The sequence below is a fragment of the Vicugna pacos genome, unplaced genomic scaffold (assembly GCF_048564905.1).
Source record: "Vicugna pacos unplaced genomic scaffold, VicPac4 scaffold_106, whole genome shotgun sequence".
Classification (NCBI taxonomy): Eukaryota; Metazoa; Chordata; class Mammalia; order Artiodactyla; family Camelidae; genus Vicugna; species Vicugna pacos.
The window spans coordinates 476,184-548,272 of record NW_027328786.1 but is presented as its reverse complement, the minus strand read 5'-3'; the positions used below and the strand labels follow the sequence as shown (position 1 = coordinate 548,272).

The window sequence follows — 72,089 nt, the reverse complement described above, 5'->3', positions numbered from 1 at the left end:
ATTTTTATCTTGATATTTCTATGGTCTGTGTGGTCACAGGAAGTCAAAGTTATGGTGGTGGCTTAGAAGTTCTTTTCTCTCTGTCTGTAATTTACAGGACATTGCTACAGATGGGGCAGCAGAGATCTGCGGTAAGCTGTTCCATGGGGTGGGGGAGCAGTTAGAAATGATAAGGCCAGAGATCTAAAAGACTTTTAGACCCTAACTGGCAGACTTTTAAGTAAACTAGCACAGGTATGTAACTAAGACAGTGGATGAGAGGCAAGTTTGTAGTCCCTTCAGTGTTACTGCTCAGTCAAGGGATAGGGACCACTCTGGCCAGGAATGGCAAGACAGTGGATTGGGTGGATGGGTAGGAGGAGCTGACATTTGCTTCTGACCTGAGAGGCAGGGGTGTGTTGCAGAAAAACCGACAGTGCTGGAAAGAAGCCTCATGTCCACAGCCTAAAAGGAGCTGTCATATTCAGGGAGGTCACAGAGAAAGAACCAGAGTTAGTGATGCCACAGGGTCAGCAGCGTGGCAGCAGTGATATCAGTATATGTTTCCATAACCCACCTAACCCTACATGAACACATCTGCCTACAGGGGGCAGGTAAGTAGCAGAAATATGTGGAGTGGGTGCAGCCACTGGCAAATTGGCAAGTGGACATCTTAATGAAATGCACTGCTCACAGTCACCATATTGGAAAGAGGGCCCCACACTGTCAGATCCCTTTCTTATTCAAGAGAAACTAGAAATTAAGACTTCATTAGCAATCATCCCTCTTCAAACCCAGAAAAGATATCATTTATAATGACAACAAAGGCACAGACTATTCAGAAATAAATTAATGAAAAATGTTAAAATGATTCTGATAAATGACTTAAAAAGAGAAAAAAATGATAATTGAATGAACAGTAGAATGCACCATCCTCTTCAGTTGGCAGACTCAAATTTGGGGGACTTGAACATTTTTTCTCCAAAATAAATTTAGTATCTGAATGCAAATTTAGTTAATAATCCTGAATGGATTTAAGAAAAAATTCTGAAAGGTGATCCTAAATTTCTTCCAGAAATATACACAAATATACAAATAAAATAATGAGGAGGGATGTTTGAATTTGTAATATTAGGGACATTCTGGAAAAGGATAAAATAGGACCAACTGTAGGAGATATTAATCTATGGTCATGGAAACAGTATAGAAATAGTGCACTGAGAGAATGAATGAAATAGAACACATTTCAAGAATAGACGTGGATATTTAAGAGATTTTAGAAATATTATAAAACTGACACTTAAAATCAGTGGATTCAGGTACTGGTGTAATTAGCTAAATCATTAGAAGGCCTGGTACACTGTCCTCAATTTTGACATTAAAATAAATTCCAGAAAATTTTTAATTAAAAATAAAACACTAGAAATAACCCAACATGATTTAATCTGTTCAGATATTCAAGCGAGAAGAACTTTCTAAAAAGCTTTTGGAACAAAGACCAACAAGAGCAAAGGCCTAGCAACTCAGCAAGGCCAGAAACGCCCCCTGTAAAACAAAGCTGACCCTCTCCCAACCCTCTCTCACGGACCTGTATTGCTCTCTGATACTTTCTATACTTTCTTCTTCCCTTTAAAGTCCAGTTTCTTGGAGAAGTGCCTTCGCTGATGACTCCTCCAGGGCTCAGAGCCCTGCATCCCCCACAGCCCCACCACGGCACTGATACAGGAGTTGCACTGCCGGTGGCTGCGTGTTTCAAACCAGTGGGCATTCTCAGCTCCTGTTTATTTGATTACCAGGTAGCTTTTGCCGTGGACAAATATTTTCCTTTCAGTGGAACATTTTCCCCCCTTAATTTTTGTTTTACTTAAATAAATTTTAAAAGCCCAGGCAGAAAATTGTGTGTGCACATATGCACACACACAGATACACACAGATCTGTTTTTTAAAGGCTACATTAGTGTAGTCCAACTCCGCCTTTTCCTCAGTTTAGACAATTAAAGGTGGGCTTTAGCCCTTGCTTTTATGCCCCACACACCCCCCCTTTCTCACTTCGCTCCCTTTAGTCAGTGTTCAAATTCCTCTTAAGCCAGGTTACAGCCTTCTCTGTGTTGCCTCAAATCGTTTTCTCTCAACTGCACTGCTATTCTTCTTTCTCTTGGTGGACCTCTCTTCTCCCATTTGCCATGTACATGGCCCTTTTCCCCAGGGCCTCGTCTTCAGTCCTCCACCTGGCAGGACTGAATCGCCCCCACGGCCTCACCCACAGCTCCTCTGAGCTCCTGACTGGTGAATCCAGCTTAACAACGGACATCACTCCTTATATGTCCCATAGACACTTCACACTCAAAATGACACACACAGAACCATCTCCTCGAAACCAGCTCCTCTCCTTACACTCCCCTTGCAGATCTGCTCTCCGGATGGGTCACTGGAAAGTCACCTCAGCAGCTCTGCGGCCCGCCACCCCGGCCCTCCAATCCCCACTGCAGCAGTCACCACTTCTGCCGCCCATGTCTCTCTCTTTCTGCCCACGGCCTCTCAGCAGGCGTGTGCCATTTGTTGTCTGGGTTACCTGCGTTGGTCCCCGAAATATCCTTTCCCCCCAAAATATGGGCCTCTCCCCCTAAAATAGTATCTTCCATTCTGCTGCCAGAATAACCAGATATTCTGCAACATAAACATTATGCAATTCTCTTACTTACAAATAATCCAATATATCCCTGCTTCCTTAAGGATACATTGAAGTCTAAGCACACAAGGCCCATCGTGACAGAGGCCTTGTGCACCTGACATTCCCACCTATGGATCCTTTGTTCTAGCCCTACTTGTTGTTCTTCAGTCTGGCCAAGCCGCTTCATGCTGTGTACACATATATGTCTCCACCTCTCTGCATGAAGTGTCCACTCCCTCTACCACAAAATAGAGAGCTAACGTCCTTTCACCTTTCAAGATTCAGTTCAAATATTTCCAGCTCTAGGAAGTCCAATTTGTGTTCACCTGCTTAGCAATCCATCAACTACTCGCCATGCCTCGCCTAGCCTGGGGAATGCAGACACCAAGTCTTACCTGTTTTGGTCTCCCCAGCAGTTGATACAGTGTTTGGCATAGCAGTGCTCAATGCTTGTTGGTTGGATAAATGAATGAATCAGTAAAGAGATGAGAGGTCTACAATCCCCCCCAGTTACTCAGCTGCCATTTTGGGAAGTTCATTCTGCGGAGTTAAGGAAATGTGAGTGCAGGTGGTGGGCAGACAGAACAGTGGTGAGGGCGTGGGGGAGACAGGCCTGGTCCTGGAGAGCGCAGGATAGGCGTGGGTGGGAGAGCACTGGAGAGAGAGGGAATGGAGGGGGCGGGTGCAAGGAGATGTTGAAGAACAACTGATATTAAATGCAGTAAATTAAATGGAGAACATAATATATGAAGGGGAAATCAAGTTAACAAAGCAAGGGTGGAAAAGGCAGTACCAGAGATGAAGAGCTCTCACTTCATCCCTCACAGCATTTCACTTATGGCACCTGCCCTCTGTGAAGGCAGTGTCAAATTCTTGAGAGACTGGTGTTTGTGCTGTGGGTGCTCTAAGTACAAAACGGTATCTTATGGCTTCCAGATTTTAAGACTGATAGATAATTTCTCTTATGTCCCATGTCTGAGTTCTCAGGCAGCAGGATCATTCGCTGGTGGGGGGAGAGATATTGTGGTTAACAACTCAGGGTTACTCTAATAATCTCAAAGGACAGTGGGGAATTCATGAAAACAAATAAAAGAGAAATTTCACTCAGAAAAAACCATATGTCATATAGAACTTTGTGGGGGCATTGGGGGCAATGTTACCGCCACCTCATCTAACAGTTTTATTTGAGTGTGTTGAAACTCCAAGCTCAAGTCACTTAAACAAGTAGGAGAACCAGGGTCCAGGCTGTGGTGCTCCAGACATGGACGGGAAGATGAAAAGCCTGACTACTGCCTCCGACAGGATCAGTCCAGTCGGGGAGTACAATGGACATGGACACGATCACACACCATCAAGACAAGAATCAAGTGCAATTCATGCCTAGACAGGAGAGCAGATAATCTCTAAATAGTGGAGGGGTCCCTGCCAAGGCTTGGCAAGTGTCCTTCCAGGCAGAAAAGCAGAGAAATATAATTCAGGCGAAGGAGACTAAGGTTGGTGGCTGGGTGCAAGGCCTAACGAAGCACAGATGGAGGGCTCCAGGGTCATCTGTCAGTAGCTGTTCCCCTTCAGCAGCTAAGAGGCATAACTAAAAAGGCAGGTGGGGTGTCATTAATGATCATGGGGAAAACTGGGAGGAGGAAATTGAGGTCAGGAGATCACCACCAAAGGCAATTTATTTTAGAGGAACAAAAATAATTCAAAAAGCACTTGGAAATTCTATCTCCCATGAATGAAAAGAACACAAAATAAGTTTCACTCCAGCGTTGAATACAGAATAACAGACTGCCTACTCTCAGAAATGGATTGAATTTTCTAATTCATCAGGGATTATTTAGATAATAGGAAAACGAATAAATCTGAACAATCTCTCTAGAATAGCTGTTACTCCATCCTGTTATGTAGGGTAGAGTTAGGCTGAATTATTTAATTGATATTTTAATGAGACTATAAATTTCTAAAAGCCTTATCAATTTCTCCCAAAAGCGTACAACTTTTCCTTTCATGACATTTATTTGACTTAATTAGAATAACTTTTTTCCAAGGCTTTTTTTGTGTGTGTTAAAATACCTAATGATATGCTGCCCCCAGAATGTTGTTGTTATTATTAATACTGATAATAGCCCCAATAAGACATATTTACAATTATGACTCATTTTGGAATAACAGGTCATTGGTTTAAAGTCCTTTTGAAAATAAGAAGAATAAACGAACATAATTACTACACCAGGGACAGCAGCTGCACCCTTAATGGAACCTGGTCACTAAACACAACAAAAGCAAAGATGAAACTCAAATCAGACACCAGGCCACAAAGCATAGCTGACTGAAGATGCCACAAGATGACCTTTCATTCACTGAGGGAACCAGATGCATTTCTATGTATAATGTATATTGTTAAAAGCAATTATTTTATATATAGAATGTAATTTAGGAAAAAGAAAACTCCATCTGTAGACTTATAAACAGGAAGCACAAAGGGGTGCCTTTGCCAACAAGAACCTGCATGCATAAATGCAAAGCCTACTGACAAAAATCCTTTCCTGTCTCCTAAGCTTAAAAAAAACTACTTCAAGGCAGTGGTGAGCTGAAAGGGCTCAGATACAAAACGTGCACATCATCAGCCTTCTAGTAGATAAAAGTGCGCCATGCATAATAGAAAAGATAACGTTTCCTATGGAAATCTATTTTGAGATTCAACAATTTAAAGGCAACTGAGAGCTCAAAACCAAGTTCAACCAAAGAGGAACAGAGCCCAAGCAAATGTACAGAAATGGACAAAGTCATTGGAGAAGGAGGGGATCTGTGTTCTACCGATACTCCAGATCAGCAAATTCATCCTGAATTCAAGCCAGTGATGTGACATGATGTCACTCAAGGAATCAGGCAGAAACCATCAGCCAGAAGAAATAGGAACAATATCAAAGGCAGGTGTGAGATGTGGAAGGGGTGACCCTGTGAACCTTGCTGCAATGAGGCAGGATGTGCTTGCGGGCTTTCTGCACAGGCTGGCTGGCTCACATGACTCTATTTAGAAGGATATCAGCCAACAGCTGTGCCACACGGGCTACAGCCTGAGCTGAGTCACATCTAGTAACGGTTCTGAGTTCATCCTTAGACGACATGACCAGAAGGATCTGAGAATCAATGGAGGAGACGTATCTGAATGAGTATTCCATTTCATTCCTTGGCAGTAAATCTTCAGCTTTGTGCAACATAAATATTGACAAAGATACACACAGGCACCCTATTTGAAAGCCTGACTGCATAATTGCATCTAATCGAGAAAAGCGGGCTCCGTTTCAGTATGCTAGGACATTGTTTGGCTCGGTAACCAATGCTTCTGAGACCCAAAGCATACTCTAGTATAACCGACAGCACAGAAATCTCCACTGATGACTTACTCATTTCAGGGTATTCATAAAATAACCCCAGTTTGCCCATGGGATACAGATGGTTTTCCCGTTCCCATCATGGGTTGGTCTGTTCTGCTCCCAAAACTGTGGCATCATTAGATTCATGATCCAGCTGTCAAACAGATCAAATTATAAGGCAGGATATTATCAGACCAAGGTCATAAAGGTATTACTGATATCTCAAGCTGAACACATCATCTTCCCAAGAATTTAATTTCTTGTTTTCAGGATAAATTTCTTTTTATTGCTGCCTCCCTACCCTCAAATATTGTGAAAACTAGTCCTGACTACGTGCCTTGGGTTTACCAAAATTGTAACGACTACTACTACTTTATCTCCTACCTCCTTTTCAGGTGTTCATTTTAGCTTTTAGAAGATGCCTTCCCTCATTTGTCTTTTTTACCCCCACTTCTCTCCTATTATCCACCATGGCCTTTCCAGTCTGAAAGTCGTCAGAGAAAATAAGTAAAAGAAAGAAATACAGGTTCTGTGAGCTGGTGATAAGTGCTGTGGAGGAAAATAAAGGAGAGCGAAGAATGTGTGCTAGGGAGGAGTGGGGATGGGGCAGTGACCTTTGAATAAGGCAAAGACTGAAGCAAAGGGGTGGGCAGAGGAGGGGCAGAGGAAACAGTGATCACAGGCCTGGAGGTCCCTCACGCTGGACAGACAGCATGGAGACTGGTGTGGGCCACAGTGAATAGGAAATAAGTGGTGGTTTTGGGGGTGGAGCCTTAGAGGCTGCCGTGAGGATGTGGGCATTTTTCCCTTTGAAGGAATTGCGGAGCCATGGAGGGTCACCGAGCAAAAATGTGATACTCTAATGTTGGATAGAACAGGTCCAAGACCCTAATACAAGCTGAACAAATCAAGGGACAAAGAAGTGACATGCCACCTCAAATTCAGTGCAGAGCTTGAAAGAAACACAGCCTCGACTCCCAGCCCAATGCTCTGTCCCCTTCTGGATGCTGTCCCACAGAGCTGTCTCTAAAGTTATGTTTTTTCCTCACTCAGAGGCTTGTGGGCCAACTGAATGCTTCCCCCTTTTCAAATGGCAATTTATCCTGAAAGGAAATCAGAGTTGGCAGTGAAACAAGGCATGGACCTGTAGCCTACAGAGCTGTTGTCCCTGAAAGCAACAGCTGGCGCGTGGTTTACTCGTGGAGTTCAGCAGAAGAGACAGAGCAACAACAGACAACTTAGCATCTGGCTGAGTTTCGGCTGACTGCACTGCACGTTTGGATGTATTTCAAATTTGGACAGTGAGGCGGCTTCACACGAAAGGCAGGTGTATACATCATACATGCCCACACGTCTGTATGCATACACACGTAGACACACACAGAGCATATGATGTGACTTGTAAAGAGCTGCCTCTGCTTGGTTTCCCACGGCCTCTAATTTCAGCATTAACCTTTCACTGGCCATGCTCCCAGGTTTGCTACGAGATTTCTTTGCAATGGAACATGCCCTTCGCTTCACAAACGTTCCCCAATTCTTTCAATGACATTAGGGGAAGAGCAGGGAGCCCTGGGAAATGCTGGGGATATGGACTCGAGATACCCCTGAATCTGAATCCACACTTCATGGCTTATTTGTTATTTAACTTTATTTACATTCAAAATGCAATTGTTGCAGATCTCAGAAGATGATTTACACTCACTGCTATGGCAGAATGTTGCGGTTAGTAGACTCACCACAGGATCCTCTTATTCAACACGTTCTTCCAATATTTCAGATATTACTGTATCACAAATGCCCATTTCTATATTTTGATATCTGCTTTTCAGTATAATTATCTTTCTTCTTTATTCTCTATATATTATGATTTTAGAACATTTTTCTGAGAAGTGTTCCACAGGCACTTTACATATGATACTTGGATAAAGAGATCCTGGAGATCAAAACCACATTTAAATCCTTAGATAAACTCAGCTGTGTCATATACATGGCTAGGTTTAGTCTGCTTACTTTGTTACTTTGTATAGTAATTTTTGTTTCAAAGAACAAGATCCTTCTGTATAGCACAGGGAACTACACTCAATAACTTTTAATAGCCTTTAGTGGAAAAGTATATGACAAGGAATATATATATATATATGAGCCACTATGCTGTACACCAAGAATTAACACAATATTGTAAACCAACTATACTTTCAACAAAAAAAGTTGAAATAAAATTGAGAGATGAAACTTCCACTGCCCAGACTGCTGTCACGATGAAACGATTCAAAGCAGGCCAGGTATTAGCAACCCCCCTGACACAGCAAAACCCCATGTGGGATCTTCCTTTTGAGCAGCACTGGCTATCCGGCTGTGGCCACCTGTAAATAGGGTTGAAGTCACTTAGACCCTTGGCTTGGGATCACCGTGGCCACAGGGGTGGGGGTCACTGCAGCACCTACGAGAATGACGGGGCCAGCCTCCTGCTGAAGCCGCTCCCCAGGCCACAGCCCGGAGCGCTGCAGGCAGGTCTGAGGTCCGGCCGGGGGCACGCAGCTCCACAGCCACTCGGAGCCCTGCGGTGCGGGTGGCGCTGGGACTACGCTCGTCCATCACCCTCCCTGGCACCCAGACTCGGGATTCTCCTGGGGGAATTTTTCTCTGCCTCATACTTCCTGTCTCAGCATTTGTGGAATCCGGTCCATGCCACAGGGAAGCAGGGCTTTTACCCTCCGGGACCCAAATCCATCACTGTATGGATCCAGGGTGAAACTTCCATGTTAAATCACCTGGCGCTCCCTTCTTGTGCTGAAATGCCCTCCCCTGTCGATGGCATTAGGTCGTATTAGAAGTCCCGACTTGCTTGTCCTTAGCTAAGACTCTGAGCCTCTTGCTCAGTCTTCCTGAGTGGAACCACTCATCTGTGGCAGAAAAGCTTGGGCTGTCGTCCAACCATCATTGTCCTCGGTCTTTTGGGTTTTCTGTTGGGTTATGGTTCTCGTGCAGGGATATCAATTTGCACATGAGAAGCAACTGTAGACATTTTAGAAAATACAGACACTGGATCCTCCCCCCTCTTCAGCCAAGGCTGGAAGCTTTCTCCCTCTAGCAGGGGTTACACAATCATTTGCTTGGGAATTGACCACACATATTGGCATAATCATAGTAAATTGCCCTTTACTCTGTGCTTGCCACGTGGCATTTTCTACTTCATGTTGTCTTTGTACCTTCATTATCACATTTAATCCCTGCATTATTGATTATCACCATTTCTGTTGAGGACACTCCTACTTGCTAATCTTGAATACAAGTATCTTTGATTCTCTTAATCTATTTCATTCCTGAGTTTCCTGTTCCTGAATTTAAAGAGTGAATTATGGACACATGTAAATAAGATTCTCTTATTATATGTATCTGACTCATCCTCTAACCAAATCATATCTGGAGAAGAGAGATTTTCTCTTTTAAACATTTGTTTTTCTTATTATATAGTAGTGCATACACATAGTGGAAAATGTAGAAAACATATAAAGTAAGAAAATTACAGCCATACATTATCTAAACACCAAAGGACAATGCTATGTCATTTGGGGCATTTAACTATTTTTCTTAATATTTTATCATAAAATTTCCCTAGGAAAGTTGCTTAACCCTGGAATTGTACTAGCCTTTTGTCCAGTACAGAATAACATTCCCAGAAATGACCCCAACATCAAAATAGTATGTGAGGCTGGGAAGGCCACAGGGCACTCAGCTTATTCTCTGAGTCCTACAAAGAATGCTGTTAATTCACTGATTTTACACATTCGATGCCTGTGAGTCACTCACTCACTCAGCTGGCTCGGACTGAGACCTACTTTATACCAGTGCCAATCCAAGTGCTGGGGAGACCCCAGAGGGAGCCTGGATCACGGCATCACTTTCCTTCATTTGCTCCCAGAATCCTACTCAAGAACCCCACATGGGATTGGGAGGGTGGAGGCAGGTGAGATATGGTGAAATTCATTTCATTATGTTCCTTTAGACATATTCAAATAGCATGAAAATAGTAGCTAATTTTGATAAGTTTTCTTTTCCCTTCCTATGTATTTTTGAGAATGGGTATAGTTTTGGTGCAGCAAGAGTAATTGATAGATCTTTGGTATGGTAGGATTTTATATGAAAAATTAAGAAGGAAACTGCACTTATACAAAGAGAAGAGGCAGTGAGGAAAAAACAAGCCACCCTTGAACTTGGCTACAATTCAGAATTCCTGGTTTTCAAAAAAGGGAAACAAAATTCAAAATAAATTCCCTAAATATTTTAGCCCATAGTAGAAATACATGGAGGCAAAGTTCAGCTCACTGGAACCTAGAACAATGTGCTTATTTAAGCGAAGGTATAAACAGACCACAGATACTATAATGCATCCTTTACTTTAAACTAGTTCATGTGAGCAAGTTTCATTTCACATGAATTGCTCAGTACCAGTTTAGGAAATATATCCTCCTTGATTGGTAAAAATAGCTCACAGATAACCAGATTCAACAAAATTTATTGTTAAATAATTTACTTATTTCCTTCAGGAAATGCTTTTGAGTAATCTGAGTTAAGTATTTCCTCTATCTGCTGTATTTCTTTTCACAGAGAAAAGTAGTTTTATTTGCACATGACCTACTTTTACTTCTCTGGAAATATCTGACTGTGAGCTCAGGGTACGGATTGTCTACTGCACAGTAGGGAAAAAGAAGATTCATTTCACAGCGAAGATCAGAATCTTTTTTTGAGGGGCGTGGTGAGCTGGGGGACAAGGGAAATGCCTTTGTTTCGAGACAGACCCCAGTAATCCATACTGAAGCTGAAAGATGAAGCCATTATGAAGAAATGTGGAAGGACACACTGACACGCAAAGGTGTTCACTCTGCAAAAACAGAAAGAAAGAAAGAAAGAAAGAAAAAATAATTTAACTGCCCTATAAAGAGAATGGACAGAAACTTGGTAATAAGCTAGAGAGAAGGAAGGTTAGTGAAGGGAGGAGAAACAATGAAAGGGAACTTGGATGCGGTGGGCAGAAGAGCAGGTTTCTGGAGCCTACAATGAAGGATGATAAGAAAAAATAAAGTTTAAAAAAGTTACAAAGTTTAAAATAGTTTAAAAATTAAAAAGCAAAGTTAAAAAAATAAATATTTTTATAGTGGCATGGAAGATTTTAAAATGATGGAGGTTTTTTATTTCAAAATTCAAGTTGTTTGAATTTCTCCCCCATTCTCCAAACAACAGTAAGACCTGCTTGTGTAAGTGGTTTTGGGGGACACCACAGAGAGGGGCGAGCTCTGCAGTTAGGTTGGCCAGGAGCAGAATGCTGGTGTGGAAGGCAAGACAGAAGAGAGTTCAACAGTTTCATGAAAACAGAAACTCAAAGCCAGAAATTATCTTAAAATGGTTAGTGTGGTAGGCAGAAAAATGTTCCCCCCCAATATGTCTATGTCCTTATCCCCAGAACATAGGAAGAGGTCAGATTCCCTGGCAAAGGGGGCCTATGGTTGCAGATGTGGTTAAGGTTGCTAACCAGTCGACTCTAAGAGAGACCAGCTGGATTATAGATTTGGGCCCAGTGTAATCACCAGGGTCGTTAAAGGAGGAAGAAAGAGGCAGAAGAGGGGAGAGAGGAGAGGAGATCTGACCACAGGTTCAGAGTCAGAGGCACACAACCATGCTGACCTTGAGAATGAGAAAAGAGGTCACAGGCCAAGAGACGCAGGTGGTCTCTGGAATCCAGAAAAGTCAGATACAGGTTCCCCTGAGGCCTTCAGAAAGAGCCGTGCCAACACTTTGACTTCAGCAGGCTTCTGCATTCAAGAAAACTACAAGTTTAAATTTGCGTTGTTTAGTAGAGACTTTTTCTTTTCTCTTCCTACTACCATGACGTTTGGGGATACTTGTTACAACAGCAACAGAAAGTGAATAGAGTAAGCTCCTTGAAATGTTCAGAAATTGCAGATAACACTGGACTGTCCACTTTGATGTGGGATTGGGCTTATGTGAAAATCAAAAGGACAGTGTGACCTTTGCTAACCTCTGCTTTTCTCATTTTAGGAAGAGAACAGTAAGTCAAAACCTCTGTTGTTATTATTTTAGACAAGTGTCTCTTAAAACTTTATGTAACCCTGTGCCTTAGGACCCTAAGAGAGTCTCTTCTTAGAAGAACATGGATTCAGAGAGATAGTGTCTTACATCTGAGTCCCACAGTGGTCTCTTATTGGCAATGAGAGCTTGGGCATATCAGTTACCCTCTTTAAGCCACAGGATCTTCATTTGCAAAAGGAAGATAAGAATAAGGATTGTTTGGGTGATTAACTTGTACACACACACACACACACACACACACACACACACACACACATACATATATGTACAACATTTAATACAGTGACTAGCACATACTAGGCACTCAACAAATTCCTGTTATGGATTTTTAAATGCATATATAAAAGGAGGAGAAATTTGCAGGAAATTGTGGGAAAACTAAGTTCATGGCCCCAAAAAGGGCCATCTCTCAATGGGCTCTGATCAGTCAGTCCCCAGTGGTGGGCTAATAAGCAGAGACTATAGCACTTGGGGATTTATGTTAAACATAAAAAGGAAGGTATTTAAACATAATTATTAAACATCAGGTACGTTTATACTTTTGGCTGGATCATCTTATCTGGAGAGATTTAATAAGCAGAGAGTCTCCACTGTTCTAGAGATGGGCATGCAGGAAAATGATGTGGGTGGGTGGGCCATTCTCACCCACCCAAGATCACATGACTGAGTACTCACGGAATTAACACCTCTTGTATGTTATTACAGATGGGCTGTCCTCCCATGATTATTGTCAGCTGTGTCATCAGTTCAAGGAGACATCACATGGGTCACACTGGAATATTAGAAAGAAAATCTCATTTAAATTTTAGATAGCTCTAACATGAAATAAAGTCATTATTTTATGCCTAAAAAAATCTAAGGAGCAGAGAGTAAAGACACTCTTCATTGGGCAACTAAGAGAAAACCTGAAACAGGTTAGATTGTCAGAACACATAGCTGTATTCACACCTCTTCATTTCTGTATTTTTACAGCCAATACACCAGATCTCATGGATAAGTCACAAATCTGCCCTTAAAGAATGTGATGTAGAAACACGTGGAGTAGTAGTTGACAAAATGGAACAAGAACACCTTCATGGCTGGGTTGTTCTCATAGTCAGTCTGGTCCTTGGGAGCTCTGCAGCTAGAATAAAGAAAAGGTAAGTCTGTAAAACTGTGAACGGCTTTGAGACCCTAATCAAAGCCACGGACACATGAGTTAACACATTTAATATGTGTGTGTGTGTGTATATATATATATATACATATATACACACATACACACACACAATTCACACTGTTTTCATACCAGCTGTTTTGAATTTCTTAACATATCCACTATGTTAATTCCAACTGTACACACTGTTGTAAGAGTTTCTCCCACTAAGAAAGTGATATCCCACAAGGCAAAAAAAAAAAAAAAGTCACCTGTTCCTTAAAATTTATAAGCACAACAGTATCCAATGGGCAAGAACTGTCCTCTGTTAGGTGTAATTTGAAAGAAAGCTACTTCTAAACATCCTGCTAGATAATATTCTCTTGTCTCCCTGAAAGGCAGTAAGGTAGGACTATTGAAGAAGACAAACAAAACACGGGGCAACTTGCTAGAAGCATTTGGGGAACATAAAACGGGTCATCCTCCTAGTTCAGAATTTGAATTGGTCTTAGTATTTTCAGAAGATGACCACTGAGCAGACCACTGGGAGGACCACCCAGCCACATGCAATGTGTTGGAAGCACTTAACTTAGGCCGCTAAGCCGCTGGGTGGGATACAAGCCAGAGAGAAGAAACATTTATTATAGAAGCTGCAGCTGATGAGAATGGAGTTACACTAACAGGAACAGCATGGGGGGAAGACACATAACAGTGTGATTACTTGTCCTCTCCGTAACGCGCAAGCAAATCTGCCACTGGAACCACGACCCTCTTCCACTTATTTGCAATACAGAGACTATTTACTTTCAACAACAGGGTACATTATCTAATGTAATTGAAATTATTATTAAGCACTGACATATTTACACAGAGCTTGGACATTCTAAAGCTTCCTTTGTCCCTTTTACTAATGCAAAAATGGAGCTAATTCACTTCTCATATAGGCTAGAGAAAATAGGTTTGCAGTTGAAGTTAACTAAAGACTGTAATGTACTGCAATTGAAGTGCCTAAAAGATAGTCTCTGTTTTGACCTGGTTCTAAAACTGGTGTAGAAATTATCTCAGCTGCAGGAGGAGCTTACCAGAGTCAGTCATCATGATTGCCACTTTCTCATATATGGCGTTCAGGGTCACCATGATGATAAAACTGATATGGGAAGCAGTGATGGGCGTGGCCCACCTGCACAGTCAGGTACTTTTGGATTGGGTCTGTTCCATTCAGGTTCTTGGGAAGTTTTGCAGGAAATACAATGAACACTGAAAGTCCGTAGACAATGATCCCAATAACTGAAACAATGGTTAACAGGACCTGACAACCCAAGAACCCAGCAGCATGAGACTCACTAATGATCGTATTTTTACACAGAAAACTTGCCCCCAACCCAGCTTAAACAGAAAACATGCATGTGTTGTAAACTTCACATAAACGTGAGAAGTGATATAAATCGCACGTAAATGCCATAAGAGACGTGAATATCAGTCATGTTAAATTTTAGGGGAGGAGGAATGAAAGATGTCAAAAAGAATGAGTGCATCCACTAATGTAACACGCTGGCAGCAGGAGCAGCTGTGTGCAGGGCATAGGGAATATATGGGAACTCCACTTTCTGTGAATTTTTCTGTAAACCTAAAACTGCACTAAAGAAGGAAGCCTGTTAAGTATATTTTAATGGGTGAAAATGGGGTAACTGGTGGCATGATCTTTTGGAGGGAAGTCTGTGATAGCAGAACAAATGAAAGTAGCCCTTCTACATCTGTAGAATTACTTAGGTTATGAACTAGTTGTAACCCATGAAGGGGATATGCTTCCTTTCAAGGGAGAACCTATCACTGATTCAGGGGTCAGCAGGTGCTAGCTGTCGTCTTCATTCTGAATAGGACCAGTGAAGCTGTGGACATGCCCTGAGGGTAATAGTGGGAGTGACAGCAGGTCTCTGCTGATGAAAGCTTCACATGCTTTTCATACTCCTTGAGATCTTGAAATGGCAGGTATTCCTACTCCCTGCATTTGCACAAGATTCATGTCCCTAATCCACAGTAGTTTTGACTGTGTGGACCCAAGGGCAGCGGGGGTGTCTGAAGCAAAATTTGCACGTGGCTAATAGGGTTTCAGTTCCTCACTAGGCAGGTTTTTTTTCTGGCCACTGAAGAATGAACATTAAAGATCCCATTTTTAAACAGTTTTCCTTCCATCTACCTTCTTGGTCATAGTCCAGAAGCATGTACTCAGTGTCCCTGGCTGCTCCTGATGGGTGCCCCAGAGAGAAAGCTACAAAGAATGTGAATTTCAGGACTAAGTGAACCACATCATGTTATTTACAGTAATAGCAGGCGGCTGGCTTGCACCTGCATGGGAGAGCAGAGGGAGTGTTTACAAGCCCCTCCTGGAGCCACACTCCTGCATCTGGATCCCAGCTCTGATGCTAGCTGTGGGGCCTTGTGCAAATTTCTTAACCTCTAGGGGCTTCAATCTCCTCACCCATATAATGGGGAGATAATAATAGCAATTTATAGGACTATTGTGATGAGTCAATTATTTACTAATTGTGAAAACAATTGGAACATTAACCGCAGGCATGTGAAAAACTCTACCTAAGTATAAGCTATGAATATGGTGACCAAAGTCTTAAAAAGGTGTTTTTTCTTAGTTTTTAAGCCATCAGTTTGTAGAGAAAGCATTTTATTTTCTCCTCTACTCTCTTTCATCATCCTTTTCTTCACAGTTAAGTCTTCATGCTTGTGAAAGGAATAACTTTTTGGTGTGTTTGTGATTAAATGTGAAAATTAGTTAAGGCTGAGAAAAATGTATTATAGAAGGTATATTAAGCCTTCCTCTCTTGTACAGCTCATATAGGCCATTTAAATAGTATGCATTTTTTAAAAGTCTGCATAGTAATTTTTTAATTATGTATTAAGTAAACATAATAGTTAAGAATGCGTAAATACTTACTATTGCTTCAGCACACATCTATTTTTCAAAATCCTCACAATCACCCTGTGGGGAAGGTAATATTATATCTCTTTTACAGATGTGGAAATAGAGCCACATGGAGATGTTGCAATTTGCCCCAAATGAAGCAACTATTAAGTGAAAGTACTGAAATACTCAAAGAGCCCAAAGACACACTAACTGTATAGCACTGTCTCCTACATGGTCTGTAAAATCAATTCTAATTCATTTCAGAACTTTTACAAACTTGACACATTTCCATTTTTCTTCCAAGCACTTAATGGGTTCACTATTTCTTAAGAAACAGGAAAGCTTTCCGTTCTCCTTCCTCAAGTTTCTTCTTATTTATCATCTTTTCTGATCATAAATTTAACATTTGCTCATTAAAGAAAATTTGAAAGTACTCAGTAGTGGACAGAACTGCTGTCCTGGATCTGTCCCCAGTCTTAGAAGAGGACCCAGAACTTGCTTTAGGATAAATAACCTCCCTTTTGTTTTTAGTCCTGTGATTTAACCTCGATTGACCCACTCTTTCTGAAGCACCAGAAGTAGATCTCAGTTGGTTTAAGACAAATAATACCCCTCATTGTATTGGCCTTGCACATGATTGGAGAATTGGCAAATAACCCAGGAAGAGCCACTATTATGTGAGGAGATACATGCTGCTGCCCATGTGAAACATAAGCTTCTTCTATCAAGAGAGGAAGCTGCCAAAAGAGACCTGTCTTGGTTTGGATGGATGATCTGGGATGCTGCGTGCCTAGAAGCATCATGCTGAGACATCTTTGGACACAGAATGAAGACAGGACAAAAGCAGCCCTTGACATCATCTGGGCTAGAGTATCTCTCCTTGACTGAAGCCAGACCTCAGACCTGAGGTTTTCATTTACAGGAACCAATAAATCCCATGGATCCCCATTTCTTGGTTGTTGTTTAAACACATTGGAGATTGATTTTGTCACCTACAATCAAAAGACTCCAACTCTGAAAATGAATAAAAAATAAAATAAGAATAATGCTTCAACCTATAGACATAATTCCTTCAGAATGGTGCATTGTTTGTATATTACAAATCATTTTATATATTAATTTAATTCTCCAATCTATCATAAGCGCAACACTTTGACATGTCATAAAATATTTTCATGGACACACTTTTTCATGACTGCATACTATTCTACTTTGTGAAGAGTTGGAAGAATATTTTGGCTGAGATTTTATATATATATATACACATATAAAAGTATGTCTGTGACTTGCATCCATACTGACTTTTCCCTGCCATTTTGAAATAATTCCTGATTAAAAGTTTTTCAAAGCTGAATTAGTGGATTAAAACATATGAATATTTTTGACTCTTGATATCAACTGCCAGACTGCTTTCTAAGAAGGCTTGAGGAGTACACCAGAAATTAACACAGCATTGTAAATCAACCATACTTCACAAAAATTATCCAGTAACCTAGGCATGGGATTGGTGATCACTGGCAATTCATCCTCATAAACAGAGTTGTGTCACTTGAGAAGTGGAAAACTATTTCATTTTGATGTGCACTGAGTGAATTACCATTGAAGTGTGACATCTATTTTTTCTTTTGCGAATGTGTGTTCATCTTCTCTGCCTTCTACGCTTCTGAGATATTTTGATGTTACCTTTGAAGTGATCTGAACTCTCTATGTATTGAAGGAATTAGCCCCTTGTCGGATTTGTAAGCAAATAACATTCTCTGGTGTTTTGTTTAAAATTAGGATGCTCTGATGCATGGAAATCTTTGTATAATTTCCTCTGATACTTACTGTCCATCTAGAGGTTGTATACTCATCCATATTTATTTGTAGTTTTTTTTCTAATTGTGTTACTTTTTAAATGTTTCTGGAATTTATCACAATATATGGTTCACTGTATGATTTCAATCTTTTCTTTTCCCCCAAGTAGCTAACAAGTGTTTCATTCACTGAATAACCTTTATTTATCTCCCTGATTTGTAATGCCTTCCATCTCTTATATTAAATTATTATTGATATCAGAGCCCATATCTGGACTTCCTGCCTTATTTTATAATCTGGCTATTCTTGAACTAGTAAAACTCTCATTATCTTATTAATTTTTATATTACTAATATGATTTTATTCACAATAAACCCAAATCAATTTTATAACTTCTGATATTTTGGAAATATGATCTTTTAATCTAGAATCATGTGATTAAAGCACCTTTTATATCTTTCAGTAGTTTTTACTTTTATTTTTTGATAGTTCCTACTATCCTTTTGTTAGGCTATTCTTAGACATTTTACCTAGGTTGTTACACATGGAAAATTTTAGAAATTTAATGCCTCCATCTGGTCTCTTAATCAGACCCTGGAGAATCCTAAACCACTGATCTGATTTGAACAAATGAGGTGAAAAGAATTGGGGGAAGCACTGTGAGCAGAAGAGACTGTGGAACCTCCAGAGCGGCGCCCTGCATTGGCTCAGATGTTCTCTGGAAAAAGTTTCCTCTATGAGACTACATAGTTCCCAGCTTGACTTTCAGTTTTCTCAGCATTTCACATTAGATTTTAAAAGTCTGTGGCAGGTTCTTACCCAGAAAAAGAGCACTTGCGCAAAGGGTTATATGTATACACTTTCCCCAGGTGGTAAAGGGAACACGCTCTTCTTCCTAATTAAAAAAACAAGTTTAGTCAATCAAGGGATTACACCAATGAAATGATATTTCTCCTAACTGGTCAGTAAATCCTAAACATAATATAAAAAAAAAATTTCAGACATAGCCTCCTTGTTTGTAAATGCATGGGTTTTTTCCTGTTTTTTTTCCTTTTCTTTTCTGTTAACGATGTCAAACACACAACAAAATATGTACAGTGTTCGTTTTAATACTATTTTTTGAAAATGCACATGTGAACAGTAAACTGTTTCCCTGCCATGGTCTGAGCACCTGATGAGGCCAAGATTTAAAGCTCTATTCCTTAGCTTGCCTTTGATTTCAGAAGTGAAGGTAGTGACAGCTTAGGGTCTGTGCAGGACAGAAAGAATCACAGTTGTCTGCAGCTAACTGGTGTCCACTGTGTGTTTCTTGGTTGAGATTTATGTGTTAATTAGCTACAACTATGAAGTTTAAGAGTTTCCATTTTAGAGTTTATATTTAGAATTTTTTAAGAGATGAAATCAGCAAGAATCAAGATTTAACTGGATTATAAAACCAGATATAGTATAATAATAGCTGTAACTAAGTACATGGCCCTTCCTCTGTGCCAGGAAGCCTTCCAAGTAGATTCTATACATTACTTCGACCCGTCCTTACCACTGTCATGAAGAAGCAACTCTCTTATTCTTATTTTATAGGAAACTATGGCACAGAGAAGTTAAGTTGTCCAAGATCACTCAGGAAGCAAGCTGCTGTGTTCAAATATGAATTTAGGCAACTTCATTTGCAAGATCTCACTACCACAACGCTGGCCTCTCTAAACAATGGAGCATGCTTTCTCAAGTAAAGTAAAATACTTCAAATAAAAAACTAAAAAAAAATAAGGCAATTTTTTAAATAAGGAAGAATGATAAAGTTAAATGAGTCTTCATCTTCAATTTTTCAACAAGCATGTCCCAATGAAAATTTAAACTTATTAGCTTGCAAAATTAAATTTAAACTTGGCAGTTTAAATGACCAAAAAACTTCTCTTCAGTATTTTTTGTATGCTGCCAATATGATAAGTTTTTGTTTTTCAGGACTCAAAAGCATTATGAACATCTAATTTTGTCTAAGATTCAGCTTTCATCTCTGAATGTACAGTCTTTCACCAACATATGCTTTTACCCCCATCTTCAGTTGTAAACAATGGGAACTATTCATAATGGGGATTATTAGAAGCTTATTACATTGTAAAAGACAAATGTCACTTTCTATTGGTAGCTGAACCTCATTTTTTTCCATTTATAAAAAGAGGAGTTTGACCTGCTCCCTCCATATCTTTTCAGTGCCAACATTCTGTAGATCTGTGATTCAATTTATTAAATCTATATTTGGAGACATTTTCAGATACTCCTAGTAAAAGCATTTTTTTCCCAAGAGTTATTCATTCTCACAACCTACTGTCCTGCTGCTGCTGACTGCAAGCACCATCAGCTCTAAATTATCTCAGCTGATGGAAAGAAGCAATAATACAAATGACTCAAAAATCATCTTTTCATAGCTCTGGAATGTTGATACAAAGATATACAGTTTTATTTTTTTAATTTTGCAGCAGGAGTGGCAGCAATAAATTTACATTTCCAGTTATGTAAAATGACTAGCTCAAACACTGCTCAAACACTGATGGCACCTCAACAAATGTTTCCCTGCTTCTTCTACCCTTTCTCTGACTTTAGGATGAGAGCCATGCTGCTTTGTGCACATCCCAGTAGGAAGGGGGAGCAGTGACCGGGACTTAGTTCAAGACAAAGGGGCACCTAGTCTATGATGAAAAGGAGGCCACAATAATGAAGGCGCATTTAAAAAAATGGGAGTCAACTATAAAAACCAATTTCTCTTTCCTTCTACATCTATGTCATTGCAGCTAATTTATATTTTGCATTTTTTATTGGTGTCATGAAAGGATACAAATCAATGCCTCTTTTCATATACACTTATACCAGTCTTTTTCTTTTCCCCCTTTTTACTGTTATTATGAAGGAAGAACCTCACTTCTCTTCTGTGTCCACCATTCCAGGCAGTGCTCCTTCAACTTGGCTGCACATTAGAATAACCAGAGGAGCTTTAAAAACTTCCCTATGCCAGAATGCGCCCCCAGGCCACTAAGTACAATCAGAGTTTGCAGTGATGGAACCCAGGCACCAACATTTTTTAAGGTCCCCTGGTGATTCCAACACGCAGCCAAGGCTGACAAGTCCAGAAGTAAACAGAATAAAGTGCATCTAAACAGCGCCCGCTTTTCCTGGGTAATCTCATCTATCTCCACGTGGGGACACCTCGCCTCCTATTCTGGCCAGACTTGTTCTTCCTGCTCAACCGTCTCCCATTTGTACTCAAGTTCTGCCTGGCACCGCTTCCAGAACTCCAAAAGTAAGGTGACTAACAGAGAGACAGAACAGCAGAATGTGGATCTTCAGTGATGCCTGATGCTTCAGAAATCTGTACTTAATATTTATTACACTTAACACTTTGGTAAATGGTTAATAAAATCACATTTTATTTATAGGCGATACTAAAGAAAAAAATGAGTTAATACCTTTTGTTTAAGAAAAAAGAAAATGTAGATAATTTATTGAACGTTTGGAAACAGACTAGCTCTCTAGCTCAAGGGAAAGTTATTAACGTGATGGTCAGAGGCAGGTGACTGTGTCTGATGCTAAAGTACCTGCTACCAGCACATTATGCCCACTAAAAACACAAATATCGGGGGGAAGGGTGGGTATAGCTCAGTGATAGAGCACGTGCTAAGCATGTACAAGGTCCTGGGTTCAAGCCCCATTACCTCCATTAAAAAAAAAGTAAAAAAATAGCACAAGTAACTGTCACAATTTAAAAGCACTGCACGGTTCACCATCCAAGCCTTCTCCTCACATCCCTCTGTCTCTTCTGTCCAAAGGACCTGAGGGTGGGGAAGGGGATGAGAATGCTTTAGTAGCCCCTGCATTTCTATTTTCCACCACCCCAGTCACACAAACTTAAAATAATATTCTTAAATATGGAAAACTGCCATTTTTCTCAATCATCGGTAATGTAATTTTTAGAAATCGTCATTGTGTTTTAAGACTCGTAACTTTAAATAGTAGACAAAAACAACATGAAATGTTAATTGAAAATGTGGCTTCAGGGTGAATCCCCTAAGCCCTTCTTCCCACCAGACTGTTACCCCTAGGCCCCAACTCTAGAGAAATTGCAGAATAACCACTGTGTCCTCCACCATTGTACCTGAGTCTCTACAATGCTCTGAGAATAAAGAGGAAAAAGACACAGTCCCTGCTTCCGGGAGCTCCTAGGTGCACAGGACTCATTGTGAAATGATGGCTGAGGAGGCGTGTTAAGAGGGCTTGGATAACAGTCAGCAGAGGGTGCTCGGGGCAGGGAGCCGGAACTGTAGCCAAGGCTCTCCCAGAGGAGAGAACCACTGTGGTGAGCTCTGAGATGCCCTAGAAGTGATCAGGTGAACTTATAATGTTAAGGCCATTTCTCCCTGGGGAGCTGCACATGCAAAGGAGGGAGGCCAAAGAGAGCCAGGTCCCTTCCAGGAACTGCAAATAGTCTAGAAGCGAGCACAGGGTGTGGGAGGCAGGTGAGGCAACCAGGTGGAGAGATCACAGGGGCACATCACAAAGGACTCTGTGTGCCTCCAAGGTAGAGGAGACATGCAAAGTGATCTAGAAAGAGACAAGATAGAGGCAGGGAGGACTATTGGCAGGTTCATGTGAAGGCCTGCTGAGGCCCTGCCAGGAGGAGAGAGAAGAAAACATTTCAGCAGGTGGACGGATTGGCCACAGGTGTGATGGAAGGGCAGGAAGAGGTCAAAGATGCCGGCCAGCTTTCTGGCTTTGGCAGTGTCTAAATTATAGTGCCATTCCCTGAAATAAGAAGGGCAAGAACCTCCTAGAGGAAAACATAGGCAAAACATTATCTGACATACATTTCAAAAATTTTCTCCTAGAAGAAATAAAAGCAAGAATAAACAAATGGGACCTAATGAAACTTACAAGCTTCTTCAGAGCAAAGGAAACCAGAAATAAAACAAGAAGAAAACCTACGGAATGGGAGAAAATTTTTGCAAGTGAAACCGACAAAGGCTTGATCTCCAAAATATATAAGCAGCTCATACAACTCAATAAGAGAAAAATAAACAACCCAATCCAAAAATGGGCAGAAGACCTAAACAAGCAATTCTCCAAGGAAGACATTCAAATGATCAAAAAGCACATGAAAAAATGCTCAATATCACTAATCATCAGAGAAATGCAAATCAAAACTACAATGAGGTATCACCTCACACCAGTCAGAATGGCCGTCATTCAAAAATCCACAAATGACAAATGCTGGAGAGGCTGTGGAGAAAGGGGGACCCTCCTACACTGCTGGTGGGAATGCAGTTTGGTGCAGCCACTGTGGAAAACAGTGTGGAGATTCCTCAAAAGACTAGGAATAGACTTACCATATGACCCAGGAATTCCGCTCCTGGGCTTGAATCCAGAAGGAAATCTACTTCAGGATGACACCTGCACTCCAATGTTCATAGCAGCACTATTTACAATAGCCAAAACATGGAAACAGCCTAAATGTCCATCAACAGGTGACTGGATAAAGAAGATGTGGTATATTTATACAATGGAATACTACTCAGCCATAAAAACCGACAACATAATGTCATTTGCAGCAACATGGATGCTCCTGGAGAATGTCATTCTAAGTGAAGTAAGCCAGAAAGAGAAAGAAAAATACCATATGAGATCGCTATTATGTGGAATCTAAAAAACAAAAACAAACAAACAAACAAAAACAAAGCATAAATACAGGACAGAAATAGACTCATGGACAGAGAATACAGACTTGTGTTTACCAGGGGGTTAGACGGTGGAAAGGGATAGACTGGGATTTCAAAATTGTAGACTAGATAAACGACATTACACTGTATAGCACAGGGAAATATACACAAAATGTTATGATAAATCACAGAGAAAAATTGTGCCAATGAGTGTGTATATGTCCATGAATGACTGAAAAATTGTGCTGAACACTGGAATTTGACACAACATTGTAAAATGATTATAAATGAATAAAAAATGTTAAAAAAAAAAAGAAGGGCAGGAAGAGGGGCAAGTCATGAGAGGAGACAACTGATTCAGTTCTGGCTGAGTTCCTGTGGGCTCCAGGAGAGATGTGCAGTAGGAAAATAAAACTCTAGAAATCGGGAGAAAGTTCTAGGCTGAGCCAAGTAGTTTTACTGTTTCAAGAGGCTAATGGGTGTGAGTGGACAAGCTCACAAGAAGTGTATAGGGATAGCTCTCACCCTCCTGCATATGGGATGCATTTGGGAGCCTTTAAAAAATAGTGCACCACAGCCTGGAGTGGGGCCTTTGTACTGTTTATTATTTTTTAAATACTTCTTTTCTTTTTGTGGGGAGTATTGAGCATTATTTGTTTTAATGGAGGTACTGGGAATTGAACCCAGGACCTCTTGCATGCTAAGCACGTGCTCTACCACTGAGCCGTACCCTCCCCACATTTTTTTGTTTTTAGACACTAGCTCTACCGAGCAGTCAGGGTTGAGAATCAACCTGCAGAGAGCAGAGAGCCTTGGGGTTAGAGAACAAGGAGAAACTGCCCAGAGCCCTGTAGACCCCACCAGGGGCAGCCGGAGACGCAGGGAGCCTCAGAAGTGCTGTGAGGAATGTGAACTCAACACTCCCCAATGGCAAAGATGACAAACATGTTTCAAGCACCCACTTCCCAGCAGTGTTTGTTCTGACTTTACTAGTTTTCCAGTAATACTGAGTGAGAATAGAAATTATCTGGACACAGGGATCAAATTCAAATGCTGATTATGACCATTATTAGCTGCGTGATTACTGATTAAAAGTTACTCGTCTGCCACGTGTAAAACGGGGGACCAAGCACCGTGCTTGTGGGCTGATGTGAGCGTAATGAAATGACATCTATAAAGGCGCTCCTGACTCTCAGAAGTAATTGCTACTATTGTCCCCAACTGGGACACCAAGAAACAGAGGCACAGAAAGCTTCAAACATTTGCCCAAGATGAGGGTTGAGGTCAGGAATCAAGCCAATGACTTCTTGGATCCAGAGCCCAGGATCTTCTTACGAACAACATGGCACTGCCCAGGCTCCCTGCTCCAAAACCAGCCTCCCTTTGGCTCAGTTCCATGGCATCTGCGCTGCACAGATGTCCTCACTGCCTGCCTGCCCTCCCGGTGTCTGACCCCGGCACTCCTCCCTCTGCCCCACATAGCGCTTCCTTGGGCACACCATCGCTCACGAGGCCATTGTTGTGGCTACTCGGATGTTTACACGGAAACGCAGGTGGCAGCCCAGCTTTTTGCTATACATGCTGCTGTCAGTGGAGGCAAAGAGCTCACAGTTGGTGGGGGAGGCCACTTGTGGTCTCCTCCTTGGCTGGAGAGCTGGATGAAATCCAGTTTCCCTTTGCAACTTAGGCATCCAGCATGAGAGATATGTAAGGCCATCTGGCCTCTCAACATAGAAATGATGCCCCTGCAGTCGTTCTTAACATTGTAATCTCCTGGCTCCACCAGGGAGCAGAGGCCATGGCCTGTTGTCCACCAAGTTTTGTTTCCTTGCACGACAGCTACAATGGGGTGAGTTAACACCGGACCAGAAATTCTACAAAGCCCTCGTGTACTATTTCCTGACACTTGCAGGTCACCAAAATACCCCAGATCCTCCAAGTAAACCACTAGTAAGAGGAACTGAGCTGGCTCGTCTCTCAGACCCCTGAGGGCAGGACTGATTTGGCCTCTCCTGCTCTCGGGATGATCCGTTCTCCTTCTGTGTGCCCTTCCCCGAGTGAAAGGGACTGTTCCTTGTTTATGGGCTAGGGAGTATTTGTGGCTGTCTGATCAGAATCTTCAAAAGTAGAGCTCTTGGTGAGAGTGGAAGCATGGCACCCACGTCTCATGAGCTCAGCTACTCAACAGCCTCATCTAGCTAAGACTGTAGCCAAAACCAGGGGTCCATGCTGTTGAGTGTTGGGTCTGGAGAGCAATGCCTTCGCCACTGAGAAGCTGCCCCACCACTTTTGACCTTGTCCCCATTGAGAGGGAGGTGACACATCCATGGGATGAAAGCCACGAGGGCACTAGGTGACTGTGGACCAAGCTGTGACTGGCCGGTCCTGCCCCCCCATGTGACCCATGTTAGCCTCAAGTGCAGAAAATCCCCAAAAAGACCCCTGCTTGAGTGAATGGGTCACATATAAGCCAACTGTTCTCGAGCCGCCTAAGAAGCAACACAGTATATACAGTGAGCCACCCACTCACTGAAGTCCCCAAGGCTCACAGCTCCCTAATGTGACACCAGGTAATCCCAGCAAACAGAAGACCCTTACTTTATAATTGACTTGAGAATTCTACTACCAACACTGCCTTCCACCTTCCACTTATAAAGTTCTTTCCACTCTGTCCCCTGCTCTGCAATTGTGCAATCAGTCCAGAGCTCCTTCATGAGACAGGAGGGAAGGGGGCAGGGCACAGCCATTAAAAGAATGGCACAGCCATTAGCACCGAGACGGTGGAAAAGTCAACTCCCAGTAGAACTTAAGCTTCAATACACACTCACTGAAATACAGCAGGATGCTAAATGGCACTCCTACAGGTGCCAGGACAGGTTCAAGGCTGACCATGAAAGGTCAAAGGGTGAGTGGTGGCCCAATTTCTGGTAATCGCAACACCTTCCCCAAAGCGGTTGGAATATTCCTCCCACTTATTAGCATATGAAGATACTGAGTGCATAAAAACTAACAACCACACCTCGTGGCTGCTCTCTCTGCTGAGGGAGACAGCCCACACTATGTCTGTGGAGTGTGTATCTACTTTTCTTTAAACTGGAGCACCCAACCCTCACGCCTCATGGCCTTTCTGTTGCCTTCTGAAACAGCCCACTCTGTCTGTGGAGTATATATCTCTCTGAATAAATCTACATTTACTGAATTGTGGCTCTCTCTTGGATTCGTTCCTGTGCAAACCAAGGACCCACACATCACGAGGTGCATCTCAGGGACCCAAATAAGACCTGGGATACGGCCATCCTCTCCCCCACATTTTCCTGTATCATACATTCCTTCCCAAAGGATCTCACCTTGTGCACTCCAAAGTAGACAGCACTCATGTGTCCTGACCTGGATCTGCTTCTGCGTTTATCATTTCTTATGTCCACTAGAACGTCATCTTCATGAGGACAGGGATTTGGTTCTGTTCACAATGAAGCACCAGCACATGACAGGTGCTGGAGAAGTATTAGCTGAATGAATGAGCTGTGGGAAGTCCTGGGAATTCAACCTGGAACTCCTAGCCACTTGGGCCCCAGCTGACTCCAGTTGCTTCCTGCTACTCATGGCTGACCTCTTGCCACCACTCTCTGCTCTGCCATCACCTGAGCCTGGATGAGCTGAGATGAGTACACACCACGGAGAGCATGGTGAATGGTTCACGTTGTTGCAAAACACTCGCCCTCTGACTGCCAGGGGTTACTTAGGATGGACAAACTGAAGGGAGCACCACGTGCACCGCCCTACCCTACAACTCACTTGAAGCACCAGAACTGCAAACATGGGAAGCGCTGGCCCTTTCCAACCTAAGGAGAGGGACTATGGATGAGAAGAGGGTCTCTGTCAACTAACAGTCTCTTTAAAAGCCCAGTCTTAGAAAAGCTCTTTAAAGACACTTTTGGTATCTTCCTTGTGTTTCGGTAATCCCTCTAGATTTTGTCATTTTAATCTATGCATCAGAAATACAGATGCTCTTGAAATCTCTATTGATTTTCAATGAAGAAAATCCTCAATTTCCTTCTCTGCTAGGAAAATTACTGCACTTTATATAAAAAAAAGCAGCTTCCCTTTTCAAACACTTAATTTCACAAGAATCAGTGAAGCAGGACATGAAAATCTCGCTGTGCTTTATCACCTACTGGTGGGCAGGAATGAAATGAATGAGTACTGATCTCATGAGACGGCAAGGCTGGGGCTGTCTTATTCCTGCTACAGATGGAAGGGTACATATCTGTGAAGGGGAGGAAGGACCAAGGATGAGAAACCAACATTTACTAACCCGTTTCTCTTTTTCAGAGTCTCAGACAAAACACTGTGATTTTATAAACAAAACAAGAACATCTGCACCCTTTTGTAAGCACGTTACAACTTTACTACTACACACGGCACTCTGTCATTGACCTAAAGGCGAATGACAGACAAGAAATTTGCAGGGATCTTATTCTGTGCTCATCCCTTTTGGTCTTTGGAAACTCAGGAAGTTTGCCTCCTCTCCCTGAGTGTCGTTTTTCTCATCTTTCAAATGGGAGTGTAACAGTCATTCATTTGCTCAGTGTCCATTCGACAACAGGAGACGGCTTATGAAAACAATAATAAAAAAAAGCAAAACAGCAATTCTGATCTATGCTTCTTCCTCCTCCTCCCTGAACATGAACTTACAGGCTAAAATGGCATCTTTCACTAAATCCCGAACGTAAGGAGCAGTTCTGATAAGGAAGTCACAGGATTGCAGGTGTAACCGAGAAATGACCCAGTGAAAAAGAATGAGTTGCCAGCAAATCCTCAAAACCCGTAAGGGTGCAAACCCTGGGAGTTACAGCCATGGGTGGGAGTTCCTTAGTTCCCCATTTCACAAAGCCGAGAACTTTGCAGGGCCCATGAAAGACACAGATAGCCCAGTAAAACCACACCATGTTTTGGAGTACACCGGGGCCACATCGCTGCTGACCTGCACTGCTGTGTGTCCCAGAGCAAGAGCCCTGGACGGGGGTGACTGTGTTTGAGGCTGGACAAGAACTTCCTGTTCTGTCTCTTTTACTCTCTCTCTTCCTGCAATAAAACAACTGGTAGGACTCTGGTGGGGAGCACTGCACCCACATTCTCTGGGAAAGCACACACCAGACAGCTCTAGCTGATCTGAGAGAGGACTATATATACTCCAAAGTCAGGCAGAAGGCTGCCTGTGGCCTTGGGAATCCAAACTAGCTTGTCCTGTTAATCAGGATATTACACATCTAAAGAAAGTGTGCACCAGATGAAGACGATGCCTTAGACAACATCGGTGGTTATGTCCAGCAGTGTCTAAGGACAAGTCATGCTCTGGTAGACGGGAGCATTTTGGTTGCTTTAAGAGTTTGCTACTGAAGGGCCAGGACATTTCATTGGGACTTGAAACTCCAGACCTCTTTACTCACAAAGGCAGACAAGTTAGGTGAGCCAGGTCAGCCTTTATTCCAACTTCCTAACCAAAAGTCTATGAGGTCGAAAATATATTTCTCAGACACTTCTGCAACAAGGGTTCCAGATGTGGCTTTAAAAATGCCCATCAGAGACTGAGATTTGCAAATATTAACTACTATATATAAAAATAGCTAAAAAACTAAATTTCTTCTGTATAGCACAGGGAACAATATTTAATATCTTGTAATAAACTTTAGTAAAAAAATATGAAAAGGAATTCATACATATATATGTGAATATGAAGGACTGGAACATTGCGCTGTACATCAGAAATTGACACATTGTAACTGACTATACTTCAATTAAAAAATATATATATATATATTGCCCATCAGCAGCATCTGAGTGTCACTGAAAGCAGAAACCCAGATGAATGGAGGCAGAGGTGGTTGAAGGAGCTACGTTATTTTGCTGGGGTGGATGCAGCCGGCATGGCAGAGATCTAGAAGGAATGCGCACAACAGCCACTCACTATCTGAAAGTGAGTTAGTTTAACAGCTTTCTGAAATCCTCACCGCCCCTCCTGATGAGCCAAGTGTCTGGCGTTTCTCTGGAAATCACTAGGCGCAGCCTGGAACTCAAAGGTAAAAATTAAAAAGTGCAGTCAAGTAGCAAAGAGACTGGCAGGACACGTTGGACAAAAGTAGGTCAGAGTCAACAAGGAATGGGGAGGGGATAGAACGTGTGTTGAGGACCCTGAATTCAGGGGTGGATTGTCTATGTTGAGTATTCTGAGTCAGTATGATTAGATGGATTGGTGTGGACTATGGACTAAAATGGTGGCCATCGTTCAGATAAGTGTGTGATTTGGAGTATATTTATTTGAGGAGGGGTTTTTTTTCCCCTTCAACATTGATCATTTCTAGGGAGCAGAAAAATATTCTGCCACACAACATATAAGTGGAAAAGAGATGCTATGGGATGATGGTGGTATGAAAAATTTCAGTACTGCAGTTTCAAGCTTTCCTTAATGAGATGCACAGCAGTAGGTACTTAAAATAAAATAAGGTACTTATAATAAAGACATCATCATATGTACATATCATTTAAGATACACATATGGTACTATAAGTGGGCCTGAAATGTGTTCTGCATTCTAAAATCCGATGAAATAAAATCAGTAGTTCAATATGCCTGTCGGCTCTAAAAACATGATGTAGCTCATGATCACAGAAAGCAAGATCAGCTAGGAAATTTGAGATTTGTCGTTTCCAGTGTCAAAGTTAATATTTTTTGCTTTACTTAAAAAGCATTTTTTTAATTAGGTCTGTCAGCATCCATTGGTATATGGGGTTCAGTAGATGTGTTCAGATGTTCCAGACAGTGAATCAGAGCAAAGACTGAGGTTTAGACAGTAGTTAAATGCCTCACCCGTGTGATCAGCATCCACAAACTGCTTTACTGAAAATCCTTAAAAGTGAGAACTTCATTAAAGCAACGATAAGTGAGGGGAAAAAATAGCTACAGACTAGTGGAAGTTTTGTAACGTGTAACAATGACAAAAGGCTATTCATGAGCATATTTTTAAAAACCCCTACACTTTAATAAGAAAAACAACAATCTGACAACAGGTTGTACACTGCTGTAGGAGAATCCATGCAGGTGGACTCTTATGTGAATGGGGCTGGAGCTGTAGAATTAGTTAGTCTTGCAAGTAACTCAGTTAAACACAAATGCAAATGGGATACACTTCTAGACTATCTGAGTAAACATCTTGGAAAACTTACTCCTCTATGAAGCAATGACAATGGCTTTGTAAAATTTGTCAAAATTAACCTCTGTAGAACTCTGGAAATTAAACCAACACTTCCAGCAATTCGGGGAGTCTTTATTTGAGAAAAATAACCCAGCTAAATCTCCATAAAGATAGTGAGTTTTGAGGCATTGTAACTTGATCTACCCCATCCCTGTATCCTCACCTAAATGGTGGCCTTTATAAGCAATAGTCTCACAATCAAGGTAGGGGCAGAAGTGATTTAAAGTTACCCAAAAAATCCGCCCCCAGAGAGCTGTCACTATGTGACCTGTCACAAACTCATGCTGTGCAAACAGCCTGTCCCCAGAGTGTGTGTGGGAAACAATCAGCAGTGAGTATCTAACATTACAACTGCCTGAGGCAGTGGGACCAGTAGAGGCTAACTACGTGCTGACTAGGAAACTTAGAAGGCAAAATTGATTAATGAGACGTTCTGGGGGTGAAGGTAGGGTTAAAAAGCTCCAAAAAATTCTGAGAATTGTAGAAGGCAATATACATGTGTGGCACATGGCAAGGAAAGATCTGAGAAAATCCTAAGCCTTCAACTCTGGCTGAACTTGAGGTTCTGCATAAGCAAGAACTAAAGGATACGGAAGAGCTGCTGACTGCATGCCGGTGCTGAGGGCATCCCTCAGCACGTGGACACACAGCCACCTGGCAACAGCTCAAACGATTGTCTCCAGGCATTGAAAGAAATCACTGTCAAATCATTACTACAGTGATGACAACTAGGCTTTCTTCACACACACTGATCTCATGGTCATGCATGATAAAGAAAACAGACTTTACAGAATTTGTTCAGGAAAGTAACTAAATAAATAGCAGCAGCAGCAATGACAATGAAAGCAACGATAAACCCTGGAGATGAGGAAAATCAGGCTTTCAGATCTGCCACATTGTAATATTTTAAATGTCCAGCTTTCAACAGAAAATTACAAGATGTACAAAGAAACAGAAAAGTTTGGTCATAACAGATGGGGAAAAAGTAGTCAACAGAAACTCCCTGAGGTAGCCCAGACACTGGACTTACTAGACAAAGACATAAATAAGCAATTACACATATGTTCAAAAAACTAACAGAAACCATGCCTAAAGGATTAAATTATGTGCTCATCTCATTGTACAGAGAATAACAATAAATAAAATTTATAATAAAAACCAACTAGAAATTCTAGAGATACAAATATAATGACTAAAATAAAAACTTCAATAAGTGGTTTCTCTGTAGATATGAACTTGTTGAAGAAAAAGTCAGTTAAATTAAAACTACTGAGATTTCCCTGTCTGTGGAACAGAAAGAAAAATGAATGAAAAAAAAATGAACACTGTGTCAGAGATAGGTGGGACACCATCAACAATACCAATACACACATAATGGGAGCGCCAGAAGGAGGGAGAGAAAAAAAGGGGCAGAAAGAATATATAAAGAAATAATGGCTGAAAACTTCCCAAATTTGATGAAAATATTAATTTGTACATCCCAGCAGCTCAACAAACTCCATGTGGTATAAACTTAGAGACATCTAAAATAGGCACATCAGATTCAGTGTGTCAAAAGACAAGAATAAAGTATCTTGACAGCCGAAAGAGAAAAGTGGCTCAACATATAGAAAGGCTCCTCAGTAAGACAGTTGATTTCTCATCAAAAACCATGGAGACCAGAAGGCAGTGGATGGTATCATCAAAGAGATAAAAGGAAAAGACTGTCACCAAGTATTTTATAGCCAGCAAAATGATTCTTTAAAAAAATTAAAGGAGAAATTAAGACACTCCTACAAAAACAAAATCTGAAAGAATCCATTGCTAGCAGGCCTGCCCTACAAGAAATACTAAGGATAGTCCAGCAGGTGTAAATGAAAGGACACTCGCCTGAAAAATAAAGAGCACTACTACATGAGTAAAAAAATAAAACAGTATAAATCGGGCATTACATGTAAATGTTTTGTTCTATTTGATGTAAAGGACAACTGCATAAAACAATACTTATGAAACTGTGTAGATGAGCTTATAAATGTATAAAGGTGCAATTTGTATGAAAATGACAGCATGAGGAGGGGGAGGGAAAAGACTGATACCAAAGCAAAGTTTTTGTGTACTGTTGAAATTAAGTTGGTATTCATGTGAACTAGATTGCTTTAAAACAAGATGTTAATTTTACTCTCCAGGGCAATGGAAGAGAAGGAGGAGGAGGAAGAGTAGGAGGAGGAGAAGAAAAAGATAAAATAAACAAATTAAAATGGCACACTTGAAAATGCTTACTATGTACAAAAATGTGTAGTAATAGAGGAATGGGAAAAAAAGACATATAGAAAGTAGACAGCAGTTGTAACTTCAATCTGATAAGAAATTACATTAATATAAATGAATTAAACATTCTAATCAAAATACTAAAGGCAGAAATAAATGGAATAGACAATAGATGAACAACAGAGAATAATCAACAAAAGGAATAGTTGGTTCTTTGAAAAGATCAATAAAATTGACAAATTTTATCTAATACTGAAAAAAAAAGAGAGAAGATTCAAATTACTAAAATGAGAAATGAAAGGAAGGATGTCACTACTGCCCTTACAAAAATAACAAGGAATATAAGGGAATACCATGGATAATTATATAGCCAATAAATGAGATAATCTAGATGAAATGGATAAATTCCTAGAAGGACATAAATGACTGAAGCTAATTCAAGGAGAAATAGAAAACTCAAATAATCCTACAGTAAGTAGTGACTGAAATAGCAATCCAAAACATTCACACAAAGAAATGCTAGGCCCGTATGGCTTTACTGGTGAATTCCATCAAGTACTTAAAGAAAAAACTAAAACAAAAACAAACAAAAAATGCTTCACAAATTCGTCTGAAAATAAAGAGGTGGGCACACTTCCCAATTCATTCAATGAGACTAGTATCACACTGATACGAAAACCAGACAAAGGCATCACAAGAAAACTAAAGACTATCTCTTATGAATATAAATGCAAAAATCCTCAACAGAATACAAGCAAATCCAAAACAGTAACATATAAAATAGACCACTATTAAGTGGGATGTATCCAGGTATGCAAAGGCAGTACAACATACAAAAGTCAATTCATGTAATACACCATATTAATAGAATAATGGATAAAAACTAGGAATAGAAGAGAACTTCCTCAACTTGACAGAGAACATCTATGAAAAACCTGAAGCAAAGATCATACATAATGCAGAAGCACTGAATTATTCCCTCCCAAAATCAACATTGTACTAGAAGTTCTAGTCAAATCAATCAGACAAAGAAAATAAAGCCTCTAGATTAGAAAGAAAGAAATAAAACTGTTTTGATTCCAGATGGCATGATATTATATATTGAAATCACAAGGAATCCACAAAGTAAAAATAGAGAGAAAAGAAAAAAAAATCCTCTTAGAATTAATAACCCAGTCTGACCAAAATTGTAAGACACAAATGAATATATAAAAATTAATTACATTTCTATTCAACAGCAGTGAATAATCTAAAAATAAAATGAAGGAAACCTTTTCATTTACAATAGCATCAAAAAGAATAAAATAATTAGTAATATTAAGAAAAATATGTGGAATACTGAGAAAAATATCTGAAACATGTATATTGAAAACTAAAATACTAGTGATAGAATTTAAAAATGACCTAAAATAAATGGAAAGCTCTTCTGTGTTCATGGATCAGAAGCCTTATTATTGTTAGGATGGCCATTGTCCTCAAAATGACCTATACATTCAATGCAGCTCTGGCTTTTTGGCAGAAATGAACAAGCTGATCCTAAAACTAATATGGAAATGCAAGATACCCAAAATAGTCAAAACAATCTTGAAAAAGAACAAAGTTTTGAAGTTTCCAAATTCAAAACTCACTAACAAAACTGTGATCCATACAGTGTGATACTTGCAGAAAGGACAGAAAAATAGATTGAGAGAAAAGAACTAAGAGACCATAAACAAAGTCTTACACACAGCCATATAATTTTTGACAAAGGTGCCATGACAATCCAATGGGGAAAAATAATCTTTACAAAAATGATGCTGGGACACCTGTACATACACCTGAAAAGAAAGAAAACTGAACTTTTATCTTAACACCATTTATGGAAATTAACTCAAAATAAATCACAGACCTGAAACTATAAAACATTTAGAAAATGAACAATGAGAAAATCTTCAGGACTTTGGATTACAAATACTTGTAATATATGACACCAAAAGCACAAACAACAAAAGGAAAAAATCAAGTAAACTGGACTTCAGTAAAATTAAAAACTTCTGTGCTTCAAAGGACTTCATGAAGAAAGTAAGAAGACAATACACAGGATGGATGAAAATATTTCCAAAATTTTCCCTGATAAGGGACTTTTATCCAGAATAGACAAAGAAGACTTAAAACATGACAATACAAAGACAAATATAATTAAAATGGGCAAAGAATTTGAATAGGTGTTTCTCCAAAGAAGACATACGAATGGGAACTAAGCACATAAAAAGATGTTCAACATCAGTAGGCATTAGGGAAACAGAAATCAAAATCACAATGACATACCACTTCATACCAACTAGGATGACAAATATATATGATATATGATATATAAATATGAATCTATAAACCCAGTTATAAAAAGTGTAGTTGAGGATGTGGAGAAACTGGACTCCTCATACATTATTTCTGGAAATATACAATGCTTCAGTCACTTTAAAACTATATTAGCAATTCCTCAAAAATTTAAAAGTAGAATACATCCCAGCAATTCCATTTTTTGATATATCCTGAAGAGAAGTGAAAATATGTGTTCACACAAAAACTTGTCCATGAGCATTTACAGCAGAATTATTCATCATCAACTGATGGATGGATAAGCAATGTGGTGTATTTATAACTATGGCATATTATATGAATACAAAAAGGAATTTGGGTATTGATATATGCTACACGATGGATGAGCCTTGACAACGTCACACTAAATGAAAGACGATAATCAAAAAAGGCAGCATACTGTATGGTTCTACTTATATGAAATGCCTACAACTGGCAAACCCATAGAGGCAGAAAGTAGAGTGGTGGCTGTTGAGGGCTAAGGGAAAGGAAGGTTAGGGACTGACTTACTAAAGGGTACTGGTTCCTTTTGGGGGTGATGGCTACACAACCCTGAAATGTACATAAAACCCTAATGCACACTTTCAAAGGCTGCATTTTATGGTATGTGAATTATATCTCCATAAACCTGTTATTCTTGAAGCTGAGCCCACCTATGGAGCAACTGACACAGCACTGACTGTGGCATCCGGACGGGGAGTGACCCACCCGCCCACCGCGAAGGAGAGAAGCACCTGACCCAGTGTTGGAGGGGTGCAATCTTCTTGCCAATGGACACTGTGAGCAGCACAGACGAGGGGGCCAACAGAGCAAGCTGAGTTCATGAAACAGGGCGAAGACACAAAGACCTCTCAATAAAACCATTAAGAGCGTTCAGTCTCTAGGAGAACACATCTTTGTTTTTAAAATCTTTTTATACCTGTTTTATTTTCTATTAGCTTTTTAATCTTTACTTTTTAAACAGTTCTATATGTTTACAATTTTCATTTCATTTTTAATTCTCTTGGATTTGATCTGTTATTGATTATTCACAGGTTTTAAATATTGTGTTTTGATTTTTTTCTTCTTTTTATTAAGGTTTTAAAAAGACATCTCAACTCGATTCCTATTCTTCTTCAACTTGCTCTTCTATTATTGATTATGCACTGTTTTCAAACCTTCTTTTCCTCCATTCTTTTAAAATTCTATTTCTCTCTCTTGTTTTTAAGTTTTATTCCAGCATAGGCCTTAGATAGATAAAGAAATAAACCCCTTTAAGGGCCACAATAGATAACTGATACTCCTTAAGCCACAGTGCCAGAGAGATATGAGCAGTTGAAGAAGCAGAGGAAGTATTCCCAATTAAAAGAGAAAGAGAAATCCCCTGAAAGAACGATCAATGAAATAGATATTAATGGCCTATTAGATCAAGATTTCTAAAAAGAAGTGATCGAATTACTGAAGGAATTAAAAGAGATAGTGTTTAGAGACATAAAATATGTCAAAAACAAAATAGTAGCTATAAAGAAGAGCCAAGTAGAATTGGTAAATTCATTGGCTGAAATGAGATCTGACCTAAAGGCAGTACAACGCAGGCTAGATAATGCAGAGGAACGAATAAGTGACCTAGAAGACAGGACAACAGAAAGCACACAATCAGAACAGTTGAGAGAAAAAAATAAAACACAATGAAAACAATATAAGGAACCTATGGGATAATATAAAGCATGCCAATCTATGCATCATAAGAGTTCCAGAAGGGGAAGAAAGAACAAAGGGGATGGAGAAGGTATTTAAAGAAATCATAACTGAAAAATTCCCAAACATAAAGAAAGAATCAGACACCCAAGTACAGGAGGCTCAGAGGTTCCCAAACAGGAAGAGCCTAAAGAGACTCACACCAAGACAACAAAATCAAGATGGCCAGACTGAAGGATAAAGAAATGATCCTAAAGGCAGCAAGAGAAAAACAAAGAGTGAGTTACAAGAGATGGCTCTCAGCTGATTTCTCTACAGAAACACTACAGGCCAGAAGGGAGTGGAAATATGTATTCAAAGTCCTGAATGAAAAAACAGATGCAGCCTAGGATACTTTCTGCAGCAAGGCTATCCTTTAGAACAGAGGGAGAGGTAATGAATTTCACAGAGAAGAAAAACTAAAAGACTTTAGCAACACTAAACCCATGCTAAAAGAAATATTGTAAGGTACACTCTAAATAAAAAAGAAGCAGGATGATACAGAAATGAGAGCTTATAACTGGAAAGATGATACTACCATGAATTACAAATAGAATAAACATGAAATTGTAAAAGAAGACATCTAAATCATTGAGTGGGAGAGGGAAGCAAGAAAATATAGAGTATCTTTTTTTTCTTCTTTTTTCTTAAATTTTTTGTTCTCGGTAGGATGGGTTTGAGATTACATTACTATCTGTTTAGTACACACAGTCACAGTAATTGGTTAACAGACTTACAAAAAAGTGTAACCACAAGCCAAAAACTTACAAGTGAGTAACAAAAACTAAATACAATCCAAGATAACACAAAGGAAAATTACCATACCACAAAAGGAAGAAGAAAGGAACAAAGAAGAAATATGAAATCAACTGCAAATATAAGTTCAAATAGCAATAAACACTCATTTATCATTAATTACTCTAAATGATAATGGACTAAATGCTCCAGTCAAAAGACAGAGTGGCAGACTGGATAATAAAGCAAGAAACTTCAATAAACTGCATACAAGAGACACACTTTAGGGAGAAGGACACATATAGATTGAGAGTGAATGGACGGAAAAGGATATTCCATGCAAATGGAAACTCCAAAAAAGCAGGTGTAGCAGTTCTGATTTCAGACAAAATAGACTTTAAAACAAGGGCCATAAAGAAAGATAAATAAAGGCATTTTATAATGATTAAAGGAGCAAAACAAGATGAGGATATTATAATCATTAATATATATGCATCCAACATGAGCACCTAAGTACATAAAACAACTACTAACAGAGATAAATGGGGAAATTGATGGGAATACAATCATTGTCAGAAGTTTTAACACCACTTTAACATCACTAGACAGATCTTCCACACAAAAAATAAATAAGGCAACAGAGAAATGAAATGATACATTAGAAAAATTAGATTTAGTGGATATTTTCAGAGCATTACAACCCCCCAAATTAGGATATACATTCTTTTCAAGTGTGCGTGGAACATTTTCTAGGATTCATCATGTACTTGGTCACAAAAGAAGCCTCAAAAATTTTAAGAAGATAGAAATTATCTCAAGCATCTTTACTGACCACAATGCCATTGAAACTAGAAAACAACTTCAGAGAAACAAAGCATAAAAAAAAGGAAAGCATAGAGATTAAACAACATGGTATTAAAAAAAAATGGGTCAATGATGAAATCAAAGTTGAAATTAAGGAATACCTTGAGACAAATGAAAATGAAAACAACCACAAAAAACTTATGGGACAAAGCAAAAGCAGTGCTAAGAGGAAAGTTTAGAGTGATACAGGCCTTCCTCAAAAAAGAAGAACAATATCATAAAAAAAATCTAACCCACCAGTTAAAAGAACTAGAAACTGAAGAGTAAAAACACCCAAAAGTCAGCAGAAGGAAGGAAATAATTAAGATCTGGGAGGAAATAAATAAAAGAGAGATTAAAAGTAATAGAGAAAATAATCAATCAAACCAAAAGCAATTTTTTGAAAGAGTAAATAAAATCGAGAACCTCTGGCCAAACTCACAAAGAAGAAAAAAGAGAGAGCACAAATTTGCAAAATAAGAAAGGAAAATGGAGAAATTACAACAAATAACATAGAAATATAGAATATCATATGAGAATATCATGAAAAACTACATAAAAAAAGGGATAACCTAGAGGAGATGGACAAGTTTCTGGAAACATACAGTCCACTAAAACTGAATCAAGAAGAAACTGACCACTTGAACAAACCGATCACTAGGAATGAAATCGAATTAACAATAAAAAAAGAATCCCTACAAATAAAATCCAGAACTGGACAGCTTCACCAGGGAATTCTGCCACACATACAAAGAAGTACTCCTACCAGTCCTTCTCAAACTCTTCCAGAAGACTGAAAAGAAGGAATATTCCCAAACTCATTCTATGAAGCCACAATCACCCTGATACCAAAACCAGGCAAAGACACCACCAATAAAGGGAATTACAGACCAATATCACTGATGAACACAGATGCAAAAAAGTCCTTACCAAAATACTAGCAAATAGAATTCCACAGCACATAAAAAAGATTATACAACATGCTCAAATGGGGTTCATCTCAGGGACACAAAGGTGGTTTAACATATACAAATCAATCAATGTAATACTTCACATCAACAAGAGAAAGGACTAAAACCACATGATCATCTCAATAGATGCATAAAAGCTTTTGATAAAATTCAACACCCATTTATGATAAAAATTCTCACCAAAGTGGGTATTGAGGGAACATAACTCAACATCATGAAAGCTATATATGACAAACCTACAGCCAGCATAGCACTAAATGGTGAAAACCTCAAAAGCTTCTCACTAAATTCTGGGACAAGACAAGGATGCCACTATCACCACTCCTATTCAACATAGGCTTGGAAGTCCTGACCATAGCAATCAGGCAAGTAAGAGAAGTAAAAGGGGTCTAAATTGGAAAAGAAGAGGTAAAAGTGTCACTACATGCAGATGACACGACACTATATATAGAAAACCCTAAAAGGTCCACACCAAAACTACTAGAGCTGATCGAAGAATTTAGCAAGGTAGCAGGTTACAAGATTAATGTTCAAAAATCAGTTGCATTTCTTTACACTAATGATGAATCAACAGAAAAAGGAAGTAAAGAAATAAAACACTTTAAAATAGCACCCAAAGTAATAAAATTTCTAGGAATAAATCTAACCACAGAGGTGAGAGAATTATACACAGAAAACTATAAACCATTGGTGAAGGTAATTGAAGAAGACTTTAAAAAATGGAAAGGTATCCCATGCTCTTGGATTGCAAGAATCAATATTGTTAAAATGGTCACACTGCCCAGGGCAATATACAGATTTAATGCAATCCCTGTAAAATTACTCAAGACATATTTCATAGAACTAGAACAAATCACAATAAAATTTATATGGAACCATCAAAGACATAGAAATTCCAGGGTATTACTGAAGAAAAAAAAGAAAGAGCCTGGAGGAATAACTCTCCCAGACTTCAGACAATACTATAGAGTTACAGTCATCAAGAAAGCATGGTATTGGTACAAAAACATACATATAGACCAATGGAACAGAATAGAGAGCCCAGAAATGAACCCACAAACTTTTGGTCAACTAATCTTCGACAAAGGAGGGAAGAATATACAATGGAATAAAGACAGTCTCTTCAGCAAGATAAACATAAGACAAGATACAATAAACCTCCTAGAAGAAAATACAGGCAAAATATCTGACATACATCTCAGAAATGTTCCCTTAGGGCAGTCTACCCAAGCAATAGAAATAAAAGCAAGAATAAACAAATGGGACCTAAAGAAACTTACAAGCTTCTGCACAGCAAAGGACACCATATGTAAAAAAAAGACAACCTACAGAATGGGAGAAAATTTTTGCAAATGAAACTGACAAAGGCTTGATCTCCAGAATATATAAGCAGCTCAAATGACTTAATAAGAAACAACCAAATAACCTAAACCAAAAATGGGCAGAAGACCTAAACAAGCAATTCACCAAGGAAGACATACAAATGATCAATGGGCACATGAAAAAATGCTCAATGTCACTAATTATCAGAGAAATGCAAATCAAAACAACAATGAGGTATCACCTCAAACCAGTCATAATGGCCATCATTCAAAAATCCACAAATGACAAATGCTAGAGAGGCTGTGGAGAAAGGGGAACCTCCTACACTTCTGGTGGGAATGCAGTTTGGTGCAGCCACTGTGGAAAAGAGTATTGAGTTCCCTCAAATGTCTAGGAATAGACTTGCCATATGACCTATGAATCCTGCTCCTGGGCATGTATCCTGAAGGAACCCTACTTCAGGATGACACCTGCATCCCAATGTTCATAGCAGCACTATTTACAGTAGCCAAGACATGGATATAGCCTAAATGTCCATCAGCGGATGACTGGCTAAAGAAGTGGTATATTTATACAATGGAATACTACTCAGCCATATAAACTGACAATATAGGGCCATTTGCAGCAACATGGATGCTCCTGGAGAATGTCATTCTAAGTTAAGTAAGCACGGTAAGAAGGAATAAAGACAAGTTACCCACAGGTACAGTTATTTTGATTAAAATATCCACACAGAAAGCAAGTCACCCTCACGACTGCTGCCAGGAGGAGCATCTGAGTGTAATAGCCCAGCCAAGCAAAGTAGATTCCGAACTTCTCTCCTTAGAATTTCCTGCAGAAAGACAGAAGGAAGTTTCAGAAGACACAAATAATCACTCTGTAGCTTCATCCTCATGTTAATTTATTTTTTCTTTTTTGGGGGGCATAATTAGGTTTATTTATTTGTTTTTAAATGGAGGCATTGGGGATTGAACCCAGGACCTCATGCATGCTAGACATGCACTCTACCACTGAGCTATACCCTCCCTCCATCATATTAATTTCTGATTCTAAATCAAGGGGGCTTTAAGTTTAAACCTCCGACTCAATTCACTCTTAAAACATATCCATTTTCATAGCAGCCCCCAAATTCTACCATGAAATAAGAAGTGTTTTATGTATCATAGAAGCACAGATCACTGGCTCACCTGCTGAAGAGAGATAAATGAGAACAGAGCAAAGGAGGGGATGAGGCCAACTCGAGAGCAGATGCAGGGGATCATCACCACTCACTGGACAGTCTGGCACATTCAACAAATCCCCCCAAAAATCATTCTTAACAGGCTTGACACAAGTGGACATCAACAAGTGGCTCAGTCATCTGCTCCTGCCTTATCTCGGGAAAGTCCCTGGAGCAAATGCATCATAAACCACAGATAATAAGGAAATGGCTGATAATGATAACAACTGCGAGTGCAATGTCTGTCTGACAAAATATTTATAAAACTCATTGACATTGAGGGAATGGGAGAGGGCAGGAGGGATGTGGCTGAGGAAGACATTGCCCTGTATTCTTTGTATCTAGCACGTCTGTTGTTCCTAGGTTTTAAAACCTTTTCTCAGTTAATCTGGAGTAGATGGAACAGGCCAGGGAGGCAAGATTAGAAGAAAGGAGGCAGGGCATGAAGTGGTGCCAGGCTGATCCTAAAAGGGAGACCGACACAGACAGGCAGACACAGAGGGTTTAGGGATGAGGTGGAACAATGAGACGGCAGCTCAGGTGTGTCTTGCTGTTGCTGATCCTTCCCTCAACTGGCTCACTGATGATTCGGCAGTGCTGGGTAAAACCTGTGGATTTCCTCAGCTCTGAGTTCTCTCTGAGGCTTCCGGCTCAGTCTGGAGCTAAGATGAGTTCCGTGGGCTTAGCCTAAGGGGGACTCAGCTCTGAGAATAGCCTGGAATCCTGGAAAACTTCACGCAGGAATCCCTTGGGCTGGACCAGTGCTCATAGAGCTGCTGTGAGACCAGCTCCATCGTCAGAGACATGGGCGTGGACCATTCCATGGGGAAAAGGGCTGAGACTGATGCCAAATCAGATAGGAGCGACAAAGTGTGTTCATTCTTATGTGACTGGGCTTTGTGGCCTGCCTCACTGGTGGCAGGCTTAGGATGGTGTCTGGCAGAGAAAACCCTGGCAATGGGTTTGAGATGTCTTGGACTTTCTTGTTAAGCTTTTTGTAATACATTCTTATCAACTATCCATCCTGAAAATGCCAAATTCAAAACTGAAAGAATGTTAGAAGTTGCCTGCTCTAACTGCCCAATGGTAAACACACCCTGCTACAGTTAGAGAGCTGGTCAGGCAGCCTCTGCCTGGATATTTACAGTGACGGGGAGTTCATTACTTCCAAAGGTTACAAGTCGGCAGGAAGGTCAGACAGAATTTTTGAACCTTAAACAGATATCTGCCTCCTAGTCCTTGCTGAAATGCAAGGAATAATGAGGATCCCTTCAAATGTAGTTTTGCTGATTGTTATCTCTCTCTGCAAAAGCACCCCAATTCTTAACATAAATTTTTCAAAATTCAGCTTTGATTTCTTTTTATCAAACTAATGCCATACATTCAATAAAGAGTCAAACAGTTCTCGAACACCGATTGTAAAAAGGAGCAGTTCCCAACAACTGCCCCATTTCCTGGCCAGAAACAACCACGTTCAGCTCCTACTGCTGACTCTTGGAATACTTACTCCCTTTCTCTGACTAATATCCTTGTAACACAGCCTAATAACTTTTTCAGCTTTATGTATCACCTATTTAACTTTCTATTTTGGAAAATGAGGGTTCAGATCTCTTTCAAACCCCATCTCATCTACATACCCAAACCTTCTTTCTTCCAACCTTTTAATACAGTTACATTATAATTTTCATCAGCTCAGTATCCTTGCTTTACATTATTATTACTCTGTACAGACTATTCAAAGCTGTAGCAATTTGTGCTAGTCTTACCTTTTCTTCCCTACTTTGTTTTCCTGGAGTTAATAATTGTCTTGGTAGTTCATAGCTTAGATTTCTGTGCACTTAACAATTCAACCTCAGACCTTCTCTTAACGAACAACTTTCACAATACTTTCCAATACATTGTCTACAAATTTCATCTCCTTGAATAAATCTCTTCAGATCTCCTTCCACATGGATTAACGACATGCTAGTCTTGTCACAGAGCTCAAAGGGCCACTAGTGGGAAGTAACAAGGGAATACATGGACCAGGAGAAGGGAAAAGATCAACATAATTGCCTTAGCAATACATACTTAAAATAGTGGGAAAATTGTTTTCTTTACAAACACAAACACACACACAAACCCCAAAAGCCCATAAAGAATGATTAAAAAGCGGTCAAACCCATTGCCCTGCCTTCAAATTCTGTATAACACAAAACAAAAATAACAGAAGGAAGATATCAAATAAATATGAATCTCAACTGGGATTGGGTACACTCAGTGGCAGAGTGTGTGCTCAGCATGCATAAGGTCCTAGATTCAATCTTCAGTACCTCCATTAGAAAAAAAAATTAAAAAGAAAAAAAAATTATCAATTTTAAATATTTACATATTAACAAATATCCTCCTTTAAAACTGTGTTCTAAAGGATAACCCGGGTTAAGGAGAAAGTGCCTCTTCGTGACTGATCCTGCTGATAATTGAGGGAGGAAATTAGAGTATGACCACATGAAATAAAATTCCTTATGAAATAATGATCCCGGGTGACAATCATTTTTGGCTGCTGTCATCACAAAAAAGAGAGTCAACTGTAATATTATGTACCTTATGACAGGAGTACAAAACTTCACATAAAAAATATTTTTGCACAAAGTTGAACCTCAATCAGACCAAGCTTTTAGGGGAGGATTAAATCACTTAGCTAAAGCCAATACATAGGATGGAGAAACAAGTCTAACACCATAGGGGAGAATGAAATCAGCCAAACAGGAAATAGAGAAACCCCTCAGCAATTTCAAGGAAAATGAGAAACAGGAAAATTATAGATTAGAACACACTTGAGAGATATGCTAGCTGCAATGTCTGAATCTTGTCTGGATCTTGATTTCAACCCCAAAACTACTTAAAAGTGTATTTTTGTGACAAGCAGGGAATTATTTTGTAACCCTAAAAAAAAGAATATTCCAATTTTATTTGAAAGAGACCTTGTCATTTCACTAATGAAAGGTTAAGCTATGTAGGATTGTCTTCAAAATGACCCCATAGTGGGGGAGGGGAGGAGATGGAGATGAAAGATGCAACAACAGTGACTCTGAGTTTATAATTCTGGAGCTGGGTGACTGATACAGGCAGGCTGGCTGTACTGTTCTCTCTATTTCTGTACATGTTTGAATCTTTCCATAAAATGTGAAACAACAAATAGACTTCAGTGTTTTAAAACCCTCACTTTGAAGGTTAAGAGGTTTGCCCAAGTAGATGGGCAACTGCATGGGGCACTGAGAAAAGAAAGAACAGACACCTGGCTCCAGACCGACCTGGGGCTACCTTGACCCTCCTCTTCTCCTAACCATCCACAGCCAGCCCATAACTGCATCCTGTCAGCCCCACTCCCCAAACGCATTCCTCATTGGCTCTCACCATCTCTCATCTGGCCCAATCCAAGAGCTTCCTACCTGGCCTCCCTGCTTCCTGAGTCCCTGCTATACATTCTCCACATTATCTTTGCAAAATGTGAGTGAGAGAAAATTACTTTAGTGCTTAAGCTATCATGACTGCTTCTCACTGCGCTTAGAGTCTACACTCCTTTCCGTGCTCCTGATGCCCTTCTAAACCTCGCGTCTCATCACTCTCACCAGCGCTGGCTCCAGTATCTCCTCAAACCTGCTGAGCACATTTGTGCCTCAGGGCCAATAGACAAGCTGCCTCTATTCCATGGGTGACTTTTCCCAGATCTTCAAATTCCAGCCTCCTTTTCACCATCTCAGCTCACATGTAACCTACTCAAAGATAACTTTCTTAACTCACTTCCCCCCAAGACTCCCATCTCAACACTGTGTTATTTCTTCATTTCAATCTGACATTGTTTCCTTATTTGCCCGATTATTTTTGTTTTCTCGGTTGTCCTTGGCCTGTATCCCCCCAGCAGCCTTGCCCAAACAGCATAAGCTCCCGGGGAGCAGCCAGCGCTGGTGCTCTGAGAAGACACATGCTGAGCACGACATTACAATCACGTGGTGTAGTGAAACGGTGTCGAACAGCAGATACAGAAAAGCAGTGAGAATTTCTCTCTTATTTTATAATTTAAATGAAATATAACATTTACTCCTATTTAATGAAGAATTTGGTAGGTCTTTTTTCCCAGTTCCTAGGCAGCAACCTCTAAAGCTTCCAAATTTCCCAAGATAGGAGTGTCTATGCTATTCATGGTGGAACCTTGGATGGCTTGTGTTCATGAGATGACTCAGGATGGGGACTGGCCAGCCAGAGACACCAACCATGTGGTTAGAGGAGTGGGGCTTTAAGCTTTGTGACAAGTGAGTGGCCACCAGGAGAGGAAGGGGCTCAAAGTTTAGGGCTAAGGAAAGGTTTGACTTACAGTTAGGGTTTGGGTTAGCCATGTCGGTAGTGACCCAATAAATCATGGCTTTGTAATAAAGCCTGCAGTAAAAACTTGGGGCAACGAAGTTCAGAGCTCCTGTGAGCTTCCTGGTTGTTAACACTCTTGGAGGACTGTCACACTCAGATGCCATGAGGACAACCCTGAGCCCTTCCCACTGGAGTGCTCTCCACAACAGCTCACCTGATGAGACCTAAGGGCTGCTGCTTGTCTGTGCTTCGAGGAGGAGCCCATTCCCTGTACAGAAGGCCCTGATCGCTGGGGCAGCTGAAGTCCTCTGATGGAGGTTGAAGTGGCACTGGGAATCAGAAGCAAACAGGTGAGTGTCACTGTCACAAAATGTTCACATGTTCTGTTGATAAAATCTGGTGCTAATACTTCATGGTCATTTGTAAATAAGGGGCCCTCACTTGCCAGGAGGGATGGAGGTACCATATAATTTTTCATAATTCTCACCCAGGATTAATATTAACCCCTTGAGGGTCATTTGCAAACGTGGGTGGAAAGGAACGCTTAGATGTCACAGTCCTGGGACCACCTTGCAGATGCTTAATGTCCTACAACCGGGCCAGTCTTCCACAGCAAAAATCTAGGCCACCCAAGTGCCCAAACTGCTGCAGTGGAGGGACACCTGATGGTCCAGCCCCCTCTTTGGGCACCCAGAGGAACCTGGACTCTGGCAGGTTAGGGGCAGGGTCAATTCTAAAACCCAGGCATTTTTGTCCCCACAATTCAGTAGTTATTTGGTGACAGCAAATGGAATATAAACAACAAAGTAACTTGACATGATGTCATATATTTAGCTTACTCAAGAAACAAAGTTTAAATCCAGTCATTCTCCTTCCCACCTGACCTACTTTCCTTTCTCTTGTACTAGCACCAGATTATTACCCACCCAGCCTTAACATGGATCCTGACTCCACTTACCTCCCTCCCAAACACCACATGAGATGATTCCTCAACCTGGATGTGGGACCAGCAATTACAAGAAGCTTTAGTGGAAAAGAACTGGTTATGCACAGATGCCAAATAAACACTGTAGAATCCTGGTGTCCCACATTAGTAATCATGACAGCTGTTTGCAAGTGTCCCCAAAGTTCATTTAAGACTCTCACTGCTAATTTTGCTGGGACATAAATATGAAACATGTGGACTGCTGGGCTGGACTGCTAAGCTGGGTCTCTAATCCAGGAAGCTCAGTGTCTGCTCCCTGCACCCAGCTCCCTGTTCTGTTCATGCATGTGCATCAAGAAGCTGTTTAATGTCCATTTTAATATCTTAAACAGTGCATTTCAATATTGTCTTCATCCACAAATACGTGTACCACACAGTAGTAATGATCAATCTTAGTATTTGCTTTCTTTGGTCTTAGAGAGTCAGATAAACAGATAGCAAAGATAACAAAGTCATAGAGGGCTATAATATAGTATTTCCTTTATTTCAATGACAAGATTTATTTAAAGAGCTTAGATATAACATCCTTGCATTTATGGCATCATTAAGCATCTGAAGCTGTTACATTATAAAAACTTCATTTCTAGCGAGATGTTATCAGTTAGAGAAGCGCTCGTAAATTTGAGGGGTTGCTGTCATCTCAGACGGAGTCCCTAAAAAATGTCAGCAATCTGCAGTATTGCCATCATGACAAGAACCCAGACAGATGAAATTTGGAAAGCCCTGTGGCTTTCTAGTGCACAGACATAAAATGTTATTTCAGAGGGAAAAGCCTGAATTACAGAAAGTGATAAATGAAATGGTCTAACATGCATTTCTCTTTCAAAGAACTAATACGTCTTTTGTCGATAATAACATCTGTCAGTAATTATGAAAAGAGCTGACAGATGCATAGTACTTAATATAAGCCAGGGCTGTTGTATCACTGACACAGATTCATTAATCCCCATAGCATCTCTACGAGGTTGGTACTACAATTATCCCCATTTTATTGGTGAGGAACTTGATAGACACAGAGGGTAAATGACATTTACAAGGTCGACAGCGAGAAACCAACACAGGTGTTCCAGCTTGAGTCTACGCTCTTGGCCACTTCTCTTTTTTTTTTTTTTTTGGTGGTGGGGAGATAATAAGGTAATTCTGGTGGGGGAGGGGAGGTAATTAGGGTTATATGTCTATTTTAGAGGACGTGATGGGGGCTGAACCCAGGACCTTATGCTTGCTAAGCATGCGCCCCATCACTTGAGCTGTGCCCTCCCCTCTAGAGTCTATGCTCTTAGCTTCTAATCCTCACTGTCCCACATGGTAACTGTGGGGGAAGTACAGTTCGTTCATTCATTCGCTCGTTAAACTCAGCCTTCCCAGTGCCTGAGATTCAGCAGTGAACAAGACAACATGCTTCCTGCCTTAAATGAGCTTGTCGCCTCCTGATATATTATCTTCATTTTACCCAGGAAGAAACAAGGTCAAGAAGATTAGCCTTTTCCTGTTAACACCGGAGGATACATGAGGTGCTTTATTTCAATTCTGCCATTTGACTTACACCATGGGGAGGGAAAGCTGCCTTGCAAATCCTGGAGCTCACAAACCTGTTAATCCTGAATTTTTTTTAACACTGTCCCTTACTTGATACTTGATCTGAGAAAGGATGAAGTAAACCTAAAAATGTTCTAAGAGAGCTTGTGGTTTATACAAGGTAACTAACCAGCCACTGTTTACTATCCTAACAGGAATCTGTAGGCATATTTCTTTTCTTTCTCTTTTTTCCTTTTTATGGGCAGCTTTTAAAAACCAAATCAAACCAACCAAACCAAATCACTGATAATTCAACAGCAGGTTCTAAATCACCCCCAAGACAGCAGCTAAACTCGGTTTAGACTTACAATGCGGTTTCTGGTGGTTGGATTGGAGAATGTATCTCTATGCTGAATATAAAAGTCATTCACAGAGCTCTTCTCAAATAGGGCAAAGAAAAGCTCTTGTTCCGGTTGTTGATACTTTCATCCACTTGGAGGACTTTCATAAAACATCTCAAGTTATCAAAGGCTGAGGACCGGGTTTTCAGATCATTGGGCTTCAGAGGCAATATTATGTGCAGTATCTCAGCGTATGTACAGAACACCTCCCACAGGGGGTGTACTTTTGCAAATACAAGCTTGTCATCCAAAACCTACATTGGGAGAATGAAAACACAAACCGGGAAAGTATTTTCACATTTTTAGTACACAGATTTTTCTTACGTTGCTGGTAGTTAAAGCACTTGTGTAAACACACACATATGTCACACTGGTAAAAGTGAAGATATAATAAAAATAGATTTGCAATCCATCATACATTTTTGCCTTAAAGATAATTTCTTTGTTGAAATTACTGAAAAGTTATTTAAAATCCTTACAGTTCCTTCGTAAAATAACCAATGTTTTAGATGAAGAAAAGCAAACTTGTTAATTTTTAGTCCAAATTAGTAACTAAAAATAGAAACACCAAAATATTCTTTGCAGTGGTATTGTAATGACAATTTTTTAAATTTCTGAAACCTAGGACTATTTACATATCTGTTCAATATAGTGTTAAACAGCCATTAAAAGGGATTTAAAAGATTTATATTTATTGATATGGAATATATAATAAAAGGAGAAAGTAAAAAAATGTGAAATGATAATTTTCCTTTTTGGAAGGGAAAAATATCTTCATTTGAACAAAAAAAGTTTAGAAGGATTTTATGATTCTTTATGTATAATTAAGGTACAGATGATTTTTAATTCCATTGTTCTTTCATTTTCAATTTTGGGGGGAAACTTTTTATAATAAAAAAATCTTTAAAAATGTTCTTGCATAAATACATTAATAGATATATTTATGACTATATTCTCTGGCTATTAAAAAAGATCTCCTAACTGTAGATCTGAAACATACATTCCATAATGCAGATTCTGAGTGACTCGCCTCCCAGCCCACAGTGAAGGCACGGCTAGTGTGACATGTTTCAAATACCATTCCAAGGAACATGCAGGCTCCCAGCCAATGGCTGTAAGGGGACTGACACTGATCTGGTTGCTCCCAGCTGCAGACCATCACAGATGAGGTTAGATCCACAGGCTCATGTTTTCTCTGTCAAAAGAAATCAGAAAATGTTAGGCTTTTACTTTCACCAGGGAACAAGAAGTTGTTTTTTTATGCAAAAAAATAACAACAAACCAATTTGAACCTGATGAAAAGACATTTACTCAAAACAGCACAGTAGCAATGAAAGTGTTCTGGCAGACAGGGACTTGTTGGATTCCTGTGAGTGCTGGACTCCTCACATGGAATTTCCTTGGCACTCCAGAAGGCCTGTGGTTGTCCTCATGGGTTTGTGGCCATAAGTGGTGCACAAAAGTCTCTGGCTTTGCCACAATTTCAAAGCCTTTTTGGCTTATGAAAGGTTTTGTCCTCAAATGGAGTTTTCTTGAGTCCAGTCACTGATGTCATTTACCAGAGTTACAGTCCAGATCTGATATTCTAGACTCTTAATATCATGCAGACATTCAAATGGTTCAGGTTTGGATGTGTATTCACCTCTGCAGGCCTGGACCAAGTCCGATAAAGACACCCGGACAAGTTCAGCAAAATAAAAAGAAATTTTCCTCTCTGCAAGACTGAAATGTCTGTGAAGCTATAAAAACATCTGCACCTACAAAAATAGGGAACCAACTCATCAATAACATATCTATCCATAATGCATGGACATTCAAAATAAATACTGTATTTACTCCTATTAAATTCTATCTGGTTTTTGCCAAACTGTGTCCTAAACTGAAAGGAAGGTAGGTAAATGTAGAGAATTTTTTACCTTTTAAGGAAAAAGGAACCCTCCTACTCGATTGGTGGGAATGTAAATTGGTGCAGCCTCTATGGAGGACAGAAGAGAGGTTCCATAAAAAAATGAAAATAGACTTCCGTGTGATCCAGCAATCCCATTCATGGGTATATGTTTGGAGAAAAATTTAATTCAAAAAGACACATGCACCCCAATGTTCACAGCAGCACTATTTAAAATAGCCAAGACACTGAAACAACCCAAATGTTCACTGACAGATGACTGGATAAAGAAGTTGTGGTATATTATATATATATATATATATGTATATATACATGTATACATATATATACACACACATATATACATACCATGAACACACACACAAATGGAATACTGTTCAGCCATTAAAAAATAAAATAATGCCATTTTCAATAACATGGATGGACCTACAGGGTATTATGCTAAGTGAAATAAGTCAGAGAAAGATAAACAAATATTCTATGTATTAACTTATATGTATATCTAAAAAATAAAACAAATTAATGACTATAATAAAACAGAAATAGACTCACAGGTACACAGAACAGACTTGTGGTTACCAATGGGGAGAAGGAGAAGAGGGGAGGCAGGGAGGGGTTAGGGGATTGAGAGGTAAAAAGTACTACGTATAAAATGGATAGGTTACAGGGCTGTATCATACAGCACAGGGAAATATAGCCATTATTTTATGGTGACTTTAAATGGAATATAATCTATGAAAACGTTGAGCCTCTATTTTGTACACCTGAAACTAATATGATGTAAATCAACGACTCAATTACAAAATTTTTAATCAAAGTTTTCTTTTCATATTATTTGCAATAAGTTAGAAGCCAGCACTCTCAATAGAAACATAGTGCAAGTCACAATTTTCCAGTAATTCCATTTAGAAAATAAAAAGCAATAAGTGAAATTAATTCCAGTAATAATTACATTTATCCCAAAATATCCAATACACTATCATTTCAAAAGTGTGATTGACACTTTTAAAACTTATTAATAATATTTTACATTATTTTTGTTGTACAAAGTCTTGAAAATCTATTATGTATTTTCCACTTATAGAACATCTCAATTCACAATAGCCACATGTGGCTCGTGGCTACCATACTAGACAGACCAGATTACACCATTCACACTTCTGATAAATTAGCTGCTCTTTCTTATTTAAAAAACTTGCAGAAAAGGGTTTAGATATGGCCTCTATCAAACAAAGCAACCGTGACGGTTGGGGATTATCTTCATTATAAAGTGAAAAATAAAGGTAAGAGAGCCATGCTTACACGTATGTTAATGTAACAATACCTTCTTAATTCATTCAGGACTTTACAATCTTTCTTCATATGCCAAGGATTCACTGTCACTGCGCAATGTTTTTCACTATTATCATCTTCGTGATTGAGAGGCTTCTGATGACCCTGCTTTGCGCATCTGTACATAAATTAACAAAACAGAGAAAAAGACCTTATTTAAGATAATTTAGGGGGGAGGGTATAGCTCAAGTGGACGATCATGTTCTTAGCATGCCCAAGGGCCTGGGTTCAATTCCCAGTACTTCTTCTAAAAATAAAATAAATAAATAAAAACCTAATTACCACCCCCCAGCAAAAAATTAATTTATTACTTTAATTAAAAGTTAAAAAAAGATAATTTAGTGCAGGCTTATCAGGCTACAAGAGCTACAATGAATGCCCCCACCCATTAATTTAGAAGAAGTCTCACAGTATTTCTCAACATAAAGGCTAAAATATAATTGAGAACACTTCCTGATGGTCAGAATCATTTTAACAAAAATGTAGATAATTACGTCCGTGGTGTCAAATTTCTGTAAGAGTTGGGCATGGAACATTTAGTAAAAGTGATTTTGCAGCTATCTTTGAAAGAAATGCTGAGAAATGATCTTTTCTGTTGGAAATTAGCCTGCTTTTAAATTCTTCAGTAGGCATACGTGTTTACAAACCAGGCAGGAACTGGATTATATTTTACATATACTTTAGAAACTGATTTGAATTTTGCCCTTTACCTGCAAGGCTATTTCTTAGGTAATAACATAAGCCCATTTCTTAGGTAATAACATAAGCAGGCCACTATACTAAATTTTTTTTCCCTGTTTGCTTAATCCTCACAACAACTCTGTAAGCTGCTATTATTACCCCCATATAACAGATAAAGAGCTTGAGGCAGAAAATAATTTGGGTAACTTGGTAAATGGTGGAGCTGGGTAAGACTGCAGCCAGTCTGACACTCAAGTCCATTCTTTTCACCAATGTCGGATACTGCTACCTACATTCAGCAATGACCGCTAATTTCATATTTAAGTGTGTCATTTCAAAAAGTGCAAAGCTATATTAGTACTGCTGTGTAAATTATCCGTTTGAGATGTGATTGCCAAAAAAAAAAAAAAGAAATAAAATCAGGGTGCCACTGAGGGGAGGGCAAACTGCATATGGATGGACACAAGGGGACTTTATGAGGACAAAGTTGCACAAATCTAGAAATAGATAAAATGGCTGACTTGTACAATTATAATGTGTGAATTTTATGGCCTGTAAATTACACCTTAATACAGCTATTAAATTAAGAAACTGGGATACCAAATTAAGACTAAAACACATATATATATCACACAAAGAACAACAGGCAAATATCAATATTTACTGCACCATTTTCCTTCATGCAGCTTCCGATCCTCACCCGTTCCTGAAAGGATGATTCATTTTTAAAATAGTCTTTAAATTTATTCAGCAAATAATTTTTGACTGCCTACTATGTACCCAGGACTAGTCTAGGCACTTGGAATAGATCAATAAACAAAACAAAATTCCTGTCCTCACGGAGCTTGGTTGGAGTCTAGCTGGGATGGGGGTGGAGATGACAATTCACACAACAGAGCAGCAGAGGAGGTGGCATGTTAGGAAAGAGGAACCATGGAAAAATCAAAAAAGGGCAAGGTAAAGAGAGTTGAGGGTATGGGATGAGGGTGATGTTGTATTAAATACCAGAGCAGGCCACACTGAGGACTGAGGTTAGAACTAAGACTTGGAGGTAAGAAGTCCCAGGTGCACGGAATAACCATCACCAAGGGCAGCGCACACCTCACATGTTCCAGAATGGGGACACGGCTGGAGCTGCGGAGAAGGGTCAGTGCAGGTCCTTCATGGCCTTGGAGGACGTTGTAAGGACTGTGGCTTTTACCCAGAGTGAAATGGGGAGTCACTGCAGAAGGACGACACTATCTAACTTAGGTTTTCGAGGCTCACTTGACTGCCGGGTGAGAATAGTCAAAGCGGGTCAGAGATGAAAGGTGGGAAGCCTCTGAAAAGGGCTGTGCAGGAGGAGAGGACAGTGGCTCAGGGCAGGGAAGCAGCAGTCGAGGCAGGAGCCATGGTGAGAAGTGGCTGGGTTCTGGATATGGTTTAAAGGCAGTGTTAAACCAGATCTATTGACAGAATTCATGTGGTATGTCAGTGAAAGTCAGAGTAACTCTAAGCTTTTTAACCCAAGCAGCTGGATGGATTAAGTTTCCACTAACTGAATGGGGGAGGTTGCAGGAAGAACCAGTTTGGGGGGTAGGAGAACAAAGGGCTCAGTTTTTACACATGTTGCTTTTAAGATATCAGAGTTTCAATTGAAGGTGTCAAATCAGTAGAAGATTGTAAGAGTCCAGAGTTGGAGAGAAAAATTCTAGCAGGAGACAGAAATGTGGGAATCATGGGTCACACAGGTGGCACAGGAAGACATGAAACCCAGGTAGTCAAACATTAAGATAACCTGGCATTAACCATAGAAGTTGTCCTTGAGGGCCTGCCTAGTAGGTGTGGATATCAGTCCTAATTCCTGACCACTCGAGTTTTAAAAAGCAACTTACAAATGAATTCGTGCAAGACACTGCCTCCAGTGGGTGGGTCCAGAGCTGGAGTGGGAGAATTGGATGGTGCACGCTACTCCCTACGGTAGAATGTGTGTGTGTGTGTACATGTGTGTGTGCGCAGGGGGATGAGATACACCTGGCTGAAGAAAAAGAGCAAGTAAGTCTAGAAGCTGAAAGATGAAAGAACATCCAGATATGGTAGAGGGAACAGGGGAAACACTGTGTACTGTAAGACATATGCCCATAATGCCATTTCCCACCATCCTTTCATCAGGAACACAGTTGGAAAGGGGGGAATTATGTAGATACGTGTGATGTACACAAACTTTCTGACTATGTAACACTGAATATCTACATATGTAGCAAGTTAATGATATTTATATCTGCTTCAAATTTAAAAACAAGTTCACAACAGAGGGAAAATAAAATACTGAGGACTGGTAGAAGTATCATAGAAGGCCTTTCAATGCTCAGAATGGAAGCAAAAGCAGCTTCACCCCACAAAGAATGTCAATAAGAGTCAAGAATGTTTATATTTGCTTAAGAAATTGAGAGTTACAACTTCCTGCTTTAAAGAATTAACATAAGACAGATACCACACTATAAGCAACGTCTATACTGGAGATTTCTTAAAGCTATTTTAGTTCCTGCTTGTTCTGATGTACTCCAGAAACTCTGCAAAGAAAACCTTCTATTCAAAGGCTTAAAGGAATAAAAAAAGAAATAACACTGCATTCTTTTCAGTGTTCTCTGTACTGAAAGTCAATTGCAAATGCAGCACCCTGCCACAGGCCTACATTTTTAACAATAAAGACCTTTGCGCAATTTTTCAATTGCTATGTGACTTTGGGTCAGTCTCTCACTAAGAAGCAGAATGGAGTACCAGAAAATGACACATCAGGTCTAAAACTACAGATGTGGGAGATGAACCTACACCAGGAAACAGCTAAGTGGGAGGGTAAGGTTTACCTTTTAAGTTACCGTAAGTGCAGTTACACCTGCTCCCTGCTTCCCCTGTGAAGTGAAGAGCTAGTCTTTTCCAGAAAAGCTCTAATTCTGAGAACTGTCTTCTTTAAAATATTCGGAGATTCTCTTTTAAGGTTCTTTCACTTTTAAGCCTTTCCCCAACTCTACATCCTATAACAAGTGTAAAAATTATCCTATAGCCTACTGTTACAGAACATACTCTACAAAAGCTGAGGTTTCCCAGGGTTTGGATCCCAGAACTCTGCTACCAGATAATCCTAAAGCTTTCCTTCCATAACAGACTCTTCTGCCAATTCCCAGCTGCGGGCAAATTCGGCTTCTCAGACCAGGTAACTTTCTAACTCTGCCTACGAACACTCTGCTGCCAGTAAAGGAACTCTCAGACAGAAAGCACACAATGCCCCTAGTGAGGGTTGCCTCCTTCAATCAATCAAGATGCCATCACCAAGCAAATATTTAAACCAACTGCAAAACCTCTGAAGACAACTTACAAACAATATACTTTCTATGGAGGCATACTATTTGCTCTGGAATAGTGATTTCCATTGGAAGGAACAAAGGACCACATGACCCAAGCAATTTTTTAAAACTGCACATAACCATCCCTCTTCACGTGAGGATTCAGGCAAGACGGTCTTACAGGCCTAGGTGTAACAGAATGACAGCACCTCTAGGAGTAGGGTGAAAAGTAGCGAGGTAGACTTCTAGTGAAAGGGGGTGATGTAATAGGCCCCATCGCCCACTTACCTACCAGCACAGGACAGTCATCTCAGATCGAGAACAAACACTTTGGGAAACAGAGGTTGTTTATATTTTTATGGTATTCTGGTGGAAATAACGCCCTGAGTCATGTGAAGTTGTGGCTGCAAAATTGAACAGGGGACTGGACATTTTCACATTCAGGACAAAAGTAGCCCCTGGATAGCCACCATATCTGCTCTCCCCTTTGCCTGTTCACCCCAAAAGCTGCAGGACTCTCCTGCTTGCAAGGACACCCACCACTTCTCACAAATTCTTGCAAAGTTCACATCAGCAGCTGGTGGTGTCAAAGTCGCCATTTGTACTGCTATGAAGTCCCTCCATTACTTTATATCCCTTCTATTTTCTCTGTTGTCTTCCTAGCTACACTTGCATCCACAAGATGGTTACCGCACTAACATTGCCTCTGTAATCAGTCCAGGATATAGGAAGTAGAGATTCAACTGTAACCAGTCCCAGAATACTTGTCATCCCACTCTAGTGTCCCAAAAAATACTCTGGCATCCCTCATCTCACTCAAAGAACCACTGCATTACTTAGAGGTTGTAAAATTAGAGGGCTTTCTCTACTGGGAAACACTGTGGCTTGTGGTAGAGTTGTGATTTCAGTTTTTGCAACTACTTACAGGCAAAAAGACATGGCCCGCAAATTTTCTTCAAGCGTTTGATATTTAAACTTTCATTAGATACAGAGCCGGTGGACTAACCGCAATCTATGAGCATATGGTCATATTATCAAATAATGTTCATGTCTACCTTACAGACATGTAAGGACTTGGATTACACCTGCAGCCTCTAGGCCTTTAGAATTGGATGTGAAGCATCCTGTGAGATAAAAAACCTCCTATCCAGTCACAGAACACAATTACAGACAACATGACACTAATGTCACTGAATACTTTAGTATAGTCCATGTATGGTTAAGTTACATCTCCAATTTCTCAGAGCTGGAAAGGAGATGTCTAGAAAAGCTGGAAAAGCCCAATTACCAAAACAGCTCAAAAGTTAAAGCAGACTCCTGCACCTCCCAGAACAGAGGGCGGAGGGGGCATTGCCCACCACTCTGTCCTCCCCCAGGACGTGGCATGTGGGGAAGCAGGCAGGAATGGGTGGCTGGGACTCGGAGGTGGAGAGGTGATGAAAGCAAGAGTGGAACTGCTCTGGTCCTAGAACAACAGAGCTGTAAAAAGCTCGGCTTCAGTTCAACCAACTCCCTCTCCCACTTTCCCTCCCACCTACATGACAAACAGAGCACAGCCAGGCACTTTCTGCCCATGACGGTGACTACTAGCAGGAAAGGGACCAGGATAAAAGCATGTCCTATAAAAGATCAGTCTGATTTTAAGGCTATGTTATAAACAATGAACAGCACTCTCAGAGTGGGACACTTGTGAGGCGCTCAAGTAGGGAGGAGGAGGTTGAGGATCCATTTCCAGCACTTCCATGTCTTTTATCACTCCTATTTCTGACCTTTCCTTTGCCACTTTTTGTAGCACTGCCATCACTGGCAGGTAAAGGGGCAGCAATGTGACTTGGCCGTTTGGCTGATGGGGCTACATTTCCCAGCAGTGGAATGAAAAGGCACTGGAAGAGGATCAGCTGGAAGATGTGCACTGCGGTCCTGGCCTGTGCCAAACACTAACCAGGTGATCCTGGGTTAGGCTTTTAGTCTCTCTGGGCTTCCGGCTGTTTACTTATAAAATAAGGTTTTGTCATTACACAAATATATCCAATATGAAATGTAACGTGAAAGTCAAACATAATGACATCTCACCTGCTTGCCTCAGGGAACTGTACAAGCACTGAACACTATGTGAATGTAAACACAGTCTTAAGAAAACTATTGAGATAAAGCGCTAAACTGAACATGGAGATAAAGTTTTTTGGATTTTCTTGGCTTTCTTTTTTAACTGCAACACTGAATTAATAGTTATTAGCTATAATCCACACCACCACCACTGCGAATAAATAAAGAAGGCAAGCACTGCCTGGATGCCTGTTATTGCCCGATGCTAAGCAGGGTGAGGGGTATAAAGGAGGCTGAACAAGTGAGTCTTCTCCAGTTACCAGCTAAGTGAGGAGACACATTGGAAATCACCCAGGAATGGTACCAAGTCAGTACTCAAATCCAAGATTACAGGCTACTGATCATAAACAGTACAGGAATACAAAGAAGAGCTAGAAGTATTTGGAATAAATAGGGAAGACTCTATGAAGGGGATGGGGCTCCAACTAGTTCTCAGGGCAATTCTAATCTGTTTTAACTGAGGACTGGATAGGAAAAGGCTGGTGACTCCTGGTTTTTAATAAGGCACAGGTTACCCTAGGAGGCTAAGTTACATAATGATTGGAAAAAATAATGTAAGTCCAAAATGATGAAGGGTCGAGACTCCCTGGCTGAGATCTGGTTGTGTTAAGTCTTTGACTTGACTGTAGATGTTGGAGCACCAAAACTCTAGGTTGACTGAAAGGGGGGGAGAGAATATCCAAGAATTCAGCAGAAGGAAAAATTCATGTATCAGGGATGAAAGCTCTTCATCAGAGTATCAGCAATCAGAATAGACACTTGAAACCAACAACATACAGTTCAAGAAGCTGACAAAATGTGGAGGGTGGTGAGAGAAAGACAAATCAAAGACCACTCCAAGCCTTTGTGTATTCAAGACCGGAAGAATGATTATCCCACTGAATAAGTGGAGACGCTGCAAGAAAAAAGATTATGAAATCAGCTTTAGACATGTTGAATCTGACGTATGAGCTAAGAGTAGGTTTTCTCTAAGAAGCTCAAAATTCAAAACTGAAGCACAGATGTTGAGTACAGACTTAAGATGCAGATGGACAAGACATGATAAATCTCCTAAAAGAAAACATAGGCAAAACATTATCTGACATAAATCTTAGCAACATTCTCCTAGGGTAATCTACCCAGGCAATGGAAATAAGAGAAAAAAATAAACAAAAGGGACGTAATTAAACTCATAAATTTCTTCACAGCAAAGACAACCATAAGTAAAACAAAAGGAAACAACAAACTACGAATGGGAGAAAATATTTGCAAATGATACGACTAACAGAGGCTTAATTTTCAGAATATATAAGCAGCTCATAGAACTTAATAACAAAAAAACAAACAACTCAATCTTAAAATAGGCAGAAGACCTAAAGAAGCATTTCTCCAATGAAGACACAAATGGCCAATAGGCACATGAAAGAATGCTCGATATCACTAATAAACTGAGAAATTCAAATCAAAACTATAATGAAGTATCAGCTCCCATCAGTCAGAATGGCCATCGCTCAGAAGTTCATGAATGATAAATGCTAGAGAGGCTGTAGAGTGAAGGGTACCCTCTTACACTGCTAGTGGGAATCTAGTTTGGTGTAGTCATTATGGAAAGCATGGAAATCCCTGAAAAAACTAAAAGTAGACTTACCCTATGACCCACCAATCCCACATCTGGGTATATAACTGGAAAGAACTCCAATGTGAAAAGATACCTGCACACCAGTATTCACAGCACCACTGTATACAATAGCCGAGACATGGAGGAAAGCTAAATGTAGCAACAGATGACTGGATAAAGAAGTTGTGGCATATTTATACACTGGAATACTACTCTACCATGAATAGGACAAAATAAAACCATTTGCAGCAACATGGATGGAGCTAGAGATCATCATTCTAAGTGAAAGCAGCCAGAAACAGAAAAATACCAAATGATACCACTCATATGTGCAATGTAAAAAAAGAGAGAAAAAGACACTGTGAACTCATCTACAGAACAGAAACAGACTTGCAGACTTAGTAAACAGTCAAGGTTACCAGGGAAAGGGGATAGGAAGGGATAAATTTGGGAGTTCGAGATTTACAAATGTCAGCCACTATATATAAAAAGAGATTTTAAGTTAAGTTTCTTCTATATAGCACAGAAACCTATGTTCATTATCTAGCAATAACCTGTAATGAAAAAGCCGATACAGCCACCAACTGAGGAAGCAAGAGAAGAAAGGAGAGTTAGTTATGCTGGGCTAGAGCCGACTTCTAAAATCCTTGTCAGCCACTGAGGCTGCCCCAAGTACACTGAGCTTTCCTTCCAGGGACAGGCGGACATGACATGCGTCCTGCAAACCTGGGGCAGCAGAGGCCGTCCCCAGGTCTGGCCCTAGGGGAGATGGGAGCAAGTCCACCTGCTCCCCTTGGGGCAGCACCCCTCCCTGCAGCCCCCGCCACCTGACTGCACCACGCCTGCCTCTCAGGAAACCACTGACTTGAAAACAAGTGGTCCACGAACATGGGGCAGCGGCAGGGAGATGGGCAGCGACCTGGCAAGCTGGTAGATTTGCCCCCATCTCCCCCACGGCCTGTCAAGGGCTCGGCCTCTGCTGCTCCAGGCACGGTCCGCAGGTCAGCCTGCTCTCGGGAGGAGGGCACGGTGTGGTCAAAGGCAGTGGCGGGTTATGGGGTCTGCCCATGGGAGCCCTTGGATTTGCTTCAAACTCCCCAGCGCATGGCCTGAGCTTGGCCTCTGCTGCCTCAGGTTCGTGGAACTCAGGTTACAGGTCAGCCTGCTCCTGGAAGGCGGGTGCTGTGCTGTCAGGGAAAGGTGGCGGCTGCTATGGCGGGATTGGGGCTGCCCTGTGAGAGCGGGGGTTGCAACAATTTCCCGCTGCTGCTGCAGCCATCCCAGCACACTGATCGCACCGAGCCCATCTCCCAGGAGCAGACTGACCTGTAACCTGAGTCCCACTAACCTGGGTCTTTAGAGGCCGCCCCCAAGGTCAGGCCGCGGGTAAGATGGGAGCAAATCCAGGGGCTCTCATGGGGCAGTCCCCATTCCATCCGAGGCCCCGCGACCGCACCGCACCCGCCTGCCAGGAGCAGGCCATCGTCTGAGGGCCAGTCGGAGATGCTCTGGAACCGTCCACGCGCCCTCCCAACTCCCGGGGCTGTACCTGCTCTCCTAAACCCGGGTAGAAGCGGCGGCAAAAACGCGGTGTTCAGGAACTACTAATACCGGGGTTACCACGAACCACAGCGGCGGCTGGGACCCGCCTCTGGGTCCTAACGGGACGCGCGGCCGGGACCTCACCTCCGCACCCCTCCCTGGGCGCATCCTCAGCTGCACAGCACAGGCGTCACCCGCCGGGTCCCCGAGAAGCGCGCCCCTACCAGCGCCCTCTTAACTGTCCGGCAGCGGCAGCCGAGCCGCGGGCAAGCGGCGGCCCAGGCCCCAGGCCGTGTTCCTCTTCCAGGAGCTGGTCCAGGAGCAACCGGCTGCCGCCAGCTTCCACGCGTTCTGGGTGGGTTCCGGCGTCCGCGCGTCTGTCCGTCTGCGCGTGCGCGCCCCTCCTCCTCCCGCCCGCAGAGCAAACTGCTCGGGTGGGTATCCTGCTTTACCGGCCCTGGCCACTGGGGCCGGGAGGAGCCAGGTGGGGCCCCTCCTGCTTGTCCCGCTGGGTCTCCATCCCCAGAGCCTTCACCCAGCCACCGACTGGGTCCTGGCACAGAACTAGAACCACGACTGCCCTAGGCTAGGCCTCACCCACCCAGCCCCACTTCCCCTGATCAACTTCCCCTCCCTGTTACTACCCTCCCACCACTGGCCAGGCCCAGTCTCCCACCAGACCTTGAAGACAGGGCTCCTTCTCCTCACACCATTGTCCCTGCCCTGACACTCCATCCTGCTAGGTCCTAACCTATGGCCCCTACACCCACAAGCTTACCCCTCATGCCTCAACACAGGACACCCAACAACCTGAAATTATCCCCCTCACCTCTCAGCCAGGTCATTTCCACTCTGATCGGGCCCCACACCTCTCAACCTGTACCCCCACACCATGGGATCCCCTTCAATCTGAGTGCACCCCTACTCTGAGCTCACTCACTCACCCCTCACCCTGTGGTTGGGGTGGGGAAATCCGTGCTCCAGTAATGATGACTACTGCCACCAGTGGGGGATCGAGCCTAGTGTGCACCTTCATAGTTAATGTCTGAGACTACAGGGTGAGGCAGGCTGGGCTGAAGGTGGTTCCAATTCCCGCCTTGGCACCCTGATCCCCGCAGCCTGTGCCTCAACTGACCCGATGGGTCAGGTTGATCCCAGGCTGCCAGCCACTGGCCTTGGGCTTTGGGTGGTTGATGGTACTGATGGTGATCTGGACCCCTAGGGCGGAGGCACTGGGCACGCGGACCTTTGGTGTGGGGGAGTTCAGAGTTTGCACTTGATCCCAGGGTTACACAGCAGATGGTGGGCTGTGTGCATGGGGCTGTGTGCATGGCATGGACTCAGCACAGGTGGGTGCAGGGACCTTGTTCATTCACACCAGGCCAGAGGGAAGAGGAAAGGCAGTTTTTAAAGTGTCAAAGTGAGGAATCCAAAGCTTTAGAGCAAAGTAGGAAGGTGCACTGGCCAGGCCACCATGGATCTCACCGCGACGCTTGTCCCTTGCATCAGGGGAGACTGGCAGTTGACTGGCCAATGAGACATCCCCTGCTGTGGTATAGTTTACAGGCAATTGAAGGGATTTTGAAAGGTAATTTTAATCCAATAATTGTCAGTTTCTCTGCGGTAGATTAGGTCCAAAATCATGGTGAATCTGGCAAGGATCCTGCCTGAAATCCAGCCTGGGACAGTGGAGGACCCACCCAGGAATCATCCACTTAGCTCTCACCAAAAGTCACTGTAATAGAGAAGAACAAATCTGACTCCATATTGGATCTGTTCCTTTTCTTTAACCCTCTGCAGTGTTTTCTAGGCTTAGACTTGCTAGCTCTGCACTTTTTGTAAAACAGGGTTGCCTTTAGCCTGAAATAAACAGGAGAGCCTATTCTCAAAAGTCTGAGCTTTAAGGATATTAACACTTTGCACTCCTATAAAGATAACAAGTTGCAGAATAGAAAAAGTTAGTTTTGTTGCAGGTTTTGCAGAAACACCATGATCTGACCCACGTGGACAGCTGCAAAGGATTCCAAGAACAAGGAATTTCTACACCAACAAGTTTGCAACAACCAACCACAGCCCCTCCACTTTTTAGCAGAATAAGAGCCTGAAGTTGACATGTGGAAGATGGTTCTCCAAGATATTAGTCCGCCATTATCTTGGTTTACAGCTGTTTATGTAGACCAGGCCTCTGTAAGTCCTCTAACAAAACAAAAGTAGTTTTCTATTCTACAACCTGTTGTCTTTATATAAGTGCAAAAGTGTTAATATCCTTAAAAATCAGAGCCTTGAAAGTAGGCTCTCCTGTATATTTAAGGCTAAAGGCAACATTGTTTTACAAAGGTGCAGAGCTAGTAAAACTAAGCCTAGAAAAGAGGGCAAAGGGTTAAAGCCAAAAGGACAGATCTTCTATGGAGTCAGATTTTTTCTTTTCTATTAAACTATATTCTATTTTTGTTTTAAGTATATAAGAATAAAGTTTAGCCTTTTTCCATTTTAAATTGTGCAATTTTAAGGAGCATTAATTGCATTCACAGTGCTGTGAGACCAGCACCACTTGTTTCAGACTATTTCCTTCCTCAAAGTAAAAGCTTGTATACAAAGAGCACCCCACGTCCTACCTCCCCCAGCCCATGACAAGCCCTAATCCCCTTTCTCTCTCTATGTCTTTACCTATCCTGGAGGTTCCCTATCAATGAAATCGTATAAAAGGTGGCTTTTTTTTGGTTTGTCTGCCCACATATCTTAAGTAGGGACGGGTGAATTATTTTTTTTCACGTGAATTAGCATTTTTGTATTTTGAGAGGAAAGTCCAGATGGATTAAAGATGAGACGTACCATATGAAGCCCTTTTAGTAACTCTGTGTATAATCTCGGGGTAGGCACTGCTGTTCTAAGTGTGAAATCAGAGCCAGAAGGGAGATGCTTAGCTCTTCTTGTGGCAAAATCAAACCAAACAAAAGCAGAAAACAAAGGCCAAGAAAGACAGCTGAAAAGACAAACCACAGCCTGGAAAAACCTTTCCTCATGACCCAAGGTCGGAAAAAAGCTTCACATCCCTGTGGTCCAAAAAGCTCTTGAAGCCCAGTGTTCTGAAAAGAAACAAAACACACAGAGTCAGTTCCAACGAGAGGCAGTGCAGGTGGCCGGTTTGTGCTGGAGATGCTCGACCTCTCAGGTGAGGACACAGGCAGACAGACAGACTGCAGAGACAGCATTGGCCACCATCACCCTGGCAGGTCTTTAGCCCGGTGACAACCAGCCCTGGTGACAATGTGAGCAGGCAGAGGCCCCAGGAGGTACCCTGGAAGGAAGAGCAAATGGACGCTCCTCTCCAGCAGAACAAGGTGTAGGATACATCAAAGTGCCACAGGTGCATCCCTTCCCTAGCAGTGCTGAGCCTTAGAGAAGATCCCACCAAAGTGCTTGCACAATTTTCAAAGATAATGTTTCTTCAGTAACATGAATTCAAAATAATCAATATGTCATCAAGGGATTTTCAGAAGTGACCTGCCCTGGACCCGTACAATACACACACATAAATACACACATATACACATAAATATATACACACATACATACAGGAAAACAGACAGACAGACTGAAACACAGAGAAGCACGGGGAGACAGAGAAACAGAGAGAGAGACAACTCAGAGAGGCACTGAGAGACAGAGACCGAGAGAAAGAACACTGGAGCTGGTAATGAGTGGAACTCACATACATTTTCACAAGTCAGTCTATGTGTCAGAACCTGGTCCCAAAGTCGATCCACCCTCCAGGGGAGGGTGTGGGGATCCCACAAGGGTGTGGGAACAGAAGGCAAAAAATAGGAATCCATTGTGGGGCAGCCCACCACAGAGGCCGAGATGGGACACTGGGCCTGTATTTCAACATGACAGAATGACCTAGGAGGTTGTATGCCAGAGCGGACGATGTCAGAGTTGTATTTAATTTCAGTCTCACGACTGGGAGCGGGGAAGCAAGCAGCAAGGAAAGTGACTTTCTCCAGACCCCAGGGCAGACCCCGGCCTGTGTGGGGTGTGCTTTGAACTCTGCCAGCCCTCTGTGGGGTCCTTCCTTTGCTGAGTCTGTGCACGATCTCCCTGTGATGCCAGCCCGTGGGGGTGACAGAAGCAATAGGTGTTTCTAGGTCTAGAGACAGGATGGGTTCTCTAGGAAGCAGGGGCCAGAATGATCCCCACTGTGCTGATGGGGGATTGGGGAGGCCCTGAGAGGCACATGGCTTGTCCAGGATGATAACACTGCTGAGTAGGGGGAGCCAGGTCTGAACCCAGCTGTGTCTTCAGAGCTGCGGCACTGGTTGCATCCAGGCCTCCCCAGGGCTATGGGGGGGGGGCCTGAGTTGGTGTCACTGTGTGTGGACATGGCATGGAGTGAGAAATGAGAGATTGGAAGCCCAGAAAGGCCCTTGAGGAGCTTTGTGTCAGGAGGAAGCTTGGAGAAGTGGACCCCAGGAAGTGACCTCACTTCCCTGGCAATAGAGCCCAACAGAACTTGGAACCGAAGTCACCAGGCACCCACTCTGTAGAGAAGTCCCTACTCAGCTCACCTGGTTGGAGACAGAGGCATGTTCTGCTGCATTCCATTATCCTGAGGCCGCAGGCCCCAGAAAGCCCGCAGCGAGGGTCTCTACCAACGCTGCCGGCACTGGGTCAGGTCTCACCCAAGGCACCTCTGGCCTTTTGGACAGAGAGACCCAAAGGTAACACAGGGAGGCCCAGGGCAGGCCCCTCCAGGCTGGGCCACCACTCAGATCCCATCCAGGTAGCCACACGGCCCCATCCTGCCTGGTGGAGGTGGAGCAGTCAAGTTGGGGATGGGTATCTGCCTCAAGAAAGAGAAGGACAGAGGCCTGGGGGGCCCAGTCACATAGACAGCCCAGGACAAAGCTGGCTGGCTGAGATGTGGAGAGGCTGGGAAGGGTCCTGCTGCCCGAGGTGGAGCCCATGCTCTCTGGGTATGTATTTTCCCTCCCGGATGTCTGAGCTGAAAAAGGTTCTGGTCTGATCTAGCAGCAGAGGGTAGAGTCTAAGGAATCAGGAGCGTTCCTGGCCGGGAAGGACTCTGAGACTTCCATGCTGGGTCAGCTGCTGGTCACTATCATTGCAGAGCCAGATACCACATATTGAAAAGAAGCTGATGAATAAGAACACCAACGCCCCCTCCCCAAGTGAAGGGCTGGTGTGTCACTCTTCTGAGGGCCAGCGCAGACTCCTGGTGGGTCTGGATATGGAGGGGTCCCCACCACCATGGCCCACAAATCAGTGGGGCAGGCCTCCGACCCAGACATCACCCAGGGCTCTCCCAGGGACCTACCCGGGGCTGACGGGTAGCTCAGCACACCCTGGTCTGACCTGGAGCACCGTGCCCACCTCGCTGCAAGTCAGGTGGAGGACCAGGAGCCCCCGAAGCAGAGACCAAAGGTCAAAAAGGCAGGGCTGGTGTATGTGTGTAGGTGAGGGTGGGGCAAAGGCTGGGCCACACAGGGAGGTGTCCCTAGAGGCTACTGTTGGGACCAGAAAAAGAATGGCCTCAGACCACCTGTCTGGAAAAATTCAGTCACAGAACACATCCTGTGGGCACTTTCTGGGTGGGAGCTGTCTGGAAAGCTCTGGGAAGATTTCTGTCCTTGTAGAGGCACATGGAAAGGGAGGCAGGTGCGTAAAATTTTCCTCTCTCACAGCATGAGGTCTTCCACAAGACTTAAAACTCTCTCCACTTCCAATAGTTACAGAGGAGGCAGGGGCAGGGGAAGATGTCAGAGACCAAAAATGGGACGAACTGGATCCTGCAGGAGACCTCGAGCTACCTCCTGCCGCTCCTGCAGCTCTTCCTGAACCTGCATCTGCAGCTGGACTGCTGGGCAATGGAGAACCAGTTCAGGCATCACCACCACCTGGGGTAGAGCCCCCTCTGCACCCACCCACACCTTCTTCTCCAAAATGTTTTCCAAAATCCCACCGTCAGTCCCCCCACAAACTTGACGTCCCTTCCGCTGGAGATGTTTTTGTTTCATTTTCTTTAGTTTCCTTTGCTTGTTTCACATCATTTATGACATCCTTTATTTTTCTTTTTAGAGTTTCATGTAATAAAATATAGACTTTTCCCCTTTTAAATTATGCAATTCAGGAGCATTAGGGGTATTCACAATGTTGTGCGACCATCACTACCATCTAGTTTCACACTATTTCTTTCCTCAAAGTGAAACCTTGGATCCAGAGCATGCACTCCCCTCCCTCCTCACCCAGCCCCTGACAACCCCAAGTCCTCTTTCTCTTTGCGTGTCTTTACCTCTACTGGTTGTTCCCTGCCAATGAAATTTTAAAAAAGGATTTTTTCCTTCCTGCCCACATGTTTTCACCTGGGGCTGAGGATTTTTGTTTGTTTTCACTTGAAACAGCATTTTTATTATTTTCAGGGGATATCCAGGGGGATTAAAGATGTGATGCACAAAATGAAGCCCTTTTGGTAACTCTGTGCATAATCTCAGGGTAGACACTGCTGTTCCCCCTGTGACACCACAGCCAGAAGACACAAGGGAGATGCTTAGCTCTTCCTGTGGCAAAAACAAAACAAAACGAATCAAAAAAATTAGTAAAAGCCCAGAAAAATTGCTTGAAAGGCAAACCACAACCTGGAAAATTCATTCCTCATAACCAAAGGTTGGAGAACTTTTTCCCATCCCTGTAGTCCAAAATCCTTTTGAAACTCAGTGTTCTAAACAGAAACAGAACAGGCATGGGCAGTTCCAATGAGAGGCAATGCAGGTGGCCAGTGTGTGTTAGAGATGTTTGACCTCTCAGGTGAGAACAGAGGCAGAGAGAAACACTGCAGAGACAGCATCGGTCACCATCACACTGGCAGTTCTTTAGTCAGGTGACAACCAGCCCTGGTGACAATGTAAGCAGGCAGAGGCTCCAGCAGATCCCCTGGAGGGAAGAGTGAAGGGACACTCCTCTTCAGGAGAACAGGGTGCAGGACGCATCAAAGGGCCACAGATGCATCTCTTCCCCAGAAGATCTGATACTTACAGTTCATCCCAATAAAATCCTTACACACCTATTCAAAGATGCCTTTTCAAGGGTGTCCATCACAGCACTGGTTGAAACAGTCGGAATTAAGGCAACACTAATATTGATGGAGAGGGGATGGGGTCCATTCGTTCTGGTTCATGTGGATGAATGAATGCTGTTCAGTTGGAAAAGTGGGTGCCTGGTCTCAACCCAATGTCAAGGGAGGCCTCAGGGTGGAAGTATGCAGACCCACTCTCTGCATCCAGGGTCCCATCTGCACGACCACATGTGTGTGAAATCAATATAGATGGAAATTGACCTGATTGTGAGTGTGTGAGAGACAGAGATGGAGAGAGACATACTGAGAGACACAGAGACTGAGACATAAGCACCAAATCATTCATGACAGACACCGCTGTGGGTGGGAATTACAAATCACTTCTTTTTTAGGCAATATTTCAATTTTTTGTACTGTCTCTGTATTACTCTACTAATTCTAAAAGGATTAAAATCCTATGCTAATGTGACCCATTCATTACTCATCTATGGAGTAATTAAAGTACATTAATCCTATTTTTAAAAGAATTTAAAGCCTTCTCAGGACTCAGTTCCATGTCAGCTCAGTGGAAGCAGAGGTTCTCCAGGAGGTCGTGTCTCTTCTGAATCAGCATCCAATACAGGTGAGCAAGAAGTACCCGACTTGGACACTGAAGACTACAATAGATGAGAGAGTGTGTTGAGAGAAATTAAGACCTATATTCAAAGAGAATAATCCCATATTCATGGAGCAGAAGGCTTCATTCTACTAAGATGACAAAGGTCCACGAATAGATCTAAGGATTCAAAGAATGCCTACCCAAATCCCAGGTGGTATTTTGCAGGAATTGACAATCAATCTAAAATTCACGTGGAAAATCCAGGAGGTCAGAATACATGAGTGAATCTTGAAAAAGAAGAACAAAGTTTGAGGAATGGAAAGTCAGATGGAACCCACGGTTAATACAAAACCTCTTTAAGCTGAAGATAACTGAGATTCAAAAGATGCAGAAGAAAAGCTGTCATGGAAGCCAATTCTCTCCTTTCCCTTTTCCCTATTAAGTTAGGTTGATAAAAAAGCCTTTAACTTTCACCATTTAACATGGTAGTTACTTTTCTGGTTGGCTCCTGCGTGTGCTTAAATAAAACGTTTCTCTCGTTCATCTCCTCTTTACTTCTGTGGGCTCTTTGGGAGGGACTCTGGATTATGGGGACCTGCTCTTTTCTCACCTTCTTTAGTGACATCTTTTGTCCATGGTGAAGTTCTTAAAAAAAAGAAAAGTCTCATTGGTTTTGGGTCAGATTTGGAACATGTATACCTTTGGAGACCCCCTGGAGGAACAAGGGGGTTCAATACTGCCTGGAGAATTCACTTGTCAAAATGCCTAACAAGACGCTATTTGCAAGGTTTTTTTTTTTTTTTAAAGATTCTTACCCTAAAACAAATCCCCTATCTAAACCTCTTGGATGATCAAATATAAAGAAAAAAGGAGAATCATGTCTGGCCTAAGAACACTTGCTTAACAAAACGGAAGGACAGAATCAGTTTCAGAGCAAAAATTAAAATGCATTTATACCATCAACCCTCCCACCCTTTTGTACACTGTCCTCATGTAATCTGCCAGATGGCCCCCTGGAGAAGGCCCTTTGCCCGGAACTCGTGCTCATTTTCAGAGCTCGGCCAAGCGGGAGGTTGGTCCCCAGGGCCTGAGAGGGGCTATGTGTGAAATCTTCTCTGCTGAGACCCAGCGGACTGAAGGTAACTGTGTTCTCTGAGGGAGAGAGAGCACACCGAGCCTCTGTGGAGGCATCTCTGAGACCCTCCCAAAGGCACAAATCTCTAACTCTGGACACGGGAATTTTTGATTGGCATCTTAGTTGGAAATCTCCTCCTGGATAGAAAGAAGCAGATTCAAGATGTTGCAATTGGATGGGCAGGTCGGCCTCTCGAATTAGTCGATGAGGAGGACACGCAATTCTCTGCAGAAGTAGGAACACCCATCCCTGCTCTGCTGACGTCATGTACAGAGAAACAGACGCGACTCTAGGGGGAATTCAAAACCCACCAACCTTTCTTACCGACGTCAACGTCCCCACTTTATTCTCCTGTCAGGTCTCTGCACAAAAACTGTGGCTCATCCCCAAATATCACACACCCATCACCCTGTACCACTCTGTGTCTGTGTCCAACTCGAGCATTAAGGCCTGTGACCGTTACTGTTAAATCGTGTCCCCCTTTCTGCCCGTCTCCCGCCATCATCCCAGTCCAACCTCGGTGTCTCTCTCCAGGTCAGCAGCACTCTTCCCACTGGCTTCCCATCAGCTTACCTTGCCCTGTTTCCATTGCTTATTCCCCATACGTTACCCACAACGGTCTTATTAAAGTATGAATCAGATCAAGTAGTTCCGCATTGCAAAATACTTTCGTGATTTTCCATTGTATTCAGAAGGATATCCAGAGTCCCTACCAAGGCCCTATGTGATCCGGGCCCTCACCGATCTCTGCAGCCTCAGCTCTCACCTTTCTGCTCCAGCCCATCTTCACCGCCCCGATGGTCCCCACCAGGACAGCTGCGTTTCTAACTCCAAGTCTAGTACTTACACTTCTTCCGGCCTGGGAGGCTTTTCTTGTCTGTTACCTACGTGGCTTATTCTTTTGCTTTATTCAGGACTTTGTTCAAATTATTTACCCTCAGAGAGGACTTATCTGACCAGATTATTTAAAATAGCACACACATATTTCCTATTCAAACATTTTCTCTCCTAATATGCTTTATGTTTCTTTGTGGCAATTATTAGTACCTGGCAGTACATCATATATTTATTTGCTTACTGGTTTACTGTCTGTCTTTCTTACTAGACCTATATTCATGGAACCACAAATAACTGTTTTAACCAGTAACTTTCAAACCACCTTTAAATGAATTCTTTTATAAGATGAG

At 41.6% G+C, this 72,089-nt stretch overlaps 1 long non-coding RNA gene across 2 annotated transcripts; it reads right to left on the bottom strand.

The window, feature by feature from the left end:
- Positions 1-12,807: 12,807 nt before the first annotated feature.
- Positions 12,808-49,706, bottom strand: LOC140694860 (uncharacterized). Of its 2 annotated transcripts, XR_012070504.1 has the most exons (5): positions 49,563-49,706; positions 46,909-47,023; positions 41,879-41,963; positions 13,081-13,255; positions 12,808-12,904 (listed from the first exon to the last, which is right to left on the bottom strand). It is a non-coding gene; the product is annotated as an uncharacterized lncRNA (long non-coding RNA). The 2 variants fall into 2 exon arrangements; XR_012070505.1 differs by lacking the exons at positions 12,808-12,904; positions 13,081-13,255 and having other exon boundaries at positions 41,771-41,963.
- Positions 49,707-72,089: the final 22,383 nt, after the last annotated feature.